Source organism: Musca autumnalis, unplaced genomic scaffold (assembly GCF_047663935.1).
Source record: "Musca autumnalis isolate F117 unplaced genomic scaffold, ASM4766393v1 scaffold_3, whole genome shotgun sequence".
Classification (NCBI taxonomy): domain Eukaryota; kingdom Metazoa; phylum Arthropoda; class Insecta; order Diptera; family Muscidae; genus Musca; species Musca autumnalis.
Window position 1 is genome coordinate 135,734,213 of NW_027411866.1, and position 68,632 is coordinate 135,802,844.

Genomic DNA, 68,632 nt, shown 5'->3' on the forward strand with positions numbered 1-68,632 from the left:
GGTAGCGTTTTGGATTGAATTTAAAGGCACTCTTCGGATTGCATTTTTAATCAGTCCAAAGATGCAATTAAAATGCAAGCCTTTGCGAAATGTCCCAAAATAAATAAAATGCATTTATTATTTGTGTAAAGCAAGAACACAAAGAACTTTATTATTTAAACACAAATTAAATAAAGTTTCTATTAAATTCAATCACATTTGAGCTTACTTTCTCCGTTCCGATTTAATCCAAGTACATCTGATTTTCTTTCATCATCCTAAAAGCTTCGTTCCCGTACTTTTTAATGGTAAAACTCGTAATGGGTACTTTACACGATATGTTTTTTACATATGAGTTGTCAATTTGCATATACATTTTGTATAGGAGAAGTGACAACTCATATGTAAAAAACATACCGTGTAAATTACCCATAAAAGAGAGAACTGCATTTGTTCTTGTGCCAAGTTTACACTTACGCTCCAAAATCCACTGGATTTCACGAAATCCTGAAATACACCCCGGTGTTTACACTTATTTTTTGTTGATTTCAATCATATCACAATAATTAAGGTAGATGCATATACGCAGCTGATCGAACATGAATTTTCAAACAATTTCTTGTAAATTGAATTAGACATCAAACATATACGGCAATATTGAACTTTACTGCTTTATTTCGAAAATGATCGTAAAATAATCTATAGATCGACACCTCCAAATAATAGTATGCTAAGTCTAAAAAGTGAGTTTTGCAGGAGAAGCTCTCAAAGTTTGGAAATTTTTTTGATCTTCAGTACTATGCTAACAGGGTGTTTTTGTAAAAATGCTTGCCTGTCACACGAACCGTTCGTACTAAAACGTATACGTTCAAAATTTGGTTCTTGTAAAATTTTACGAACCATTCGTTTTTATCTGAAAGCTTTCGTCTATTTCGTAAAAGCTTTTATAATTCAGGGTTTCCATGATGCTTATTTTGTTAATTTTGCATAGGCTTCTGCACGTAAAATGTGTTACTTGATGGCAACCCCGATAAACAGATGAAAAACAAGAAATAAGAAAAAAATGTAATCAAATTTCTCCAAAAATTATTGTGATAATTTGAAGAAACGGATGTACATACACGCGTGTACTTCTATGGAAATAAATAAAATTGCATTCCCTTGCAATTTTCGTGTGTTTTGTGCCATTTATTACTCAAATTATTTAATTTTCATTCAAAACGATGGGTCTTTTCCTTTCGTTTATTTTTGACGTATTCGTTCGTCTGATTTTGTTACGAAAACCAAAAAAATTACGAAAATAAAAAGCTTTCATTTGTTTGTCACACGAATACAAAAGTCAAACGCTATGAAAACCAAATTGTGTCTTCGTTCATGAAATCGATGAACGAGTGGGCAAAAACTTTTTACAAAAACACACTGTAAGTCAATATTTGTTTATAACTTCTGTTCGGATTGACCGATCATTACCAAAATTAGACAGAATTTAAGTTAAAGGACATTCGACACCTCCAAATAATAGTTTGCTAATTCTGAAAAGAGAGTTTTGCAGGACAAGTTCTAAAAGTTTGGAAATTTAATAGTTTAATAGTAAAACTCGTAAAAGAGAGAACTGTTAAAAAATTGTTCTCACACAAAAGCTTTTCGAAATAGTTCGGGAACGGAAAAATGGAAATTACGTAAAAAAACTGGAACAAATGTCAAAGTCGGCGTATCAGCCAATCAGACGCCGGTAACCATCCCAACAAAAAGTTTGCATCCGCGGGTGCAGTTGAATCACTACAAGTGTACAGTACATTTTCCTTTGGAGTACATCTTTTCCTATGAATTCACTTATGAATTTTACAAGAGAGCGCGCGGCTAGCATGCACTCTATTTCGCTTCCACAGCACACAGCTAGGATGCACTCCGTTTTCGATCCAAATCGTAGCTTTTGATGCAGTCGTTAGGATTGAATTTAAAGGCACTCTTCGGATTGTGTTTTTGATCAGTCCAGAGATGCAAAGTTATTCCAAATATCTCAGAATAAATAAAATGCATTTATTTATTTATTTATTTATTTATTTAATTCTTAACGTCTATGGGAAAAATTCCCTTTCAGACTGCGATTTTTAATAATATACAATTCATATATATAGCTATATACAATATAGGAACATAGCCTAATTAATATTAATTAAACAAATTTTTAATAAGTTCTTAAATGAATCTCTTGAAATACTAAAATCAATCAAAGTTATTCTATTAATGATATTAAAGGTATTTAAAGCACTGACAAAAGGGCTATTTATAATATAATTCTGACGATAACATTCTATTGAGAACATATTGTGGGATCTCAAATTACGCCTCGGAATATTAAATGCAATTTTTTCCAATATACTTGGGCAATCAATGTGATTGTTTATTATGTCATATATAAACATCATGGCTTGTAATTTACGCCTTAATTCCAGAGTTTCCAGACCGATTAACATGCATCTTGATTCGTACGTTGGCAAAGGCCTTGTAAAATGTAATGTGTATAAAGCCGACTTTAAAAATCGTTTTTGTATTCTTTCCAATCTAAAAACATTAACTGCCCCGGAGGGATTCCAAATTACTGAACAATATTCAAGTTTCGACCTGATTAAGGAAGTGAACAACACTTTAAAGGTATAAGGATCGTTGAAGTCGGAGGTATGGCGCCTGATAAATGCCAATAGCGAGTACGCCTTAGGAATTAACCTGTCAATGTGAGATGAGAAAGTGAGCTTGTAGTCAAAAGTAACGCCAAGATCATCAATTTCGTTTTCTTTCCGTAAAACTTTATCATCAATTATAAATTCAAATTGAATGGGATTTCTGACACGGTAATATGATAAATGAACACATTTGGCAATATTCAGTTTTAAATTATTTAAAGTGCACCAATCGTAGAATCTATTTAAGTCAGACTGAATTTTAATAAAATCATGTTGGAGTTTTGTGGCAAAGAAAATTTTGAGATCATCTGCATAAAGAAGGAAGTGCGAATGTTTAAAACATTTGCTAATATCATTTACAAAAATGTTAAAAAACAGTGGTCCCAAAATATTATTTGTGTAAAACAAGAATACAAAGAACTTTATTATATAAACACAAATTAAAAAAAGTTTCCATTAAATTCAATCACAATTGAGTGTACTTCCTCCGTCCTCCATTTAATCCAAGCGCAACTGATTTTACTTCGTCATCCTAATGGTTTTTTATGTTGCCTTCCCATCACTAGTTCAGCTTTTGACTTCAACTCCACTCCATTAAAAATTTCCGTCTCGTAAATTACCACAAAAATGTTCGCAACATTGGTTTGTATTTTTTTATTTTATAACAAATTCTTCGAAATATATTCGGCAGCGACGGGTAGGGATCAACCAACTGTTTTTGTTTTGTAGGGATCTCTGAAGCAACTGCTTATAAAATGTATCGAACGGAGTGCATTTTTCATAACTCTGTTGGACTACATCGAAAGAAGTTGTGAAATCATAACTCCAATTGCACAACTTCCAATTTTTTTTGCTGGGATGTTACTATTTTTTACACGCTCAAATTTGTCGAGTAAAAAGTTTTTAAAGAGAGCGTAATTCAGCACCATTTTTGTTTATTCTTTTTCATACTAAGGCTAATTCGCTCTATATTTGTTGTTCGAACCCAAATTACGATATAATTACTTAATTTCCCCCACAAAATTTTGAGAACGAACAACATTGTTCAATTTAAATTACTCTCAGAACGACGAAATAAATTAATTATTACAGGAAAAATAAAAATGTATTAAAAATCTAAACATTTTTAAACAAACATAAAATTATGAATGAAAAGTAAACGGTTTAGCGACTAGCATACATTTAAATCATAGCAAATTTGGTCTTGTCTTTCATTGCAGTTACATTTCTTGTCCATCGTTTCAAATTCGCGTACAAATGTAGAAACAAAAATCAAATGCCTGCCGGAAAGCCTGTATACCAAAAAGTTATATTGGCAGATCTTTCTCTCGTTAATTTTTAAAATAGAAAAATTTGAAAATATACTGAAAACACCAAAATTGTGAGAAAAAATAGAAAACATGAATGAAACTAATATAATTTAATATCAAATAGATATCTCATGGTACACATACACAGGTAGCCGCATCGGCAATTGTTGGCAACATAAGATGTCAAAATTTGACATCAATTCAATGCAATTGACACATTATGTTACCATCAGCTGGCATGATAATGCTACCTGTATTATTGTACCATGAGATATCTGAAAGAATGACAAATATTTTTTCAGTTCATATATGGTCTGTTCCTTTACTTTTGAAAGTGGTAAAACCGGCAAAAGTAGTAAAAGTTGTAAACTGCTCTCATATGAATTGCATGGTGTCAAAAGAAAAGGAACGCTTTTCTAGTAAAAAGTGGTAAAACTTGAAGATTCTTGTACGTAAAGGAACAGAGCTATAAATTAACTTTACTCGTCTTTTTGTTGAAACTTTCTTTAAAATCAGTAAACAAAAACTATGAAAATATGAATCATGTTGCTATGAATTGTGTACCATGTCGTATGAACGGGTTAATTCGTGTACGTAATTAAGAAAACGAACGACGTTATTCAAATGCTGGTATGGACATGACATTAAAGAAAAGTGAACATTTTACAACTTTTTTGTGTACGGGAACGGGAACTAAAAAGTTTTTACAATTTGTACCACTTTTACACATTTTGCGTTTCTGTACACAAAATTTATATGAAAATCGTTTACGACTTTTACAACTTATTTATTATTATTTTGTATTTCTTTGTTTTTTAACTTATACTTAAGGCCTTGTCACATAAGAGGATTTCTGGCTTAAATCATTAAAGCTCTGTTCCAGAACTAAAAAGTTTTTACAATTTTTACCCGTTTTACACATTTTGCGTTCCCGTACACAAAATTTATATGAACATCGTTTACGTCTTTTACAACTTTTACGACTTTTACCACTTTATAAAGTACAGGAACAGGCCATTAATGAATTAAGCCAGAAATCCTCTTATGTGACGAAGCCTTTAGAATTGTAGACACTCTTTTTCGGTATTTGGAAACAAAGACTGCGACATATTTTGTATCGAACTGAGTGCATTTTTCATAACTCCGTGTGGATAGCATCGAAAGATGTAATGAAATCATAACTCTACATTGCACTACTTCCAAACGTTTTTGGTGGGTAAGTATAAACCAGCTATAAAATGCGTTTCATATTTTCTAAAGAGGACGCTATTCAGCGTCTTATTTTAGATAATCTTTAGTTCTGGAACACAACTTAGATGAACTAACGCAACCATATGAAAGTAAGTCCCTGGTTATAGTTCCGATAGCTTATTCTACGGAACAATTCATTTGAACTATTCGTATTCGCAACTGTAGACTTTCGTGACTTCGTTCTCTTGTGGTAAAAATATTTATGATAAAATATAATTAAAATAAAATATCCAAAATAAGAAAAACGAAAGGAATTAATTCATTGTCAATTGTGTCAATACATAACCGTCAAGTGGGAGATATAAACAAATAAAAAGAAAGTGTCTATATGTGTGTTTATGATTGGAAAAATAGAAGAATAGAAGTGTAAAGAAAACTTGGACACGCAACCACCACAAACAGACAAATTGTCGAATGGCTGGATTTTAGTCGATTTAAAGCAGCGACGGACGGCGACGACGAAGGAATGATGTTGATGACGGTCGCTTATTGAGGAGGTGGTAGGTGGTGGAGCAAGATAGAAGAGTTGAAGAGGGGTCAGCTGAGACGAGACCATAGACATCAGCAGGGTGAGAATTAGAAGGAGAAGACCTTGAAAATAAGAAACTTGCATAAACAACGAAAAGAATAGAACACAATAGAAACAGTAGAAGAAAGAAAGTGAAGAAGAAATCATTTAAACAAAAAATAATAAAAGTGACGACGAAAACAACATCATTTAATAACAATACGAATAGAAGTGATAAGAAGAGTAGAAGAGAAACAAAAATATTTAAATTTCCATGACGAAAGCTGTGGGATGAACATAGTTGATGATAAAATTTCGTACGCATAAACAAAACACCAATTGGAAGTAGAGACACAAAACGAAATTCGAAGAAAAACATCTCCACCTCCGACGTCGTTATACACCTCTTTTTTATTTGCGTTGTCCAATTGAAGCTGTAGGGGCTGAGATCTGCTGCTGGGGCGCACGCAGGCAAGCAACAGTGGTAATAAGAAATTTTCTGGGAGCCAAGTGGAGAATGGACATTATGCCATCTCAATCGATTGTGCATCATCCCTTTAATATTGTAGTCAATACTGCCATGGCCAATTCCTCCGACAACTCCACGCCCACATCCCCAGTCACGCCGACCATTATTTCGCCAACAGCAACGGGTGAAACAAATTCCTCCACTGCCATAAATGGCAGAGAGGCTCGTAATTTAGCTGAGAAACAACGTCGTGATAAATTAAATGCCAGTATAAATGAATTGGCAAAGATGGTGCCACATGTGGCCGACTGTCCACGACGTTTGGATAAAACTGCGGTATTACGCTTTGCCTGTCATGGCCTAAGGCTGCAGTATGTTTTTGGCAAGGCGGCAGCTGGCCGTAAACGGGGTCTATTTAAGGGAGATAATCACAATGTTACCGATACCCTGTTGCAGCTAATCGATAGCTTTTTTATAACCCTCACCTGTCATGGTCAAATCGTATTGATTTCCTCCAGTGTTGAACAACTTTTGGGTCATTGCCAGTCTGATTTGTATGGGCAAAATTTATTGCAAATCACTCATCCCGAGGATCATGAGCTGTTGAGACAACAGTTAATACCCAATGATATTGAGTCGTTATTTATGGATTACGATCATCATCATGGATCTGCTGCACAATCTCAAATTAACAAAAACCATTATAATTCCCAGCAATGTTCCTATACCACAGTACATCATCACCAGAATTCAAACTACCATCATCATCAGTATGCCCAGCCACCACATATGCAACAGCAGCAACAACACCAGAATGATATGCAAAATGATGAAAACTATTTGAAACAAATAGATGAAAAATTACGACTGGATAAGCGTAGCTTTACAGTACGTCTGGCAAGAGCCTCAACACGTTCCGAATCGAAAAAAGTGTATGAGTTTGTTAAAATCGATGGTTGTTTTCGTCGCAGTGATTATTCGGCGATAGCAACTGGTACAAACAGTTATCCCATTGTATCACAATTAATACGACGTTCGCGCAGTGCATCTTCGGCGCAAATGAATTTAGGCATGGGTGGTGGTAGCGGCAGTGGACCAGGAATGGGCGGTGGTGGTGGTGCAGCTACATTTATACCACATCTACTGCAGCATGATGCCATTGCGCATGCCGCATTACATGGTGTCAGCGGTAATGATATTGTCCTAGTTGCAATGGCCCGCGTAATACGACCAGCCAAAATCATAAACTATCCATTGGAGGCAAATCGTTTGGAATATAAAACACGGCATTTAATCGATGGACGTATTATTGATTGTGATCATCGCATTGGTTTGGTAGCTGGTTACTTGCAGGATGAGGTAAGTCATGTTTATTAACTTTGTCAATTATTTAATATTAGAGTTCCTTAAAATTGTATTGGAGAATTTTATTTTGTCTATCCCTCTGTTTTGTTGACACAAATCTAGACCTTTTCTACTAAGAGGTATTGTTGACATAACTAGTAGCAACAACAAATCAAAAGGATAAGTTTAATGATTTGTAAACACATCGTTGATATCATAAATCATCGAATGGTCAAGGGGGGTTGGACATTGTTGTTAATAAAATCAATAAAAAAACATGCATACATTGTAAAAATATTGGTTAAGGATAATTGGGCGATTTCCTTTTGGCTGAAAAAATTTTTTTCTAGGCTGAAACCTTCAATAAATCAATGTTGTACAGGGTTGCAAGTCAGGAATCAAATATTTGGTTTGAGGGATTTAATGAACAGATAGTGTTTCAATTCTAGAGAAATTATAACAATTCCTGAACCAACATTGGAGGTTAATCTACGATATTCAAACAGACCAAAACTATATTTTACCAATGCCAAGGAATTTAACCTATGCTTTTGACCATCCAACTGTTGAAACTTTGACATCTAATGTACAACAAATTCCATGAATGATTTGAATCACTCTTTTGTTGTTGTTATAGAATGTAATATGATTGCATGTTCGCTTTCCTGCTTACTCCGACTCTGCCTCTATGTTTAGGACTGTGTCTGCTTCGATTGGATGTAACCACAAATCTACTAGAGTTAGTTGAGTAGGCTTGGCAGCAGGGTAGTTGAAAAGGTGCAGTGTTATTTTAGACGGTGTCAAAGCTCCTTGGCCTATAGCAATTCGGCTGCAGCATCCTGTTGTTGAGTCAAAACTACTCTGTTGGTTTATCGTGTCAGATGATGCTCCTCAGCTTCGGCGATAGATGGGGAATGTACTCTGAGGACCGCTTCCACACGTAACTCATGTTTAATAAATCTGCTTGGTAGGCGTTTTGATCTATTGTAATGTTGGACCTCTCTCTCCAGATCATGTATATCCCTCCTGACATGCCCTAGGTGGGGGAATCCTATCTACCATACGTTGATTAGGACGACTCTTACGGTAACAACCAGCAAGTACTGCAACGGGAGCATGTCATTGTTCTGATAGAATTGAATACTGTTCCATGACGTTGCTTTTATGTTCGTGGACTACACTAGTGCCGTAAAGGTTACGGGAGACTGACCTATCGCGTTAAATGTGGTCAAGCTTTCTTTGTCTGCAACCAAAATCAAAACTCCAAATGTATGGATTTCACCAGAAGGAGGGCGGTTGGTTTCATGCCGTGAGCCTCGAAAATATTTCAATAATGGAAATGTTTTCCTCGGAATTCATTCACAGGGAATAAAGAAATGGAAAAATGAAAGAAAATACGGTTTTTTGTCTAACGTTTATGGCATTAAACCTGCTTATCTATTGTAACGTTGGACTTCTCACTCCAGATCATGAATATCCCTCCTGACCATCTATTTATCTATCCCTATCTACCATACGGTGATTAGGACGACTCTTACGGTAACAACCGAGCAAGTACTGCAACGGGAGCATGCCATTGTTCTGAAAGAATTGAATACTGTTCCATGGCGTTGCTTTTATATGTGGTCAATAAGGTTTCCTTGTCTGAAACCCAAGTGCTACCAAGGGACTTGTGGACGTTGTTCCTACATCTCTGTCTGTCGCAGCTGTGGCGGACGAAGTGAACATGCTGCCCAATGTGGCCCCTAGAATCTTGGGGTAGTAAGTGGTCGTAATAATGCTACAATCGACCATGACATTCAGTTCAGTGCTCATCTCCGCAGTCCATTTGGTGAACAGAGTGGCCGTAGACGTTGTTGTGTATATTTTTGTATATTATATTGAGAAAATAAGAATTCAGTCGTTTACAAATATCGTCAGGGAAGGTTACCGGCTCACAGTGGGAAAAAATGCAGATGTAGCTTCTAGCGAAAATAAAAGTCAATGTTTTATTGTATATATATCCATAATTACGATAAAAATAGCTTAATATTGATATTTTAACTTCATTTATTGATATATTGTCAATTTGTATTTTTTTTTTTGTATATTTTTTGGCATAACTCCCATAGAACGGTAGAATTTAGCAGCATCCCAGTCAGCATTTTTTGAAAATTTTAATCAAATTCGAGTCTTTTTTGATCCGACTGCACGATTAAAAAGCTAGAATATGAGCTCATTTTCTGATCATAAATGACTCCTTTGTCGGTAGGAAAACATAACCTCAGGCGACTCTTCTAAACAAATCACAAATGAGTCTTTTTCGAGTCGTATTTCAATCATTTATTGGTGTTTTGTTGATTAATTTCGGACCCTTTTTCGAGTCTTTTTAGAGTCATGTTTATAATCATTTATGAGTCTTTAGGGAGTCATTTATGAGTCTTTTTGTTAGACGAAATAAATTAAAAAAATTTTCTTTTTATTCTTCTTTGTTTCTTTCCTTTGTTTTATAGTCTTTTCTTCTTTGTTATGTCTTTTAATTATCCTTTATGTTGCTTGGTGGTTAGTATACTGCTTCTTCATTTCACTTGGCAAAACCTGTTGTGTTGTGTTTGTCTGCACCTTTAATATTATACGTTACATTTATATCAAAATTTTGTAGAAAGTGTATATGAGAATTTTATTTTTTTATTTACAACCAAATAAAACTAAAACAAAGCAATCAGTTTTTAATCACCTAACTGTTCAAAATATGATCAGAGTATTATGTATACAATCACTTTTCAAACACCTGTATGACCCTTTTTTGATTAAACATTTTTCAATCTTCCAGATGATCAAAATGTGACAATAAATAACAAAAAATTGTCACATTTTAAACACCTCAATGATTTATTTCTGATTGCTACACATTTGTTGTTGTATTTTAAATTGAACTCTTTTTAATCATTACAGGGAGTCACTTTCGAGTCCCTTTCTGATCATACAAGCGACTTAATCAATTTTTGATCACCAAAAGGACTCTAAAAAGACTCCTCAATGTGATTTTTGAAAAAACAGTCTTCTAAATGCTATCTGGGATTATCCAACTAAAATGTCTGTAATTTGGCATTTAGTCTTCGTTGGCAGCATAAACTATTCCGACCCAGAATTGTCGGTACAGGTCCACTTTTTTATATAGCCCCCATAGGACGGGGTACCGCCGATTTTACTAATTTTGAAGATTTTTGCCGCATTATCAGACTGAAATGGCTGAAAGTTGACTTTTAGTTTTCGTTAGTGGTATATAATATTATCTTTACAGGTTCACTTTTTGATATAGCCGCCGTAGAACGGCACCGCCCGATTTTCGGTATTTTTAAAATTGTACCCATATAATCCAACCGAAATAGCTGAAATCTGATTTGAATGTATGTATGTACATATATAATTTATGGTTGACGGTCATGGTAGAACAAAAACAAGGTAAAGCAAATACTACAACAAATACAACTCAACAACAACCACATAGAAACTTGTTTTTGTTTGTAATGTTAGTGTCAACGGTAAATGTAAACAAAATAAGGAAAAGTCTATAAATTATTGCAACTTGCTTGAATATTTTGGAAAACATGAATCAAAACTCGTTAGATTTCCAATTTGAATGTTTCCATATCATTCCTCTAAATGCATAATTTCTCGCAAAATGTAGAATTCTTGCAAATAGGTTTGAGGTCGCTGGAAATTCATTGAAAAAGGAGAAGTTGTTTCAGTCTTTTGTTTTTGAAATAAAAAACGCATGTTTATTAGGGATTTGTTTTTTTTTGTTCTATCATGGTTGATGGTATAATAAGAGTTCAAAATCACCCTGCACTTTTTAGCAATAAAAACTTGTATTTAATAGTTTATTTGGAGATGCATTACTGCATTAATTTCCCTGCTTCCACCCATGGTACAATAATCTAGAAGGTAGGTCAAGTTCGAAAAAATTAGCATAACAAGGCTTGGGTGTATTTGCTTATCTATATATATATAAAAGAGCTTAGTGATGACTGAGTGAGTGAGTGACAAGTATATCATCGCCCAGACGAAACCCAACAACTTGGATTTGGATGAACGGATAGAGCTAGAAACCTGAAATTTGGAATTAAGATTACTGACGGAGTATAGGATTGCGATATGGGGGTAGTTTTCGAAATTTGTACTTATGTGTACTACAAGTTCTAAATGGTACTAAATTTTGTACAACTTGGATTTGGGTGAACGGATAGAGCTGGAAACTTGAAATTTCGAATTAAGATAACTGTTGAAGTGTACGATTAATATATGGGGTAGTTTTAGTATTTATGTTTACGAAAAGTACTAAATGGTACTAAATTTGGTACAAATTGGATTGGAGCTGGAATCCTGAAATTTTGAATTTATTTACTTTTGGAGTGTAGGATTGAGGTAGTTTTGTAAATTCGTACTTATATGTATGAAAAGTTGTATACGGTACTAAGTTTGGTACAATTTTGATTTGGGTGAACGGATAGAGATGGAATACTGAAATTTGGAATTAAGATTACTGTTGGACTGTAGGATTCAGTTAGTCTTGGAAATTCGTTCCTATGGGAAGGGAAAGTACTAAATTTAGTACAATGGTACTAAATTTATTACAATTTTAATTTAGGTGAACGGACAGAGCTGAAATCCTGAAATTTTTAATTAAGATTTCTATTGGGGTGTAGGATTGATCAAGATTTGGAAATTCGTACTTAGGGGGTACGAAAAGTACTAAATGACACTCAATTTGGATTTGGATGCACGGATAGGGCTGGAATCCTGAAATCTGGAATTTAGGTTACTGATGGAGTGAAGGATTGAGGTAGTTTTGGAAATTCATACTTATGGGTACGGAAAGTACTAAATGTACTAAATTTGGTACAATTTGAATTTGGGTTAACAGATGAGCTGGAATCCTGAAATCTGGAATTTAGATTACTGTTGGAGCGTTGGACTGAGATAGTTTTGGAATTTCGTACTTATGGTTACGAAAAGTACTAAATGGTACTAAATTTGGTACAATTTGGTTTTGGATGGACGGATAGGGTAGAATCCTGAAATTTGGAATTACTGTTGGAGATAGTTATTGAAATTGGTACTTTCATACGAAAAGTATTAATGGTATTACGAATAGAGATGGAATTCGGAAATTTGGTATTATAGACCCTCTTGACGTGTAGGGTTGAGATATGGATGTGGTTGTGGATATACGTACAATAAGTGTACGAAAATTACAAAATTGCACAGAATATGTTTCAAATTTTTATTGTGTAAATTAGTAGAACTGAAATTGTGAAATTCGGTATTATGTATACGTACTTATGTATACAAAAAATACTAAATTGCGGTTGTGATTTAGTTTTGAATAAAAGGCAGTAGTTTTAACTTGTACATATTATAAGTACTGAATTTGGTACCAGTTTGGCGTTGCTTGAAGGGATAAAGTTGGAATTTCGAATTGTTGTATGAGAGATGGTGTTGGTGTTTAGATAAGGATTTTTTGAAATGCATCCAAATTCTGAAATTAGGCTGAGGGCTGGCTGACTTATTGAGAAATACGCAATGAAGCTGGGATTATATAATTAGTGTGTGAAAAGTACAAAATTGCAATATATTTGGTATTGGGCTAAGGAATAGAAGTGGAATTCTGGTATATTACACTGTGCGACACGAAAAAAATTAACAACATTCTGACACCGCAGCGTGATAGAAGACGAAAAATTTCGCGGTTATGGGCCCCCAAAGACCTGAGGCCTTGATGTCAAAAAGGACCATTTTGTCAGGCTCATATCTTCTAAACCGCTAATAATTTTGGTTTACTCGTGGAGGCAAAGTTGTACCTCTCATCTTAAAGAATAATAATTGTGAAGAGTGTCAGGTTCATGGTTAAAAGTGGTCGTACAATAAATGTACTAGAAGTATTAGGTAATACTAAATATTGAAGCACTGGTATTGAGTGAATCGATAAATGAAATTTGTTGTGAAGATCACTGTTGAGATTGGATCAGAATGTTTATTAAAATCCACCTTTAAATGTATGAAAGCTTTCTACATGTAATACCATTGGCATTGGGTGAACAAGTAGAGCTAAAACTGTAACATATGAGCTAAGGTTCTGGATTCAAAAAATTGTACTGAATAATGTACTATTGTTTCTATGTTAACACGAATTCGGTTTCTAAATAAGACTTCTCTCATATCAATGAGTGCACCCCAATTCATATTAGCTCAATGATATGGGACCTACTGTTTATCGCCGAGTCCGAACGGCGTGCCTTACGACACCACTTGTAGAAAAGTTTTACATGGCTGAAATACTCAGGAAATGTCGCCAACATTACTGTGGGGTATTTTGCCACCGTCGAAAATTTGATGTTGCCTGACCGGGGAATCGATCGTTTTTCTACATTTTGATATCACAAATTCCAAAATTCTGTTGGAAAATGTGGATAAAATTTTCAAAATACCCATACCGTTCTATAAAACATGGACTGAAATTTAAAATGTAGGCCGCTGTTGAAGTGTAGAGGTCTTTTTTTTGAGATTTGAACAAAACGTGTACGAACAGTACTTGAAAGAAATTTAATATCAATTCAAATAGGTATTAGTACATAAAAATTTTCAGTGTTCACCATATTAAATATTGTTTATTTGAATATTGTTCCTTTTCCGCATACGAAGTAGCGGGCATTTTGCTAGTTAATTACTATAAATAAATATGCAACAGGTTGTACTGTTTATTTGATTCGTTGGGTCATTAACTAAAAACGCGAAAAATGAATGGGAGACCAAGTTTTCTTTACATAGCCAGCTGCTGTTGTGCATGTTCAAAAGGTTGTTTCATCACAATGTTGATGAATTTCATTTCAATAATTGTTGTAATAGAAATGTTCCGACTGAATTCTAATATTTTTACAATATTTTGCCATATTTTTCAAAACAATTCACATACATATACAAATTGTGTATAATCCCAGCTAGCATTTGGAAGATTGTTTTTTTTTTTAAATCACATTGCGGAGTCTTTTTAGAGTTGCGTTTTAATGTTACCGATTTTTGTCGGTAACTCAAAAAATGAATTACAGAATTCCACTACTGATTGCTATCCCATACATTCGATGTACGGATCATTTGAGCCAGGCTCTGGATTCAAAAGAAGAAAAGTTGAGATATTGAAATGGAGTTTATAGGAGTCCGAATAGAAACAAGTAAAAAAGTATCAGTCGGCTTTGCCGACAGAGATATACCCTCAGCCTATGTGAATTGCAGGTGCGCACCGGTAGTACCCATCTTCGAACTTATACTAAGTTTGGACAAAATATGGCGAAGGCCAAATTCTGAACCGAATCGGCAGATCCGTTCGCAAGTTATCGTGCGCTCTAATCACCACACATGGTGTCAGGAAACTTGTACCGTCGACTGCAAGTTGCTACAACAAAGATCAAAGCGATTAAACAGCATTTTTCCGAGATTTTCCGAAGGAGGGGACTGATATAGTCCATATTGGAACCTCACCTGTGTCCGGAAGAAATTTCACGATGTGCAAAGTATGGACCAAATCGGTTAGTCCTTCAGGAGTTATCATGCGCACAATTCTAACGAACGTTTTCGAACTTTTGTGGGGGAGGTACCTGAAGGAGTGGACCGTCATGGCTCATCTTCGAACTTAAATAAGTTCGGACAAAATATTACGATGGCCAAATCTTCGACCGAATCAGCAGATTCGTTGGAGAGTTTTCGTGCGCTCCAACCACCATACATGGTGTCATAGGAATTTCTTCACTTTTCGGGTAATTTTCTCAGGAAGTATGGACTTGCTCCTGAAAAAAACTTGTATCGTCGTAATGGGACAGCGATTACAAGTGGCTTCAAACTTTGCAGAAATATTGTGTGGGAGGTTCCCGAAGCAAAACTACCTCAGCTATGTCTGAAAAAAATTTCACGATGTGCAAAGTATGTACCAAATCGGTTACTCCCTTCAAGAGTTATCGCGCGCACAATTTTACAGAACTTTTCGAACTTCTGTGCGGGGGTACCTGAAGGAGTGGACCGATGTAGCTCATCTTCGAACTTAAACTAAGTTTGGACAAAATATTACAATAACTATTTGAGAGTTAAAGTGCGCTACAGGCAGCCAGACAGACGTACAGATGGACATTACTAAATAGACCCCAATTGTCTGAAACGGATTTCGTCCAAACATACTTTTGGGTCTAAAACCAATTTTTTCGGTAAGGTAAATTTTGGCTGTCTGAAAGTTAGCACAAATGTTGAGGGTATAACAAAAAAAGAAGTGTATATTTTGTAATAATTGAAATTCCGGCTAACTGTTAAATTTATATTCAGTCAAAAACAATCAAATAACTGTACACGGAGGATATGACAATTGTAATTGATAAATATAAATTGCCTTTTTAATATACATATTTTAATTATATTTTATATTTTTAAACGTACATATATCGCCTAGAAATCTTGTTTTTGATAATACCGGACGCGTAATTTGAATCACAACAGAAATTTCCAAATAATTTGTAACCCTCTCATGACAACATAAATAATTAATTCGACATTTTTTAGCACGTGGCTATAAATCTCCAATTACATATTGGGAATTTTTAATTAGTCGAAATGGTTCAGAACAACACAATGTTGTAGAAGTTATCGTTGTCCGTTCTACGATTTTTTAATAGCAGATGTAACAATTTCGCGTTTTCGGGTACTCTAGACTCTACTCTTTAGTCAATACTTAAAACATTTGAAAATTATTGAGCGAAACTACTACAAGGTCTCTGCAGACGTGCTTAGGAGACGAGGCAAAGCCTTTCCACTAAACATAATATATATAAATGTCCCAGAAGGGGCAAGGGAGACTTCTGTCATATTAATGAATGCACCCCTATTCATATTAGCTCAATGATATCGGACCTGCTGTCGGGGCATCGAACACACTACCTTCAGCGTGCAAGGCGCGTGGGCATACCATTACACTACGGTGGTACCCACTAAATATATTTGTTAAAATATTCGCCCTCCCGGAAAGATGGCCCATTGGTGTCATGAGGAGGCACCTTGCTACAGTTGTCAGGGCGGTATTCTGGCAAGTTTGAATATTCTTTAACTACGTATCACAAAATTGCCATACCACACTGACGCTGCATAGCTTACCACGTACCAGCCTATTGCTTGATAAGAGGTCAACAAGGTTTCTTTGTCAGCACCCAAGTTCCAAGTTTGTTCCTACTTCAGATCTTGTCGCATATAGCTGTCTATTGCACGAACGACTTCAACATGCTGTCGAACGTTACACCCAATATCTTGGGGTAGTTACTGGTCGGAATCAGGGCACTATCGATATGTTCAGGGGGAGTCTGATTTCAGCCATCCAGGTGGTGAGCAGTGGATTTAGCGGCTGATATTTTCATTATCCTCAGATGGAAGAACTGCACTAAGTTAGCAATGTAGACATTTAACCTATCGTACAATCATACATTATGATCTCTCGGCGTCTGGAGGGTGTTGAATTTCAGAAAGGTAGAGGTTAAACAGTTTCGGAGATATTACCCCACCTTGGGAAATCCCTGTTTAACTCTACGGGTATTGGACTTCTTGTTTCTGAATTGTACAAACAACATACACGGTGCGCCTTAACTATTTTTAAATGGAAGGTGCGTACACCTGTGAAGTTTTTGCAGATTCTGAAACTAGAATGCTCATAGATGAGAAATATCGAGAAACAAAAAAAAAAAAAAATCGCCGGAGGGATTTTCAAATAAATCGCGATTTCAGTATTCATGATTTTGCTCGGAAACCGCGAGTCCTATGCAAATGGGCAGAAAGAAAATTTGGTAGCTGTGAAAATTCTCCACAAGATTGACCTTTATGATATTTTCGTACGTTTTACAGTTTTTTAGATATAGAAGTTCAAATTGAGACAATGCACTGACTGTATCGCCTCCTTATAAAACAATGTCATTACTGCAATTTCCCAAATTAAACCTTTATATCTTGAAAATGGTACAACCTAGGAAAAAATAAATCATCCAATCTTGTAGAGAATTTTCAGAGCTTCAACATTTTCTTTAGTCCCATTTTGATATGACTTGCGGTTTCTTTAAGACTTAATATAAAAACCTAAAAATTCGAACTGAACCTCTATATCTCAAAAATGATAAAACCTACGAAAAAAACCTGAAGGTCTCTCTTGTAGAGAATTTTCACAGCTACAACATTTTCTTTAGACTCATTTCGATATGACTTGCGGTTTCCATGCAAAATCTTGAAAACCTAACAAACCCCTAAAATTGTGAATTTTCTACACGATTTATTTAAAAATCCCACCGACGATTTTTTCTGATTTTGTAATTTTTCTTATCTATTGCTGTTTCACAATCAGTGAAATCTTCCCATGTGTAAGCGATTTTCATCAAAAGTTAGTTAAGGCGCACTGAGCATGATATTGTTTTATAAGGAGGCGATACAGTCAGTGCATTGTTTCAATTTGATCTTCTATATCTCAAAAACGGTAAAACCTACGAAAATACCATAAAGGTCAATCTTGTGGAGAATTTTCACAGCTACAACATTTTCCTCAGGCCCATTTACATAGGACACGCGGTTTCCAAGCAAAATCGTGAAAACCTTAAGAACCCCTAAAAATGTGAACTTAAATCGCGATTTATTTGAAAATCCCTCCGGCGATTTTTTTGTTTCTTGAGATTTCTCATCTATGAGCATTGTAGTTTCAGAATCTGCAAAAATTCCCAAGGTGTAGGCACCTTCCATTTAAATTTGGTTAAGGCAAACCGTGCATATAGTTGATTATCCATCGTTTCAAACACGGCTGGAGGGTACTCTTCTCTACATACTCGAACAGAATTCCATGGTTGACGGTATTGAAGGCCTTCGATAGTTCAAGTTGCACCATGACTGTTCGGTCGCACGGCCCGTTCTGGTTCAGTCCTCTTCTGATATGTGTCGATATGGCGTGTAATGCTGTTGAAGTTGGGCAACTGGAAACATCTTCTCATCATGGGGAGAAGTAGTCCCCTTTGCTGGTATCGTTGACAGGCTTTAGTGGCGGGACGCTTAAGCATGACGGAATGGACAGATCTCCGAAGCGGTGATTGGTAAGTTTTCAGAACGCTTGTCAAGCTAGGGATACGTAAAACCGATTTCGGTTAATCGGTTATTAGCCGTAAAATCTCTAAAAATCGTATAGTCCGGTCAAAATAGACATGCGTATAAGGGGGAAATAGCAAAAATTCCCACAAAGCTGAATTTTGGTGGAGAGCTAGGGTTGGCCATTAGAAGCAACGTCCTAAAAGTCCCCATCGATCCCATGTGTGCAAAACAAGTTATTCGGGGTCAAAGGCCATTTTTGGAGGCATTATTCAGTTTTTTTAATTTTTCTCAAAAACGGTAAGACTTAGCAAAAGCCGGCTAAAGTAAAAGTTGTAGATTTAATAATTGTCTACAAGAGTGGTCTTTTTGGTTTTTAAAAAAGACTTACCATTTTCGAGATATCGCGATCTAAAGGTCAAATAAAAAATTAGTTCTGTAGAACCGGGTCTAACCCGGTTTTTAAATTTGGCCTTTCGGGTCGAATAACCGGCGAACCGGATCAGCAACCGTTGAAAATTATACATTTCCGTAATCAGCGCAACACACCCTATCTTCGGACAAAACGTGAAAAAAATCGGAGAGTTTTCGTTGAGGTCGTTCCCGTTGGGCTTTCGATTATACATGTGGGTTAAATGGGCTATTTTTGCATAAAATGACTCTAACATTGAATAACTCTACTAAACACGCTCCGATTTTGTTGGAATTTTTTTGGAAGATAGCTATAATTTCGCTCTTCAAGAAAATATATATTTTTTTGGGGGACAGACCCGATTACTTCGCTTATTTTAGCCGGTTTGTCTGAATATGTGCATATTTCCCTTATAAGTGCATAAAAATCATGTGTTTTTTAGAACAGCTATATCTCTAGAACGGTTCCTTCTAGGAAAAAATTATAAAGGTCAAACTTGTAGATAATTTTTCTATCTACAATATTTACTTTAGTCACATTTTGATCAGATCAACCGCTATCAAAAAATAAATCCGAAAACATAAAAACCCTTAAAATTTGACCTTTGACCCCGAATAATTTTTTTTCCACACATGGGATCGATGGGGACTTTTAAGACATTGATTCTAATGGCAAACCCTAGCTCTCCACCAAAATTCAGCTTTGTGGGAATTTTTGCTATTTCAATGTCTATTTTGACCGGACTAGTAGTCGACTATTGACTGTGCGAAACCCGTATAACCGATTATTCTTAATCGACTTTCGAAAGTCGGAGTCAACTATTATTCGTAGTCGACTATTAATCGTGGGCGACTATTAGTCGTAGTTGACTATTGGGTGTGTAAAAACCGCGTAATGGATAGTATTTTTTTGTACATATGTATGTACATCACAGATTGCATAAACGAAAATGGTCGATTATATTCGATTATGATCGGTTTTCCGCGGCTAACGAATAATCGAAACTCGACTTTTAGTACACTCTCAAATAATCGACTAACCGAAAGTCGAGTTTTAAGTTTTTCACGAAAACCGTATAGAAAAACGGATTATTGCATTTTACTGCGTATCCCTATGCCAAGCAGCTTTCCCACTGTTTAGAAAAGTAGGGCGTTCAGAGGTTATGAAGTCGGGTTGTCTATCTACGGAGACGATGATAAGAAGATGGTCTGAACCAAGGGATATACCGGGTTGCCAGGATACGCCATTTATGGTGATATCTGGCGAGCTGTTGCAATATCCTCTTATCCTCGTAGGAGCGTCTTCATTCACCGTGTAAAACGTGGAGCTATAAATTTGCTCGGCCAGCGCTCTATCCTCTGGTCGTTACATAGGACGGAAAGCTCATTGTGGGTATTGTAGTTCCCTAGCGCCAGACTAATATCGGACATATAACGCGTGGTATGTACACATTAAGCAGCTCTACGCTTTACTGCTACCCCCATACATTCCATCCCCTAGAGTCAAGTTCAAGCGAGATATGTAGGTCTGTACTGACAGACTGGTTTATTATGAAGGCAAGACTTCCTCCTCCGCTTCTTGTACGACCCTTCCGTAAAACGTTATAACCACGATGCAATTAATAAGGTGAGCCAGAAACTTTGATTGATAGCCTTTCAAGCTGTCAACATTTTTATTTACGTTTTCATACGATTAATTCACAATTACAATGATTTTGATTGAATTGGTGAAATAAGTTGGCCTTATCGCTTCATCTTATGTATTGCATCATAGTTATAACCATCTCAACGTTGCAAGCTACAGGTGACGGTGACCCTTTTTTCCTGGATCCACAATTTCGCTGAATTCGTTGCAGAGAAGACCGTGGCAATTGAATTGTAGGAACGATGCGTTTACTTGGCGCTGGACAACAACTTGTGGTGTTAGATGATGCGTTTGATGTTGTTGGGTAGACAATGTTCGAATGTATTATTATTGGTTGGAGAAAAACCAATCTCATTTACTTTATGTTGTTGTTGTCATTAATATTCCTGCAAGCATAGATAATAGGTCACTGATGGACCATTATTGATTACCACACCATTTCCCAGTTGTCGGCATGACATGTTCCAGTACTCGGCACATTGTATTATAGTAAAAAATTTTATATTTTTGATATTTTTATTATTTTAAAGAACAAAAAACATAAGTATACACAAATAATTCATATTTTAATGCATAATAACAATAATAACACTGTGCAACATTTTTAAGGTGATCTTGTGCAAACAATTCGAACTGTTTTTCTCTTTTGTTGTTGCTATAATATGCAATTTATGTACCCAATCTCTATAAATTTGGTATCAAATTTTTCTACGCATTGTCTAGATTCCGCATATATTTTTAATTTATTTTTTGAGGGTTTGTACGGACACTGGGACAGGATAATTTGGATTTTCTTCAATTTTTTTGTGTTATTTGTTGATTTTTCGCGAAGATAATAATAAATTTAATAACTATTTAAACATCTGCGAATAGATATGAAATGCTGTTAACGATTTATGCATACATTTCTCATAACAACAAATAAGCATCGTCCAATTTTGTGAACGCGAACAGATTTGAAACCAGAATTTTTTTATTCACCTCTATGCCAAAAATTGTAAATGTGCTCGCAAAAAAAAATTTTAATTTTTTTCAAATGGAATTACAAAGGATTTTTGGTTTTTGCCATATAAAGTTTCATATGCACACAGAGTAGTGATAACATACATACATATATGTAATATAATGTAATTCATTTTAATTGGCCCGATGGCTTAGAATTATTGTAAAGTTGATTAACAAATATTGTCTAAATAATAATTTATAATATATAAATAATTTCGTGCCTATAGTCACCAACTATTACCCAATTGTCGGCATGCAACAATGTACACACTTCAAGCCATTTTTATAAACTAGACTTTACAGTGTTCATTTAACATTTTTTTAAAATATAATAAATGGATAATAATAAATGGACTAAGCTCAATTTTACACAGATTTACCTGATAATATTGCAATTCTTTTTTTTTACATACAGTGTACTGCAACTTAAACTTGAGCAACAAATTTGAAAATATTCCAATAAAACAAAGTTCATTTGCAAAAGCAACCAAACAACAGCAACAGAGTAAAACAAATCTAAATTCAAAAACAAAGATAAGGGCAATTTATTTTACAAGCCTTCTAATATATGTACATATTTCTTTATGGGACCTAACCCAAGTACAAAGCGCTTCACCCAAGTTTTCCGTAATGATCTCAGTTATCAAACGAAGAAAGCGAAAAAAGAAACCACAAAGATATAAAATGCAAAAAGTTAATATTGTTGTGGTATACAATGTGTGTGTGTGTATATGTTATTGTCTACATATACTTATAATAAAAACAAAATTGATAATGAATTGCAATATAGCCACTAATTTTCGGTGACGATTTGCCTTTTATTTTTAGAATTCTAGAATAAAAAACCTGCTATGAAGTGTAGTTCTTTTTAGCAATATATGTATGTTAGGATGATATGTTGGGAATATCGATAAAAATGCAGTATACCATCACAGATTGTACTGTACACTACTAATGATTTGATATCAAGGCAATTGTAGGTATATATGGATGTATGTAATGATGAAATATAAGATGATAATTAGGTCACTATTGCGTTGCAAAAGTATTTGCATAAGAATGGTTGGGTATTTCTGTATTAGGTTATATCTTAATATATAAAAGAGCCCAGCCAAAACGGGTAAAGCTAGAAGCTTGACATTTTAAATATGGGCAACTGTTGGGGAGAAGCTTGAAATTTGGAATATGGTTGGGTTTGGGATTTTCGCAATGGAAGGGTACGAAAAGTACCAAATGGTGTTAAATGCTGTACAATGCTATTTAGCCAACAGGTAATGCTAGACGTCTGAAATTTGAAATGTGAGTCAACGTTGTTGTTGTTACAATATGTTTGTTCGCACATCTTTTCTGTTGTTGTTGCAACAGTGTTTTGTTTGTACGTTCATTTCCTGCTTATTCTGGCTCTGGGCCTATCTCTAGCTCTAGGAATGTGGCAGCTTAGATGGGATGTAACCACAGATCTACTGGAGTTAGTTGAGTAGTTTTGGCTGGCAGTTGAAAATGTGCAGTTGTTCGGACCTGTGCCGCATGCTAGGCAGATACTTTACACGGTGTCATCGATCATTGCGTTATAGGAATTCAGACGGCTGCACAATCCCGAGCGCACTTGAGCCAAGACTACTGTGGTTTGCCGTGACAGCTGACGCTCCTCAGCAGCGTTAGATGGTGGATGTTATCCGAGGACCGCATTCAATCTGTAGTGGTTTATAGCGACAGCGTCTGCATCGGTGTGATTGCTATTTTAACCTGCTTGTCAGGCTTGTTGATCTAGGTGTTCTCTCTTGTAACGTTGGACCTCTCTTTCTAGATCATGAATATTCCTCCTGACATGCCTGGGTGGGGAGGTCCTATACACCATATGGTGTTAGGATGGCTCTCACTGTAACACTCAAGCAAGTATTGCAACGAAAGCATGTCATTACCTGTACCGGAAGAATCCTTGTCTCCTCATGTAGATGGTAAACTAAAGACATGAGGAGGCACCCTGTCGCAGTTCTCAGGGCGCCATTCTGACAGTTTTGAATATTTTTTCAACGCGTTGTACATTTATTCGGGGACTATACTGGCGCCGCATAGCATATCGTAGACCGACACATCGCGTTATATGTGGCCAAAAAGGTTTCTTTATTTGCTCCCAACTGTGGCATGCGCGGACAACATGAACATGCTGTCGAATGTGACCCCTAGAATTTTGAAGTAGTTTGTAGTCGGAATTCTGCTACCATCGACCATGACATTCAACTCTGTTCTTCGTAGATTTAATGACGGATATTTGCATATTCCTCGAGTGGAAAAAGGTGGTAAGATCGGTCAAATAGGAGTTCAGTCTTTCACAAATGACATCGGGGAAGATACCTGACGCCAAGATCGTACAATCATCCGCATACGTTACGATCTTAATGCCGTCTGGAGGGGGCGGAATACAGGAGAGGTAGAGGTTAAACAGTTTCGGAGATATCACCCCACCTTGGGGAACTCCAACGTTTCAGACTTGGCCGAGGCTTGTCCTCTTGATATACTAAAAGGCTTTTGATAAGTCAAGCGCCACCCTCGTTGTTCTGTCACACGGCCTGCTATGGTGAGTCCTCGAGTAATATGTGTGGAAATAGCGTGCAGCGCTGTTGTCTTGCTTTGCTGCTTACCTAACCCATGCTTGATCGGCAACTGGATAGCTATTTCTAACGCTGGGAAGGACTAAAGCCTCAATGGTCTTAGCTTATTGGGTATCGACAGGTTATGAACTTTGGTGAAATACACGACTCCCGGCACATCTAGCTGTTTCAGCACTGCCATGGATATTCCGCCAGGGCCCAACGCTTTGGATGCCTTAGCGTTCTTGATGACATTCGAAACATTATCCCACAATTCACTTATTCCGGCTCCAATGTTGCAACTCTTCACCGACCAACCTGTTAACTTACAGAGTCAGCTCCCAGAACTTGCGGTTGTCTTTTTTAACAGTGTTTATTATTGTATGTTCCAGGAAAGTGGCTGTTTCGACTGGATGTAGCCACAGATCCTCTATAAGAATTTAAGCGACTGCAATATCGCGAGCGTAGTTCGGCCAGAACTACTCTAGTTTTTCGTGGCAGCTGACGATCCTCAGCTGCGATAGTTGGGGAAGGTACTCCGAGGAATTTATTCACACTATATTTTCTTATGGCATTAGCAACTGCATCCTGTTGATCTAGGGTTTCCCTCCTGTATCTTTAGACCTCTTCCTCTAGAACGTGGATATCCTTGCTGATGTGTCTGGCTGTGTCGGGCCTACCCACAATATGGTGATTGGGATGGCTCTCATGGTAACACCCGAGCAAGCACTGCAACTTGGGGTCACTGGGTTGGCATGATGAAGCTCATCAGCTAATTAGACCAGACCAAATTCCACAACTCATGATGAGCATAAAAGTCCCCCAAAGACCAGACGGTTATGACCTTTCAAAAGCGGCCTAATGTTGGATCAACAATGCAGCTATTTATCGGCAAGATGTATACGTTCAGCAAATCTACCTCGGCAGTGCCACACCTGACTGGCACCTCCATACATTCCATGTAAGGGTCATTAGAGCCAATCTCAAGCGAGATATGTCTGTATTAAACATACTGGTGCAATATGAAACCAATTCCCCAACATCACTTCTGTAGCGACCCTTCCTCAGTACCCATCACAATGCTGTACGCTGCAGGCCCCACTGGGGACTAATTCTCGCTTCCGTTATCGAGTGAGTTTTTGTTCGAAGACAAATTACAAATGTTCAAATTTTTGGATTCCCTTATACGATCGAACGGTGGAAACATATGGTAAATACAAACAAACAAGTTTTTGTGCGGCAAGTTTCTCGTAAGGGTCAAACCTATAGCTCTGCGTGTTGCGTGTGCGTTCAAAAATACAAAAACAAAATACATGTATTTCAATTTGAAACACATGTATTTTGTTTTTGTATTTTGAACGCACACGCAGAGCTATAGGTTTCGCCCTAAAAAGGAATGAAAACATGAAAAATGTATAGAATAATAAAAAAAGTGAAAAATTTAAAGTAAAAGTGACTCGAAATAAATTCCGCAATGTAAAAATATAAAAATCTGGCATTGGAAAATATATTTTTAATTTTTGTTACTCATTTCATTGGAAAACGTCATTAGAATGTGATTTTGTTTAGTTTTATTACAAAATCTTTCATTTAAGTTCGTTCTATGCCACAAACATAATCAGATCGACAGATAATGTAGCTATAACAGTTCAAAATGCAACTGAACTTTAATCGGTCTATAGGCTTATATTGCACAAAATGAAATAAATAAATAATGTGTCGCGGTAAAAAATCGAAAGATTCCACTCGAAAGTGTATTCGATAATGGATGCCGTAAACCAAATACTAAAAATATTGATCGCAATAACTCGGTTTTAATTTTTTGGGTTCAGCCTTTAAGTGGGGTAATCAGTTTTGACTGTCAGTTTTGTTCACATAATCGTTTGCTTGCCAGTGTGGCCGTTCATTTCTGTCAGTCATCAGGTAACCACAAAATATTTTATGGTTGCTGGACAGTTTGACACTTATCGATATTTCCGAAAATTCGACAGTCAAAACTGATCGTGTGTACCCCGCTTTAGACTGATTATGTCCTACGTAATTGGTACATCGCAATTCGTAGAATTAAATGGAGGTAAAATCCAAAATTATTTCTTTAATTTGTGGAGTATCCAAAAGTTCAGGCTTGCGTTCATTGCACTTTATTATCTACATGAATGATTTTTTCGAAGTACCTCGATATGAGTACATACACGTTACATATGCATATTTGCAAATGTCTTGCTTATTCTTGTGTTTCCCATCGAGATTAAGTTTACCATTAGAGTTTCCTGTAATTTGGTATTTTAGGTTCTAAATTGGTTGACACATCCTGTAACGTAAGCAACAGCAATATAATATTCGAGCAGTGTGTGTGTACCAGATATGGTTCACGTATTGCTAAACATATTCTTTACCATAGCTTGTATTATTGTTATTAGATATAATTTCGAAAAATGTAGGTATTTTTATTAAATTGGTGCCATAACAAGTAAACAAATTTTTATTATATTTGTAGGATGAAGGTAGTTAAATCCCACTCCCTTTTCTGCTCCTCAAGCTATTCCCCTTAAACCTGAATAACCTTTTTTATAAATATTTTAGAATTATTTTTCTATTCTTAATTCAAGTTTACTGAACAACAAAAAATGAGTCAAGCCATTGAACTCATTTATCTTTGTATATTTCATCGGAAGATAGAAAAGATAGCGAGAGAGAATAGCATTCCTTGTTGTGCCTTCATCTCTATTTTGGTGAATATTCCATATGCTAATCATCAGTTATTCTAGTATAATTGATATTGACAAGAATTCAGTGCATTTGTTAGCTGCTTACGTTCGTTTTTTTTTCGAAGAATATTATTATTCTCTTCTTTTTTGTGCAATTTGTTTTAACTGGTTTAATGATCGTAACAGGGCCTGCAAGAAGAACTTGTGCAAAAAATATCAAAACTATCCGAGACGAGCTGTAAAACTGTACCAGTGCCGCCCAAGAAGAGGGCATCCAAAAAATGTGAATGTATTCAAAACATTGGCAATTTATGACTGTGTTAGTAAGTTTGTATGCAAACTACAAAACAATAAAAAATCAAAACATTTGCTCTCTTTCGTACGCTCTTTGTTTGCGTTCGGGTCGTGTGTGTGTGAATTGCCGAAAAACTTCGTAACCACCCTGCAGGACTTTTCTTAACTGGCTGAATAAATAGTTATAATTGCATTATTCTACAACTAACTACAAATTGGTTGAAAATTCATCTATAGATCAACAGATTGGAAACTTAAAAAATTGACAACTGACTATTTCTGTACTACATTTCAACTAGTTATCAACCAGTTTGAAATAGTCAGTTACAAAGCAATTATTCTACAACCAAATATAAATTAGTTGAAAAGTCATCTAGAGATCAACCAGTTGAAAACGTTGAATAGTGTGTTTTCGATGCAAATAATTCTCATATACACTTTCGTAATTATTTCGATATAAATTTAACATATAATTATACAAGCTAGTTTTGATGGACTCGACATACCAAAAGAGGAACAACAAGGAAACATAACTGAGAAACAACTGGTGTCAAAATAAAAAGTCAAAGGTAAAAGAAAAAATTAAAGAAAATTAAAAGAAGTAAAAAAATATTTTTTTTCACAAAAACAACATTTTTAAATTGACTATAAAAAGTAAAAAAATAATTAGATATAAATTAGTCAAAAATAGTTGGTTTATAACTGGTTAAAAGTAATGCAGAGATGGACAATTGTCCACTACCTAGCTCATCCCCATGTTAAAATAGTTAGTTGGCGTAATGGAAAATAATCGAAAAATAACTACACCTTTTTCAGATGTAATTCGAATTATGTTAATTGTAATTCGTGAATTCCATTTGTAATTCGTAACATTTCATTTGTAATTCGAGAATTCCATTTGTAATTCGAATTATTCCATTTGTAATTCGAATTATTCCACTTGTAATTCGAATTATTCCATTTTTAATTCGTATTATTCCATTTGTAATTCGAATTATTCCATTTGAAATTCGAATTATTCCATTTGTAATTCGAATTATTCTATTTGAAATTCGAATTATTCCATTTGTAATTCGAATTATTCCATTTGTAATTCGAATTATTCTATTTGTAATTCGAATGATTTCCTTTGTAATTTCAAATAAAATAATTCGAATTACAAATGGAATAATTCGAATTTCAAATGGAATAATTCGAATTACAAATGGAATAGTTCGAATTTCAAATGGAATAATTCGAATTACAAATGGAATAATTCGAATTACAAATGGAATAATTCGAATTACAAATGGAATAATTCGAATTACAAATGGAATAATTCGAATTACAAATGGAATATTACGAATTACAAATGGAATGTTACGAATTACAAATAGAATTATCGAATTACAAATGAAATGTTACGAATTACAACTAAAATGTTTCGAATTACATCTGAAAAAGGTGTAGTTATGGTTATTATAATTAGTTTAAAAATAACCATAACGGGTTATTTTTCAATTATTAAACTAATTTATTTCCCCGCAGGGCACCGACAAAGGTATGTTCGGCGCTGAACTGTACTCATTCTTAATTTTGTGTGATTTAGTCCAACCCAAATCGAGACCTCCAAGGAGGCGACGACAGGGTAACTCTAGATCAAATAAGGACACCCCTTTATCAAAGGCGGCAACGTCGCAATGTTCACATTTGTTTTGCAAAGTGATTTTTTCAAGTCCCTGCAAACAAGTCAACATATGGTCGCATGTGAAACTGTCCTGAGGCTAAAAACTGTCAAACTTAAAAAAAACAAGTGAGCCAATGCTATAGTCGGGACGGGGCCGACCATGTGATACCCTACACCACTACCCCTGTGCATAAGGTTTTCACTGGTAAACATTTCTTTTAGGGAATATAATCCGACTACCACCAAAAATAATGTGCCTCTTTCTCTCTGGGACCCCCATAAGCAACCAAACTTTCGTGACCATCCGATCAAAATTACGACCTGTAGCTTGAATGCAAAAAATGGAAGAATTGGATGCATTACCGACTATTGTGGTATCTCCCTTGTTTGACCACCTTCGCCAACCTGCTTTACGCCAATGTAAAGGTAATATTTTCTTCTTCCATTGACAGGTTTTGCCGTTGGAATACCCCTACTAAAAGCCAATATATTCACAAAGAATAAAACTTTGAATTTGTCTCCAAATGAGTTTTTGCCCATTCCGACCCAAATTTTATCCGACCATCATTAAAAGTAGGCTTCTTCCTCTGTGGGACCCCCATTAACCCCTAAAATTTCGTGACGATCCGATCAAAATTGCGACCTGTAGCGTGATTACAAAAAAATCGGAAAATGGGATGCATTATCGACTATTGCCATATCTCTGCTATTTGACCACCTACGACAACCTAATTTACATCGATGGAAAGGTGATATTTTCTACTTTCCTTGCCAGGTTTTGCTTTTGATATACCTCTTAAAGAAACAGGGATATTGGTTTTGAAATAAAACGTTGACCTTTCTCCAAATAAGTGTTTGCCCATTCTGACCCCTGAATATAACCGACCATCATCAAAATCAATAGGCTTTTTTCCCTTTGGGACTACCATTAACCCCCAAAATTTCGTGACGATCCGATCAAAATTGCGACCTGTAGCGTGATTACAAAAAAATCAAAAAAATGGGATGCATTATCGACTATTGCCATATCTCTGCTATTTGACCACCTACGGCAACCTAATTTATATCACTGGAAATGTGATATATTCTACTTTCCTGGCCAGGTTTTGCTTTTGATATACCTCTTAAGAAAACAGAGATATTGGTTTTGAAATAAAATGTTGACTTATCTCCAAATAAGTGTTTGCCCATTCCGACCCCTAATTTTTATCCGACCATCACCAAGATCAATAGGCTTCTTTATCTGTGAGACCCCCATTAACCCTCAAATTTTCGTCACGATCCGATCAAAATTGCGACCTGTAGCGTGATTTCCAAAAAAATAGAAAAATGGGATGTATTACCAACTATTGCGATATCTCCGTTATTTGGTTACCTACGCCGACCTAGTTTGCATCATTGTAAAGACGGGATCTTCTACTTTCATAGTCAGGCTTTGCTTTTGGAAAATTTTCAACCAAAGCTGTGATATTCGTCAATATAATTAAAATCGCAAAAATTAAAATTGGGGTTTTATTTGCTACTATTGTGATATCTACGTTGTTTGATCACCTACGAGCACCTACTTTACATCATTCGAAAGGTGATATTTTCTGCTTTCATTGTCAGGTTTTGCTTTTGGTTTACCACATATAGAAGCTGAGATATTCGCTTTGGTAAAAAACGTTGTCTTTTTATCCACCTAAGTTTTTTGCCCTTTCCGACCCCTAAATATTATCCGACCATCACCAAAATCAATAGGCTTCTTCCCCTCCGGGACCCCCATCAACATCCAAAATTTCGTGACGATCCGATCAAAATTGCGACCTGTAGCGTGATTACAAGGTTTAGATGGACAGACGGACAGACGGACGGACTGACGGACGGACACACATAGCCAGATCGACTCAGCTCGTCGAGGCATTCATTTTGGTATATACAAGTATGGGTCTACGACCATTATTTCGATGCGTTACAAACTTTTTGGCCAAAACCAACTTATAATACCCTCCCCACATAGTGGTGTAGGGTATAAAAATAAATAAAAATAAATCAAATGGCGCCTGGCAACACGCGGTGTTGCCTACCTAGGCCAGAAAGTTTTCGTTCATCCCTCGTATAGCTCCAACAACGAATAACAAGTAATGAACAATTTTTCTCTATTTATTTGCAGGTTCGCAATTTAAGTCCCTTCTCGTTTATGCACCAGGACGATGTGCGTTGGGTAATTGTGGCTCTGCGACAAATGTACGATTGTAACAGTGATACAGGTGAAAGTTTTTACCGTCTACTTTCACGAAATGGCAACTTTATTTACCTACGAACCCGAGGATATTTAGAAATTGATCGCAAAACAAATAAGGTTCATTCTTTTGTCTGTGTCAACACACTGCTCGACGAAGAAGAGGGCCGACGAAAAGTTCAAGAAATGAAAAATAAATTCTCAATTATTATTAATGCCAAAGTTCCAACGGGAACAGTGCAAGATGCTACCGCATCACAAAATCCCCAACAGTTGGAGAAGATTGTGTTATATTTAATAGAAAATTTACAAAAGAGGCAAACAAATTCCTGTGTTGTGGATGAAATACATTCGGAGAATGATGCAAAAAGACACAGTAGTACACCACCATTGGCATTGGTACCGCCAGAACCCTTGTCAGTTAAAAAATCAATATCCCAATCGGTTAGTGTGGTTATAGCAACGGCGGCAAAAAGTCTAGTCTTAAAATCGAATGCTCAACAGCAAAAGCAACAGGCCCATAGTCCAGGAGGAGGAGGGTTAACAACGTCCGCGTCAGAGGATGGTGATATGGCAAATACATCAATTGAAACAAGTGATACCGGTTACGAGTCACCCACAACAGCGGCGGCACCTCAACGGCCCAGTGTTTTACAAATGCGCAGCACTAACAGCCGTAGCATGTGCCAAGATACATCCAGTGCAACTGAAACAATTATCTCTCACTCACCTGAAAACTTTAAAACAGCTCAACACACAACGCAACAGCAGCAACCTGATAGATATAATTCTCAAACAACAGTGTTAAAACGTTTGCATTCAACCACAGATAGTACGGATAGTGATGTTACCCATCCGCCGAACATCAAGCGGCGTCCCTCAAGATTATCACCGCTCTCCTTTATGTCCGAGACAACAACAATGTCTTCACCTCATTCAACATCTTGTGTTTCTCCTGCCGCAAAAAGTGATAATAGTTCAGATATTCATAATTTTATATCCGATTCACTGCGCCATGTTGGCGAATCTTTGAATCGCATTCACGTCCAAACATCAAATCTGGTGCAACATCACGGTACTTTGGCCAATGAACTCAATGGCCAATTGGATGCCATTATTGTGGAACAAAAACATAGCGATTTTTTAGTGAACATAAAAAATGAATATGACGCTTACAAAGAACAATTTATAAAATCATCGCCTAATCGAACAGATGAAGAAGTTATTTCTTCGTCAGATAAATGTTAGTTATACAAAAACCAACAAAGAAAAACAAATTGAATAAGAGAAAATAATTACTTATTTATAATAAAAGGTGTTTTTTTGTATGTAAGTAATTTATTAATATATACAGACATATGTATGTATATTGTTAAACTGTTTATATAAGAAACTTATATATAACAATTCTTTTTAAGTTATATTTTTAATTTCTTTTTATGTCTATTTCCTTAATATAGCACTATGCAACAATAATGTCATGGAGGTGGAGAGTACCTTTATCTTCAAATAATAGCCACCAGAGTAGAGAGAAGTCAAGCAAAAGAAAACTTTAACGAGAACAGTTTTCGTTGCGATGCTTTTTCTTATATGTCAAACTTATTTTATTCCCTTATTGAACAAGTTGGTTACAAACGAACACGTCTTTTAGCAATTTTAGGAGGATATTTGACTTTCAATTTATAGGTTGTTTCTGTGTATAATTAGGGTCTTAAGGTGGACAGTACTTCAGCGTAGATATTATAAATGAAACTACACATACTATGTATAATCAAGTCCCAAATGTCTGGAGTGAAGTACACAAGCACAAAGCTTCAACATTTGCCCCTGTCCCTTGGAAATACCAATTATGAGGATGATATTACAATATAACTGAGAATTGGATGCATTTCAAAGGTTGATTATGAAATTTCCATTTGCCGTTTTACACACATAGAGAATATCTTACTTCACGCTTTCCCACGCGGTACCGTAAATAAAGTTCAAAAATACTGCTAAATACAGTCAAGGAATTGACAATACAGGTCCACAGATTGGCCCGTGACCATAATTGAAAAAAGTAACCAGATCATCTGACAACTTGCAAAATAGGATCCGGTGCATGTAAATTCTGTTATTTGTCGAAAAGGCCGACAGTAACAGGACGGGAATATGGATATTACGACGTATAAGAACTCTCTCACCGAGAAGCTACTACCACAATTTACTATGGAGGATATTGTATATGCTACCTCAAAAGCTCAATAAAACCTTTCTACAGGAAAATGCTGAAACATATGGAAGGACAAGGAAACATGTGCCTTACAAAAGTTCTGAACCCGTTGATGGCAACCATTATCGTGCCGGAAATCTAAAAGTGGGATTTTCACTATTAAACCCAAGCAAGGTTGATAGCAAAGGCGTCAAGCGCACCACACTTCTAAACCAGCAACTCTCTGCCCCCAAATCCACATTGACCATAATAACATCTTGGACAAAAGAAGTTAATCAAAAGGCGCGAGAGGTTTGAAAGAGAGGCGTGGCATACAAAATAATGCTATGAGAATAGCCACTGGTTTTCGTCCAAGGCTCCCCAGCTACATTTCCGCACGTCTAAAGTGTCAACAAACAAGCCCTCTAAACCATTTGATCTGCAAAAAAAAAAAAACTCCTAGAGAAAGGACTAATGCCAATAAGGCTAGACTTACGTAATGAACTGGGCAATATGCCCCATACCCCTCCCCTGAAGACATAGAACGAGAATGAAGCAGGTCCATGCAGAGATGGTAAACAAATACACATCATCATACACGATCACCATTGTGCTCGGTGGCAGGCTCCCACCTATCCGTAGTCGACAGCACTTGGAGTGCATACAAGGAAATCTTGTTGATCACATATACCGCAATATGTCGGTCTGTAGTAAATCATGCGGCGCCAGTTTGGTTTGCGAATGTAAGATCATCATGATGACAAATATTGCAACCCGTCGTAATGCCGTGCTGAAAACTACAATAGGGTGTCTCCTCAGGTCTTCGGTGGACCATTTACATGAGGGGACGAAGATTCCCCTAGTACAGCTCGGATGTTACCGTTAGAGCCATCATAATCACCATATGATGGATAGGACCCCCACCGCGCATGTGAGGGATAGTGAGAGAACCAACGTTACAAGAGAACCCCTAGATCAGAATGTCCATTAAGCAAGTTTGAAACTATTTCATACAATCGCAGCCGCATATGCCATAAACAACTATCGTGTGAATGGGGTCCTCGGAAAACATCCCCAACTATCGCAGCAGAGGAGCGTCAGCTGGCACGAGAAATCAGAGATGTTTTGCCTCAACTATGTTCAGGATGGAGCAGCCGTCTAAATTGCTATAAGACAAGGACTGATGATGTGCAAACATCTGCCCGGCATGCGACACAGGACCGCACGACCCACTGAACCTTTTAACTGTCGTGTCACACTTACTCAACTATCACCACAGAAGCAGCCACATTTCTAGAACTGGAGAAATACCCAAAACCACAAAAAATGCAAGCGATACGAAAGAATATGGAAACCTGGATAACATACCAGCACAATGACAAATGATGACCCATTTCAAGCAAACAGCCGCATGAACAGTTTTTGGACACAAAAACCTTTACCAAAGAACACATGGTACGATGAACAATGTAAGCCAGTATCATACTAGAACGATATCGGAATAAAAGAAGTGAGAAGAAACGGCTTTTCCGCAAAAAATAGAGAGAAATGGAAAAACACGAGTGAGAGGAAAAAAGGAAAACGAGATATACTGGAGTCAAAATTAAGTCAAAAAATTCTGCAAAAGAGTGAAACTGGCAGCTTTGGTACAAGCACATTACCCTGTAGAGACGTGCATGGGAACCTGGTAACAGATACAGAAAGTGTAGTACAGTACAGCTCGGATGTTGCCGTGAGAGCCATCATAATCACTATATGATGGATACCACCCCCGCCACGCATGGGAGGTAAAGTGAGAGAACGAACGTTCCAAGGGAACCCTTAGATCAGAATGTCCATTATGCAAATTAGAATAGCTTTCATACAATCGCAACCGCATATGGCAGAAACAACTATCGTGTGAATGGGGTCCTCGGAAAACATCCCCAACTATCGCAGCTGAGGAGCGTCAGCTGGCACGACAAATCAGAGATGTTTTGCCTCAACTACGTTCAGGATGGAGCAGCCGTCTAAATTGCTATAAGACAAGGGCTGATGACACCGTGCAAACATCCGCCCGTCATGCGACACAGGACCGCACGACCCATTGCACCTTTTAACTGTCGTGTCAAACCTACTCAACTATCACCATTAGCTTTGGGGTTACAACCCACAGAAGCAGTCACATTTCAAGAACTGGAGAAATATCCAAAGCCACAACAACAACAAATGCAAGCGATACGAAAGAATATGGAAACCTGGATAACAATGTCGTGCCTTTCAGCCAGTATCACACTAGAACTATATCGGAATAAAAGAAGTGAGGAGAAACGCCTTTTCCGCAAAAAATTGAAAGAAATGGAAAAACGCGAGTGAGAGGAAAAAAGGAAAACGAGATATACTGGAGTCAAAATTAAGTCAGAAAATTTTGCCAAAGAGTGAAACTGGCAGCTTTGGTACAAACACATTACCCTGTAGAGACGTCCATGGGAACCTGGTAACAGATACTGGAAGTGTACTCCAGATTTGGATATACAATTTTCCAGGCTATTGATAACAAGAAGCAGTGATCGAACGTATAGCTCAGCAGGCATAGTGAGGTTAATACTGCAATAAGTAGGCAGCTATAAGACAGTAGGAACTGATGGGCTAGCTGCCGAGCTGTTTAAGAACGGTTGGAAGAACGCCAGGTCGACAATTGGAACTTGAACACTTATGTCACATACATTAAAAACGATATTAGACTGTATGTGCCAACTATATAAGCATAAATCTGCTCCTCATCACCTCTAATATCGTATCTAACGTATTATGCGAACGCATACAGCCTAAGTCAATGAGATAACTGGGTCATATCAATACGGCTTTACACTTGGCAAATCCACCGTTGACCAAATCGTCACCTTACGCCAAATTCTGTAGAAAACTCAAGAGAGGCAGATCCGCGCCTACCATCTTTTTGTCGACTATAATACTGCTTTGGACACTTTTTTACGTTCAATTGTACTTCGAGCCATGTCTGACTTTGGTATCCCCGCAAAGCTCATACGATTTTGCAAGAAGATATTAACTGATCAGCGATCGTATGTTAAAATAAGAAGAAATCTTTACGGACAATTCACTACCAAACGAGGCTACAGACAGAAAATAGTATTTCGTGTGATCTTTTAAATATCCTGCTGGAGGATACGTTAAAGAGGAAGCAAACGTATCAATTGACCCGAAACCAGAAGCGTTTTGGCCACTGGCTGCTACAACAACAACTAAGCCCCAACCCCAAGGCGTACCGACAACGTAAAGATAACATTCAGGGACAAAATACCAATTAGCCCATCCAAGACAGCAGCGGGCTTCTGCAGGCAATTCGTGAACACACACCAACACCAGACCGTGATAGTAGAAGACTACGCCGAGATTCCCGTGCCCTCAGACCAAATACAAACACATTGGCCAACATGGTACAAATTATCTTACATGCACCTTCTAACTGTATCTCAGTCCCGGTTCCAAAACCAGGAAAACCGGCCCACATGTGCAGCTCAATACAGTACTATCACGAATAGCGATGGTTTTTAAGTCCATCCTCACCTGGCCGAACACCAACATAGCATTAAAGCTGGGAGTTACGACAAGACTAAACGTAAAATACCACACAAAAGAACAATATTATTGGTGCTGGACCTGTCGAAAGCCTTCAATACAGTAATCTACACTATCCTGCTGAGGGGCGTTATGGTGACCTCTCTCCCTAACCAACTCAAGAGATGGTTGGCAACTCCTTCCAGGAGCAGAAAAATGGGGATACCATAAGGGGGCGTACTATCTCCCCTGATTTTCAAATTGTATATATCAAAAAATCCCAATCAACCTGTGAACGTGCACCTCCATGTCATACGCGGACGACTGTACAGTAATGTCAATCGACAGAGATATCAACGACATAGAGTTACACGTAAATAACTATCTACCATTCTCAACTCAAAGTCTTCTTCGAAAATCGAAACCTACAATTATATGTCCCAAAGTCCACAGCTACCATCTTGACATTGTGGACAAAAGAGGTAAACGCAGAATTAGACATATCTGTCCGCGGACAGGTTATCCCAATGACCAAAAATTCTAAACGGGGTATTTTTAGATAACCTGTACCTCTTTTGCAAACATGTAGTAATCAAATGCAGTAAACTAGACCATCTAAGCAATATAAGTTGCACCAGACTACCTTCGGAAAGAAACATTCCTGTTAGATTTCATTTTCGAAATGAACTCCACAGCATCCCCCAAGACCCTCCACATGAATATATACAAATTACGCTAAAACAGGCACATACAAAGTCGGTGGAAGATTACATAACATCGTATATGAGAAGTGTTGTTCTCGGCGGAAGACCCCCATTATAAGCGACGATGAGAGTATCCTATCTAAAGAGACCAAATCGATACTATCCCAACTTCGCCCTGGCATCCCTATGTACCTAAATAACTATATCTCCCTCCTGAAGAAGCATAAGAATGTGCGATAAGATCCAATTGATAGTATCGACGCATCCATGCACGGAAAACAAACCAACTGTGCAAGTCGGCAACTACACGTTTGAGGTAGTTATTGACTTCATCTACATTGGCATGGATATAAATGAGACAAACAACATCAGTTCCGGAATAAAGAGAAAAATAATATTAGCAAACATATGCTATTTAAGACTAAGTAAGCAGTTTAGAAGCAAAGCCACCTCTCGTGACACAAAAATCACACACTACAAAATACTGATTGAACAGGTAGGTTCATAACAATGAACAAGTAGGTAAACGAAATACTGACATGCCACGACTTTGATGGAAATAACAGGTGGAAGATGACATCGAAGACGGTGGTATCCTCTAAATTGGCAAGATACTTCACAAAAGTCGAAATAAGGATACATAAGGTGGAGACGTATCCTCAGTGTATACTTCTGTGCACAAGCAGAGCAATCTTAAAAATAAACGATCTTTCTTATAAGCAATAAAGAAATATCTGTTGGCTAGATTCGAGCCACAACAACGATATCGATATAAATTTTATCGACCTCAACTATTACCTGGTAATTTAAAACTAATAATATAGGTCCTTTGAGCTTTCAGGGGCCTAATATCGCATACGTGATCGTGTTATTTCGATCGATATTTTCAATATGTGGATTTCGGCATCCGTTATCGAATACATTTTCGAGTGGAATCTAGCGAGTTTTTGCCCGCCACATATTTGGTGTCGAATTTATTATTTTTGTGACATAAAACGAACTTTTTTATATAATTTCGATCGTATACGGTAATCCAAAAATTTCGAACGTTCGTAATTTGTCTTCGAACAAAAACTCGCTCGATAACGGATGCGAGAATTAGGTCCCTGTACATCAGCTCTATGGATTTTCGATTTTTATTTATTTTATTTTCAATGTATTTATTACAGTTAAAAATTATAATAAAATTATATAAACAAGTACTAGCAACTAGGACTATCGGTTTAAGGATTTTCGATAGAACTTTAGTTTTCTTTATGAATATTTGTGATTTCCACTTTCCTTAATGTTAAATTCCTAACCGACGATGTGACTTCACTCTCCAACGGCTATTATTTGTGTGTTCAATCATCCATTCACCCAACCAGACATTGTGCAGTGCTAATATTTGTCAACAAATGTTTCGATTATTTTCAATAAATCGTATTTATACAAAGCTATAGAAAATAGCCCATACAACTTTTAAAAATATATTCTCTACTTTATATATTTGTTGCAATTCCTTAAATAGTTATCTAAGTTTTTTATTTGTTAAATAATAAAGTATTGAAATTTCATATATGGGGTACAAGAGTAAGTTCACCTAATAAATATGTTTATAAAACAAAAAACTTTAAGACCAATATCTAGAAGAAAAAATCTATATGTATGTATATAAATTATATTTGTCTCTGTTATACTTAAAACAGTAATACTATATATTAATTTTTAAAATCTATTGGCAAATTGTAGTAAACAATCGAGAACAAGTAAGAAGGACTTACATTTTGCAATGGGAAGATAAATAAGGACCTCACTGCAAGGGTGCAACAAATGATTATATGTAGATTGTTAATGGAGTTTTGATGAAATCAAAAGGCATGCTGCGCATTATCACAAAAGAAATCCTAACATATTTTTCGATCGTTTAATTATAATTTGCCAACATATTCTTACACTGTTATTTCTTTGCCTTCAATATTAATATTGTATATAGTGATCTTTTTTTCTATTCTTTATATAGTGCTCGAAACATGTTATTTTCACATACTTATATCTAATATTTCGTTTATAAAGTTTTACAAAATTTAATCTCTTATTGGGGAATTTGTACAAAGAAAAAAAAAAAAAAAAAAACACATAATTAATGCAACAATAAAAAATACAAAATTCCTTAATACTGCCCATTTTAAACAAACAAAATATATTATTTTATTTTTCTTTTTTATTACATTTGTGTTCTTTTATTATTAATATAAAGAAAAATGTTAATGGCAGTCCAACATTTAAATATATTTTTCTATACAAAATTGTTGAAAACAAAATTGTGAATTGTGAGTGTATGTCTAGTTAATATTAGTCAAAATTTTCCTTTACGTTTTTTGTTGTTTTTGTATAAGAAAAAAAACTTTGAGTTTTGTTTTTTTTAATATATATTAATTTGTTTTATGTTTTATAATTGTTTGTATATTTTTTATGTTTATATTAAATAAAAATTAATTTTAGGTATGCATTAATTATATACATAGTAAATTTATATAAAATAAATTATAAAGAAAATAATAATATTAATAAATATTAAGTAATAAAATATACTGAAAAATTGATTTGTTTGTAGTCCACATTCAAACTTTGGTGAGATGCTATACATGTCGGGTGCACCTCAGGGGTTGCTCTCATGCATGTGTGGGACTATGACAGGGACTATGTCGCTGCATGTTGCGAGAATACAGTCCACATTGAGTCATCGTCATTAGAATACGAGACTCCCCCGCAGTTCCGCCAACAGCAACCTGAATGTGTTCCTGGATCTCCACTCTCCGGAAATCCTAATCCAGTTTAAGGCTGCGAGGACAGCTTTTAGGCTCTGAGAGTCAGGATCGTGGTGGACCTCACATCTACGACATACGAAAGTCTTAAAGTTAATTGATATTCAGCTTGAACTAAATGACATGTGTTGCGTAAGCGATTATATGCCAACCTTCTTGAGGGCTCATTATCCGTAAAGTGTAGTTGGGACACATGGGCTGAAGATAGCTCTCCTCTGGACGGTCTGGTAATATACACAGGCGGATCTAAGATGGAGGATCACACTGGTGCTGGTACTGGGAGAACCCATTAATTAAACTTTTAGTTAAGCTTAATGATAGCCGCATACTACTTCATGCAGATATTCTCGCTATCAGAATTGGTGAAAGAACGGTGACTATATATGTTGACAGTCAAGCTGCCTTTAAGTCCCGGACCATACATTTTCTAGATATTCTTGATTGCAGGAAAGCTCTGCACATTTTAAGCAATATCGTTAACTTAATGGAAAACGAATTAGCAGATGAACTAGCTCTAGGTTTATTGACCTACAAGTTTATTAAACTGTCCGGCCACCAATGGGCTACTACATCAGGAAACCCCGCAACCTGGATGCAGGACATTCCAAGCAATCGTAGAATGACCTCCCTCCTATTACTCAACAAGTTAGAGATGAAAGTCACGGGTCACTGTAGAGTGCGATCTTCAATTTCAAAATGGGATGACAGTGGTATTGACTACTGCTGTCTATGTGATGAAGATGATTAAAGCTGAAAACACATTCAACGTTTGAGTTAAGTTTTGTGTTGGGCGTTGAGAAAAAAAAAACAACAACAACAGGGCGACGCCGACACCAAAGTCCAGCGTTGATCTGTTTGCCGGCATATATTTCAAATGAATTTGAATTTTTCGACATCATGTGTCAGTGTAAAAACGGCCAAAACTTTACCCAAACGTTGGATGTGTTTTCAGCTTAAGAGATAGAGACTGTCGAACCCTATAATTGTCTCCATTAGCAGTTCGCCCGACTTCATCACCTCTGAACGCTGCATAATTTAATTTATATAGCTTTCAGAGAGTTCTGCAATCACCGCTTCAGAGAACTGCCCAATCCTTCTGATGTTCGGGTAGCAGAATGGACGTTCCGAGACACCATTACTGCTGTAGCCGCTCGCCATATACCTACTGTTCGAATACCCTAAGTGAGGCCAAACTTCCCAACAGAGGCGACGGGACTAGCAAATAAGCGTGATGAGATTCGCCGTGCCAACCTCAGTGACCCCAGAGTTATGAGTTAGTTGACAACAAGTGGTTAAATCATCTGAAGAGTCGAAATAAGAGAATTGTAGGCAACGGTTAAGTCACTCTCGAACCCTGGAGGGAAGGAAGGTAGGACCTCCGTCATGATTGGCGACATTGCGCTGACTGATCCGAAGAGGTGAGCAAATTAGTTTAATCGACAGTTTGTCTAGCACCCCAGGAGTGAAAGGGCGAAGAGAAAAGTATTATGTCGCTTAGATCTGTTCCTGCCGAGGAAATACCCCCATAATTTACAAGCGATGATGTTGGGAATGCCATCAGGAACGCTAAATAATCTAAAGTTTTGGGTCCTAATGAAATATCCATAATGCTGAAACAGCTGGATGAGACGGGAGTGGAGCGTCTTATGGAATATCCATTGTGATGCTGAAACAGCTGGATGAGACGGGAGTGGAGCGTCTCACGAAAGTTCTCAACTTGTCGCTAGCCACTAACCTCGTGCCACAGAACGCCACCCTAGGAAATACACTTAAGTATTTCAGTTTGTTGTGGGAATGACAGGCTTGCTACTGCAGGGAGCTAGCCACACGGGCTTGAGTTCGGGACACGGGAGTGTAGAGTGTGTACTTTTGAGAGCTGTCTAACACATTCACTCCACTTTCGGTTGTTGCTCCACTCCACCTTCGGGTGTTGTTCCACTCCACCCTCGAACAACCAATCGGAACACCGAGTGGCCGAACATCAACAACATGAATCATCTAGTTCCCGATCAATTTCAAATCGTCTACTACCGAACAACAAATCACCGAGTTCCCGACCAACTTCAAATCGTCAGCAACACAAACAACGAACCATCTAGATCCCGATCAACTTCAAATTGTCTACTACTGGACAAAGAATCACCAAGTTCCCGAGCATCACCAAATCGTCCACTACCCCGCAAATAATCACCGAGCCGATCATCCTTAAATCGTTCACCATTGAACAGCGAATCATCCAGTTCCAGAGCATCTACGCATCAGAAGCCCAAGTCATCGAGTTGCCGGTCATCTGCAAAACGCCTCCATCCGAACTAAACAACGAATCGTTGAGCACCGATCACCCAATCATCAGCCACTTCCCTCGTATGAAGCTTTCAACCACCAATAATCAATCCAAGTTGCCGACCACCAGCGTCAAATTTCCGATTTACCTTTGGCTATTTAACCACATCTTATCATATTTAAACATCAGTAGATTATTAATTAATTTTACATCAATAAATATTCGATTTAACCCCAGCAAGAAAGGGAGATATCTCGTCTTTTCATTCCGTTAAGGTTTAGTGGGTCCTTATGACGACCCTGGACACGACTGAACTTACCCCAGCCAACGACAAGACCACGTTACAAACTGGAGATAGACCTAGAGCCAGATTAAGTTTAAGATTAAAATTTACTTACAAACGTATCATATGCTGTTACAACAACAACATTTTAGTTTCTTAGAGATTTTTAGTTATTATCTCAGGAAGTATGAACTTCGTCCCGAAAACAAATTGTGCCGGCGATGACAACCGGATGCAAAAAATTTCAAAAGGATCCGGTGCATGTTTTTGCAATGAACTTGTGTGGACAATTTTGAAATTTTGTGTTGGAGATACCCGAAGGTGTGAAACGAAATTTTACGAGAAACAAATTTTGGACCTAGTCGGATCAACCCGTAAGAGAGTTATCGTATGCACCATTTTAGCGAAAAATGTTTAATGCTTAGAGGATTAATCGCACTCTATTCGTGCAAGAATTATATCGGGAAAAGTTGGGATATAAACACATCGATTATATCCTGGTAGTAAACATTGTGGTGAGGCCCATCCTATAGGACACCAACTGCTCTAAGGATACAAGAACAGAATCTTTGCCGCATTAGTCCTTAAAGTGGACCAATGTGGAAAACACAGTGACTACATATCACCAGTCTTGAGATTTAAAGTTGTAGATGTCGTTATTCCAAGTAGAGATGAGAAGGCAGACGAACGGATTCAAAATCAACAAGTCTAGCCACCACTAACTCTGTCAAACCACCATAAGTCACCTTTTTCGGAAAATTGAAACGTTCATTAATGAAAGACACATCGAATTATGGCATAACGAACGTGTCAAGAACCACTAACCAACAGAACGAATTTAGTTTTAAACACAAGCATAGTTGAAATCAGAGTAATGATGAGAGTTATTACTGGGCCTTTAGAGCCTTTAACACCAAATTCAACGATAACGGTGTTGATAACGGCAGACTATGTGAAGAACAAGAAGTGACGGAGACAATTGAACATCTCCTATGTCGCTGTTAAATGTTAGCTCGCAGGCACACAGTGGTCGAAATCATTGATCTAGCGGCGCGAAATTAATAACATGCAAACGAGTGGAGATATAATTCTGAAATGTTGAACAAACTCAGCCTGTGCTCGACTAATATTTTGGTATAGCCCCCATACAACAAAAGTATATTACACTAAAAAAAAACAAGAAAAATAATAATTTTTGAAAATTATGTAACACCGTCCGACAACCAAAATTACACATGAACCGGGCTATATACATCTGAAACTATAGGCAAAATGAAGTAAAATGGACTTAAGATTTTTCGTTTTCTCATACTGTTGACCTTTTAAAGGACATTCAAATTTCAAAGGACCACATTTTTCAAAACAGAAAAATATTTAAAATACTTGTACTTATCGCACGATGCTGGAGTTGGCGTTATATAAAAGAGGAAAATATTGGCTTTATATAATAATGTTAGTTTATTGCATTCAAGGATAACAAGGACATCAAAAGTGTCCTTGAACATTAAATACTAAAAAATCCTTTGAAAACATCCTGCATTTTTTTTTTTAAATAAGTGTCCTTGAAAATTAAATACTAAAAAATCCTTTGAAAACATCCTGTATTTTTTTAAATATATGTTAATGTCCTTTAGGTAGTGCAACATTTCTTGAATATCCTAGCATTGTAAGTTATTTTTATACCCTCAGCCTTTAGGCTATGAAGGGTATATGAAGAAAGGACAACATTTTTTAGTTTTCCATAAAAAAAAAATTAAAAATTTTTTTTCAAGCTACATGAAAGATTTTTGGTACATAGATTGGGAAAAAAATGCCATTCTTAAATCTGTTCGTGATACTATTTTTGGTTGTTGCGCGCAAAAGTTATGGCGGTTTCATTTCTAATAAAAAGAAAAAAATCTTTAAAAGACTCTAATCATTATATTGAGAAACTCTCTTAATTAGGGGCTCCCTACATACTATATGTTTACTGAGGTCCCATAACTTTAGTGAAAAAGTTGTGCATTTTCGCGGAAATTAGGAAAGAATTCCAAACAATTGGTAGTTTGCAACTTGTTTTAATAAAATTCAACCTGCTTATGCCTCTGAAAAATATATAAAAAATATGTACGTAATCTATACATCGCGAAGATTCAAATCAAACCAAAACTATACAAATCCGTTTAGTGGTTTTCATATTATAGCGAAAACAAAAAAATATATTGAGGAAATTTATAAAATTTTTGTAAGAGAAAATATTTATTAAAATTTCTTTTGTGAGTTAGTTGAACAAAATGTAAGAAAAGTAGGGCTGAGTTTTTCTTCCATTTTAGTTAAATTTCACGCAATAAATCACATTTTTTATTCTAATCACTTCTCGAAAACACGCTAACATCTAGCAGAAGATATGGATATCTTTCAAATAAATGTTGGGTTCCTTTAAATGGGGTATAATCTTGAAATAAAATTGTATCGGGTAATGTTCATTTTGAAATGCGTGTAAATCGCGAAATCCTCAAAATCACTTGATGCGCATGCGGTTTACCAATACAGCGAATTCTTCTCTTTTAATTTGTACACATTTGCCAGGATTTACTTTGGCCGCTAAGATGTAGCATCGTCTGCAGTTTAGTGTGCAAAAAACTGTATAACGCTTATATTTTGCACAAAGTGCATACACTTTTTATGCGCATCCGATTTCACTATCAACCGTGAAAAAATACATCGATCTAAACATATTTCAATAAAATCCATCAAGAACCGTGGATGTAGAATCACGCAGTATTTTTTAGAAAAATCGGATACAGCTCCCACGCCACTAAATTTTTCAAACCGCTGTTTTCGCACAAACGCGAGTGATGATTCACTTTCTTCATTGAAAAGGAAACGATCCACATAAAACGCGAATTAGTCAGCGATATTTTGAAAAACATTTTTCGCAATTTTTTCCATTTTTGCAGTAGCCATTTCCGCCGTTCTAGTAGATGGATTTTTATGATCTGTGATTCATATGATCCGGATCGTCGAAAAACTAAAATATCGCGGGGTACCAGCACACTCAAAACGATATTGTAAATACTGTACCCAAAAAATAGGTTTTTTAGAAAAAATATCACACTAATTTTTGGCCTTTGGCAGTAGATTACTCTGCTGCTGTGTGGGCTACATACTCAATATACATATCAGATTATGCAAAATCGCGAGTTCTTTAATCCTATAATTGGTTTTTCAAAATATCCGAATACGCGTCCCAGTTACATAAAAAATACAAAAAACACCTGAAATCCGGCTTCAAAATATCAGCATCCATAAAAGGTGGATGCAGTGGAAATTTTGGAAAGTGATACATTAGAAGTGTAATCATCATTTTGTATTCTCCTACTTTTACTTTGGACAGATGTCCGTCATTTGAATGGTTTAATCAGAAATCGAATAGCAATGTAAAAAACCTGTGTAGCTTCAACGTGTTTTTACCTATGTTTTTTCCTTTACGCGGTCGTAACTACCACGTAAATTAAATTTTTTTGCTAAATTTTTGAGCTTTGTACACAAACATCTAAAATAATCCAGCAATAGTCATAGTTACTGGTAAACTACAATAGTTCGCGTATTATAATAGTGCAAACCTTGGCTTCATGGAAACTAAAAAATTTTGACTTTTCCTCATATACACTTTCATACGGGCAAAATGTGCCTCATCGAAATAATGGTTTTAGACCCCAAGTATGTTTGGACGAAATGTGTTTCAGACAATTTGGAGTCGATTGAGCAATGTCCGTCCGTCTGTCTGTCTGTCTGTCTGGCTGGCTGGAGCGCACGATAACTCTCGAACGGATGAACCGATTCGGTTCAAATTTTGGCTTTCGTAATATTTTGCCCAAACTTAGTTTAAGTTCAAATATGGACTATATCGGTCCACTCCTTCCGGTACATCCCCCACAAAAGTTCGAAAATGTTCGGAAAATTTGTGCGCACGATAACTCTTGAAAGGAGTAACCGATATGGTCCATACTTTGCCCATCGTGGAGCGTGTACCAGACTTAGATCAGGTTTTAATATGGACTCAATTGGTCCACTCCGTCGGGTACCTCCCACACAAAAATTTGGAAAAGTTCAGTTTAGGACCATCTCTCGAATCGCTTTGATTTTTGCTTTAGCAACTTGTATTCACTGCCCTCCATAGGACGGTATAAGTTTTATCAGGGGCAAGTCCATACTTCCTGAGAAAATAGCCTGAAAGTTGCAAAAAACCCCTATGACACTGTGTGAGGAGGTTGGAGGGCAAAATAACTCTCGAACAGGTCTGCCGATTCGGTCCAAAGTTTGGTCTTAGTAATATTTTGTCCAAACATAGTTTAAGTTCGAAGATAAGCCATATCGGTCCACTCCTTCAGGTACCTCCCCCACAAAAGTTCCAAAATGTTCGGTAAAATTGTGCGTACGATAACTCTTGAAGAGAGTGGCCGAATTTGACCATACTTTACACATCTTAATATATCTACCAGATATAGATCAGGTTCAAATATGGACTATATTTGTCCACTCCATCCGGTACCTCCCACACAAAATTTCGGATACATGTTCACTTTAAGACCTGCTTTCGAATAACTTTGATTTTTGTTGAAGCAACTTGCATTCGCTCAATTGCTATGGTAAAAGTTGTTTCAGGGGCAAGTCCATACTTCTTGAGCAAACATCCCTGAAGTTGTAAAAAACCCCTATGGTACCATATGTAGTGGCTGGAGATCCCATTTTAGTATCTCCTCCGCAAAACTTTTGATCTCTAATCCTAATCAACATTTTTATCAGTTCAAACGCCCAATATTCCCTAAATACATGCGTTTTTTGGGAAAAAATTGTTTCAATATACACAGGCTGAGGGTATATCTCTGTCGGCCAAGCCGACTGATACTTTTTTACTTGTTTAATAAATATTTACATGAAATTCTTCAAAGAAAACAAATCATTTCATTCTATATGACTCTGCCAAGCAAACAAAATTAAAAAAAAATCGCGAACAAACCATTTTCTGACACCCCATTATGTAGAAGACCAAAAATAAGAAGATACGTGTCCCGGCGTTTTCCCCATCACTTCCACTTATGGGCCCCAAAGGTTTGAGGTCTTGTTGTCAAAAGGGATCATTTTGCCAGTCTCATATCATCTAAACCGCTAAGAATTTTAATCTTCTCTCGCAGGCAAAGTAGTAGCTCTTGTCTTAAAGAACCAATTCTGAACACATAAAAACCACCAAACCTCATCTTCAAAGTCAAAACCGTCAAGGTCTAATTTCCTTTATAATTTTATCTAGCTTTTTATACCCTCAGCCTTTAGGCTATGAAGGGTATACATATACACTTTCATACGGGCAAAATGTGCCTCATCGAAATAATGGTTTTAGACCCCAAGTATGTTTGGACGAAATGTGTTTCAGACAATTTGGAGTCGATTGAGCAATGTCCGTCCGTCCGTCTGTCTGTCTGTCTGGCTGGCTGGCTGGAGCGCACGATAACTCTCGAAGGGATGAACCGATTCGGTTCAAATTTTGGCTTTCGTAATATTTTGTCCAAACTTAGTTTAAGTTCGAAGATGAGCTATATCGGTACCTCCCCCACAAAAGTTCGAAAATGTTCGGAAAATTTGTACGCACGATAACTCTTGAAGGGTGTAACCGATTTGGTCCATTTGGTCCATTTGGCCCATCGTGGAGCGTGTACCAGACTTAGATCAGGTTTTAATATGGACTCAATCGGTCCACTCCGTCGTGTACCTCCCACACAAAATTTTGGAAAAGTTCAGTTTGGGAACATCTCTCGAATCGCTTTGATTTTTGCTTTAGCAACTGGTATTCACTGCCCTCCATACGACGGTATAAGTTTCATCAGGGGCAAGTCCATACTTCCTGAGAAAATAGCCTGAAAGTTGCAAAAAACCCCTATGACACCGTGTGAGGAGGTTGGAGAGCAAAATAACTCTCGAACAGGTCTGCCGATTCGGTCCAAAGTTTGGCGTTAGTAATATTTTGTCCAAACATAGTTTAAGTTCGAAGATAAGCCATATCGGTCCACTCCTTCAGGTACCTCCCCCACAAAAGTTCAAAAATGTTCGGAAAAATTGTGCGTATGATAACTCTTGAAGAGAGTGGCCGAATTGGTCCATACTTTACACATCCTAGTATATCTACCAGATATAGATCAGGTTCAAATATGGACTATATTTGTCCACTCCATCCGGTACCTCCCACTCAAAATTTCGGATACATGTTCACATTAAGACCTGCTTTCGAATCACTTTGATTTTTGTTGAAGCAACTTGCATTGCTGCCTCAATTGCGATGGTAAAAGTTGTTTCAGGGGCAAGTTCATACTTCTTGAGCAAACATCCCTGAAGTTCTAAAAAACCCCTATGGTACCATATGTAGTGGCTGGAGATCCGTTCTTTTTAGTATCTCCTCCGCAAAACTTTTGATATTAAATCCTAATCAACATTTTTGTCAGTTCAAACGCCCAAAATTTTTAAAACTCCCTAAATACATGCGTTTTTTGGAAAAAAAATTTTTTCAATATACACAGGCTGAGGGTATATCTCTGTCGGCAAAGCCGACTGACACTTTTTTACTTGTTTGTTTACAGATAAGGACCGTTCATAGACAGTTCGTATGTATATCCCAGAAAGTTGTTGACTGATATCCTTGCTACGTTATTGTCGTTAATTGTTTTCTTGAATTTTGAGCGGTTTAGTATCTATGAACCAGAACCAGAGAAAAATGATAAAAATCGAGTTTGTTTTGCTATTTTGAACTGCAAGAAACGTACATATGTTCTAGAAACGTGTTTATTGAGATGTAAGGAACATTATTGTAGTTGGTCGTTTGCTTCAATTTTGATCAGTTTGCTATTTTTCTCTTTTTCTTGGGAAAAATACGTTTCTCCTCTCTCCTTTTCTCCCGATACCTCTCTCGCTCTCTCATTACTGCTGTAGAGCATTGGTGATCACTTCATTACGGTAGCGTAAAAACAAACCACACGTATTCTCTCTTTATTTCTCATTTGCCATTGCTTAGTAATAGGGAGAGTGTCTTACCACTACTAATACACGAACTATTCTGAGCACCCTAGTTGTAGAGTAGCCCTGTATGCTGCATTTTTCTCTTCGGTAGCAGCACGGGTGCCACCGCGATGCAATGGTATGCACACCCGCCTTGCACGCAGAAGGTTGTGGGTTTCAACGGTGGCAAAATAACCCCTCAGTAATGTTGGCGACATTTTCTGAGTATTTCAACCATGTAAAACTTGTCTACAAGTGGTGTCATCGGACACGCCGTTCGGACTCGGTGATAAACATCATTGAACTATCATTGAGCTAATATGAATCGGGGTGCACTCACTGATATGAGAGAAATATCCCTTGTCCATTCTGGGATGTTTGTGGAACAATTATTAGCAGCACGACACTCCTGGTCATACCATGGATCATTGGTGGAGGTCTCTGGTATCCAAGTATGAATTGTTCGGCTGTTTGCATGGAGTGGGCAATACTTTGCCATTGTGCTGATATGTTATCGGGACGAGGTGTGCTTTGTTTTAGCAATAGGGGCAGTTGATTGGAATATACTGTGGCTATCTGTTGTGATTGCAGCTATCCGATGTCTTACTTTCGTATTGCGTCTGTTCGTACTTTATTCCCTATGTTTGACCGGGTACGTACCTCTTCTGCAACATGGTTGTTGGAGTCTATGTTTGCTTCACGGATCGAACGTACATACATCCAACACGCTCGATGAATGTCATCCATCTATAATAACATGATCAATTTGATTTTTTGTTTTCTGATCCGGAGGCAGCCAGGTTCCCTTATGAATGTCGATATGCTTAAATCTGGTGCTGCTAACTACCATGTTTTTTGCCGCTGCAAAGTCTGTCAGACTCATACCGATGTCAGATATTTCACTGTGGAGACTGAAATTCCCGACTGTTGAGACAAAGAAATTCTTCTTTCCAATTTTGGAATTAAAATCGCCTAGAACAATTTTAATGCCATGGAAAGGACAACGGTCATATGTACGTACACGCATAAAAATATATGTATGTTAAAAGTATGTTTGGGATTGGTTGCAAACAAATATATGTTTGGATCCAAAAATATCATCATAGCATATCTCAATTTTATTTGTTTGGGGAGAAGTGACAACTCATATGTAAAAAAACATACCGTGTAAAGTACCCATTATTTCATAAGAGCTGTGTGTATGGTGCAATGAAAGACGTAGAATCGATGACGGGAGGGTGAAAAAGTTTGCTTTTGCTTTGGTGGTGTGTATGCGATACGCGGCCAAATGTGTTCCGTTCTTTGTTGTTGTTGCGATTTATTAATACAGTTAACAAACCTAGCAAGCGAAGAGGAAAAGAAAAACATAGTGTGAATTATTTTTGTTCTTTTTGCGAGAAAGAGATCATTTTTTCTTCTTTGTTGAGTATAGACGGTATAGTTAGTGAATAAATCAGCGTTTTGTGTTTTCTTAAAAAAATGCTGCTTTTTAGTAACACATTTTATAACTGGAAATTTTATAACTGATTCAAAAAGGTAAATGGAAATATTTTATTGGACAAGGAAGAAATCGTACTCAATATTGTTAATAACATTAATACATTTTTCATATACATGCATACATTTAAAATATAGATGTACCTATTATTATACCCTACACCACTATGTGGAAAAGGTATTATAAGTTTGTTTTGGGAAAAATGAATGTAACACCGCGAAATATTCTTCGTAGACCCCCAATGTAGTACACCAATCTTCATATCTCGACGAGATAAAGCGATTTTGAGATGTTTGTCCGTCCGTCCGTATGTCCATTATAAATTTTAATCAAACTCCAGGCCGCAATTACATATGGACCAATCGTCACGAAATTTTGCATGGCGATCGGTTTCAGACCAGAATAGACACCTATTGTCATTGTCGATGATCGGAAAATATTTAGCGGGTGAAATGGACCAAAAACAAAATTTTTAACCGATTTTGTAGCTGCTCTGTAGGTCGCAATAATAGTCCGATCGCCTCGAAATTTTATATAAGGTAAGAGTATATTACAAGGAACAAGTTTGCAATTTGAGATGGTGATCAGATAATATTTACAGGGTAAATGGACCACAACACTTGTGTGAAAATTGTGAAAATTTTTAATATGCAGCTTAAATCTTTATTTCTGGAAGACAGATTCCGGGTAAGTAAGCTATACTGGGAAAAGAAACTCTTGAACTTTCTATTGATGCCAATTGTGTTGGGGTACATGGTCAGATAACAGAGTTACAGAATAATATATCCAGTTAATTGTTTGTAGTGTAATCATAAACACGCTAGAGGTCGCAATTGTAGCGCAATAGTCACGAAATTTTGCACGAGGTAAGAGTTTAGGTAGAAGAAGATGCTTATATTTTTGAATGATTATATGATATTATTGAGCGGGTGAAATGGAAAAATGTAAAAATTTTGTTCTTCGTGCGCATTTGAATTCTTGGAGGGCATATACCGTCAAAGTAGCTTACATATGGAAAAAGAAATACTGACTTTTCCCCTGATGCAAATTTCAATAATATGTCTGCTACTCGTATATAGCGGGCCTGCTGTCTAATATATAATGGGTTTTGTGGAGAGAACCATATGTTCGCCCCATGCTACAAATTGTCCCTGTCATGAACTCACAACCAATTTTCCATACAGCCAAACTTTTTAAAACTCTGTTTCCGCTAAAACGCAAGGGATGTGCCGGTTTCTTAAATGAACAAGAAACAATCCACTGAAAACGCAAATTAGTCCATATTTTCAAAAACATTATTCGCAATTGTTTTAATTTTTGCAGTAGCCGTTTGCGTCGTTCTAGTGGATGGATTTTTACTATCTATGATTTATATGATCCGGAACTAAAATATCGCGGGGTACCAGCACACTCAAAAGAATATTGCAAATAAAAAAACTTTTTTAGGTTAATGTTGGCTTTAGCAGTAAATTACTGTGATGCTGTGAGGACTACATAATCAATATAAATATAAAATATATTTCAGCCATGTAAAACTTCTCTACAAGTGGTGTCTTAGGACACGCCGTTCGTACTCGGCGATAAACTGCAGGTCCCATATCATTGAACCAATATGAATCGGGTGCACTCATTGATATGAGAGAAGAGAGAATTGGTTCCATAAATAAATTTTGATCTGTTGAAAGCTAATTCTAGGGGTAATGGTGTAGGGTATCACATGGTCGGCTCCGTCCGACTATGGCCTTTGTTTACTTGTGTCGTTATTTCATTTGATTTCAGATGCCGATTTTTCCGTTGATGATTTTAATTTTGAGGAGAATGTGTTTTATTTTACAACTAACGAGAAGCGTTCCACGATGTTTCTATATTTTATATTTAATAGTTTTTATTTGTATGCCTTTCTAAAAGTGTGACACTATTTCTTGTACCCAGCCAGCATTTTTTGAAAATTTTAGTCAAATTCGAGTCTTTTTTGATCCGACTACACGAATCAAAAGCTGGAATATGAGCTCATTTTCTGATCTAAGCAAATCACAAATGAGTCTTCCTCTGCATTAGTTTCGAGTAATTTTTGCCCATTTTCTGATGGTATAAAAAGTCTTTTTCGAGTCATATTTCAATCATTTATTTATTGGTGATTTGTTGATTAATTTCTGACTCTTTTTCGAGTCTTTTTTGGATCATGTTAATAATCGTTTTTGAGTCTTTAGGGAGTCATTTATGAGTCTTTTTTTAAACGAAATAAATTAAAAGAATTTTCTCTTTATTCTTTTTGTTTTTTTTCCTTTGTTTTGTTGTCTTTTCTTCTTTGTTATGTCTTTTAATTACCCAGTCAGCATTTTTTGAAAATTTTAATCAAATTCGAGTCTTTTTTGATCCGACTGCACGATTAAAAAGCTAGAATATGAGCTCATTTTCTGATCATAAATGACTCCTTTGTCGGTAGGAAAAATAAACCTCAGGCGACTCTTCTAAACAAATCACAAATGAGTCTTTTTCGAGTCGTATTTCAATCATTTATTGGTGTTTTGTTGATTAATTTGGGACCCTTTTTCGAGTCTTTTTAGAGTCATGTTTATAATCATTTATGAGTCATTTGGGAGTCATTTATGAGTCTTTTTATTAGACGAAATAAATTAAAAAATTTTTCTTTTTATTCTTCTTTGTTTCTTTCCTTTGTTTTATAGTCTTTTCTGCTTTGTTATGTCTTTTAATTATCCTTTATGTTGCTTGGTGGTTAGTATACTGCTTCTTCATTTCACTTGGCAAAACCTGTTGTGTTGTGTTTGTCTGTACCTTTAATATTATACGTTACATTTATATCAAAATTTTGTAGAAAGTGTATATGAGAATTTTATTTTTTTATTTACAACCAAATAAAAATAAAAAAAGCAATCAGTTTTTAATCACCTAACTGTTCAAAATATGATCAGAGTATACATAATTATAATCACTTTTCAAACACCTGTATGACCCTTTTTTGATTAAGCATTTTTCAATCTTCCAGATGATCAAAATGTGACAATAAATAACAAAAAATGGTCACATTTTAAACACTTCAATGACTAATTTATGATTGCTACACATTTATTGTTGTATTTTTAATTAAACTCTTTTTAATCATTACAGGGAGTCACTTTCGAGTCCCTTTCTGATCACACAAGCGACTTAATCAATTTTTGATCACCAAAAGGACTCTAAAAAGACTCCTCAATGTGATTTTTGACAAAACAGTCTTCTAAATGCTATCTGGGTATCCTTTATGTTGCGTGGTGAGTGTACTGCTTCTTCATTTCACTTGGCAAAACCTGAACATGTGTTGTGTTTGTCTATAAACTTAATATTATATGTTACATTTATATCAAAGTTTAGTAGAAAGTGTATATGAGAATTATTTACAAACAAACAAAATAATTGGTTTTTAATCACCTAACTGTTCAAAATATGATCAGAAGATACATAATTATAATCACTTTTCAAACACCTGCATGAACCTTTTTTAATTAAGCATTTTTCAATCTTCCAGATGAACAAAATGTGACAATAAATAACAAAACAAATTGTCACATTTTAAACACCTCAATGATTTATTTGTGATTGCCACACATTTGTTGTTGTATTTTAAACTGAACTCTTTTTAATCATTACAGGGAGACACTTTCGAGTCGCTTTCTGATCATACAAGCGACTTAATCAATTTTTGATCACCGAAAGGACTCTAAAAAGACTCCTTATGTTTATGTGTATGTTTTTGTTGATTTGGGTTTGTATTTATATTTTATCTAAACAAATATTTGTTTGCTGCAAAATATATTTGGGACATATGTTAGAGAGACATTTTTCCCTCCGTGTAGAATATATCTTTGGTCTGTTCGTCCTTGTCTTCAACCTTTTACAATTTTTGGACCATAACGCTTAATCCGTTCGAGATTTATCGTGCGCTCTAGCCAGCCAAACAAACGGACGAATTGGTCCCATTATTCTGATGATGCATTTAATGATGTTTTTCGTATCAAAGTGTATATTAGCCTAAATAATGGGGGGTATAACAAGCCACTCCACAGTGGATCCACTTGTATGGGGAAAGTGGCCAAAAATATTTAGAGTGTAAAAATCAAGCCAATACGCCGGTTATAGCTTTGTGCTGCTGCGAAGAGTGTTTTAAGAAACAACGAGCGTAACATTCTCCCCATTTCCCCTCTGGAGGGGGTATACGGTAAGAATTGTTTTACACGACATAAACAAATTGGTAAAATTTTTAATAAAGATCTTAAAGCGTTCTTCCTGGATGGCACGTACCGCCAACGTAAGTTAAATTTGGAAGAAGATTTCTTCACCTTGCACTGATGATGATACGCTAATATATCCATAGAAACCCTATTCTAGGACAGCTTTAGTCAGCGACCCACCATTTATAGTCTGGCACTAGATGGCAGTTGATTTTAATACTGAATAATCTTAAACCCATGACCTACTTTTGAAAATTATTCCCGAGGTGGGCACTTGTGGGCATCATGACTAAAACCTTAGGTCAAATTTAACTATATGGTCGAATTGACATTACAAAATACACTAAGAAAATATGCATCTAACTAGAATTCCATAACAAGCTGAAACACTATTTTTTATGAAAGAGTTGCCAGATGTTGTACCAAAATTTTGACATTCATTTTGTTTATTTTTAGTCAATGGGTGGATCCACTGTGCAACCTGTGTCTCAAACCAGGACAACAACGTTTCATGAAAAAATACTTTGGGCTTCTTCCTAGCCAAAAAGGAATGCAAGATTTAACCTCAGAGTACGTGTAATCGTTAAATGGTTTTTATTTTTTTGCTATCATAGGCTGTTATGTCAACAAAACAGTTCTGACACCAAATAATAGAGATCCATCTTTGTAAATAAAATAGAGCTATTCTCCTTCCACCCTAATAAGCATGAGTCACTCTGATGGAGGAAATTAATTAACATTTTAATAAGCCTAGAAATTTTATTTACTTAAAAGACTTGTTTTACTTTTAGCCAAAAAAAAGTTCTTAAAATTTCCTAATGACAAACTACTGGACCATAACGACGAATGGATAACCTTCTCACGCATTAATTTGTTTGCCCATTTAAATTTGTGATGTTTTTTCTCTATAATTTGATTAGTAAAAATTATGTATATTTGTGAATATATTAATGATGATTATTGTTTATTGTGTGCGTATCAAATCATCCCACGCAAAATGTTTAACAATAATTGCTGATTTTTTTATGACTCTGGTGGCGGCATAACATGTTTCAAAAATAAGTATTTGAATTAGCAAATTTCTAAAAATATATGTATGTACATACAGTAAGCTTCAAAATAAAGTTTACACCTCTCAAAGTTTTTTTTTTGATTGCATTACTACACGGACATAGAGATATTATACGTATAAGATATAAATGTACAATAGAGCCAGTAAGAAGAAAATCAGTACGGATTGGGATAAGGTCAATTTCAATAAGTACGAGAGTGAACTCAAGAAAGATAAGCGAAATTCTTGGGTTAGTTTCAGCGAGTCGATAGAACGAGTTAGTGAAGCTGCCAGGTTTCGTAAGATTCTATCTAAGGACCCAAAATCCATATGTAGCATCAAACGGAGCGATGGTTCCTGGACTAATTCTAGAGACTCTGGATCTGCTGTCAGGGGTTCATTTTCCAGGTTGTACCGACTTCGTCGGAGTCTTGCCAACAGCAAGTCATAGTCGAGTCCGAACTGTCGAGGATGAACAGCTAATTGATAGAATAACTAATCACCGGGACTAGATGGTGTAATACCGGCAATGCTACAGAATGTGGCTGAGCCAGCACTATCTATCGTGTTAGAAATTTAAGGGCCTGTTTACTATTATCGCACATACCTGGTCTGTGGAAGGAGGTAAAGGTGACCTACATTCCCAAAGCGGGGAAACCATGTCACACATTACTAAAGGACTACAGACCAATTAGTCTTTCTTCCTTTCTTTTAAAAACGCTGGAACGGTTACTGGATCTTGAAATTAGAATACAACTAAATAAGATCAGAAAATTGCAACATGCCTATACTAAAGGCAGATCAGTGGAGACTGCCCTGCATGAGGTGGTCGGGCACGTTGAGAAGCATATGGAAAATTCAGGCTTCACTCTGGCGGCCTTTCTGAAGACCAAGGTGGTTGCCTATGTTGATGATGTGGTTGTGCTGTTAAGTGGCAAATTCTTGCTAACCCTGTCTGAGCTCATGCAAAGAGCTCCGGTACAACTTGCAAGCTGGGCCCAGACCAAAGGTCTAAACCCAGAAAAAAACAGAGCTTGTACTATTCACTAAGAAACGCAAAATTGCCAATTTCGAGCCTCCAGTCCTAGACGGAGTGGCCCAGGAACTTTCTTCGGAAGCAAAATACCTCGCCACTATTCTGGACCATCGCTTGACATGGAAAAGGAATATAGAGGAGCGAACGAAGAAAGGACTCATGGCACTCTACTCCTGTAAGAACTCCATTGGGAAGAGCTGGGGATTGAGACCACAAATCATACACTGGCTGTATGTAACCGTGATCCTGCCCATACTTACCTATGGGGGGCTAGTTTGGTGGCATTCTCTTGGGAACAAAGCGTTACTCTCCAAAATATCAGGTGTACAAAGAACCGCGTCATTGCTGATTAACGGATCGATTAAAAGCACTCCTCAAGCTGCTTTAAACGTCATCCTGGATCTCCAACCTCTGGACATTCTAATCGAGTTTCAGGCGGCGAGAACTGCTTTTAGACTCCGGGAGTCAGGGTGTTGGCGTGGTTCACACTTTGGACACTCGAATGGCTTAAAACTAATTGATAGTCGACTTGAGTTAGGTGACAATGGTTACGTAAGCGCATATATGCCTACCTCATTCAAGTTTGACTCCTTAACCGTCATCTTCCCAAGCAGGGACGCATGGGCTGAGTGCATATCTCCTCCGGACGGTCTGGCAATATACACAGACGGATCTAAGATGAAAGAAGGTACTGGCGCTGTCGTCTACTGCGAGAATCCACTAATTAAAATCTCATACAAGCTCAAAGATAATTCTAGTGTTTTTCAGGCGTAGATTCTTGCTATCAGGAAAGCAGCTGAATTGGTGAAAGGGCTTGAAGGCAATCTTACAGTACCGGTGACTATATATGTCGATAGTCAGGCGACCCTCAAGGCTCTCAAGTCATGGACCATAAATTCAAGAGCTATTCTTGATAGCAGGAAAGCTCTGCAGGATATCTACGATATCGTAAAGCTATGTTGGGTTCCGGGTCCCAGCAACATTATGGGAAACGAGGTAGCAGATGAACTAGCTCGAGGTGGCTCTAAGTCTATCGACTTATCAGTTGATGAAACCGTCCGGCCACCAATGTGCTATTACATCGGCCAACTTCGGGAGATCTTCAATGAGAGGGCACATCAAATATGGCTATTGGAACCTGGTTGTAGGGTATCCAAGGCGATCTGGCCTGTGGTCTCTCGTCGAAGAACGGCGTCCCTCCTCTCACTTGATAAATTAGGGATGAAAATCGGGGTGGGACTTATAACAGGTCACTGCAGAGTGAGACCTCTAGCTTCAAAAGGGGATGACAGTGGCATTAACTACTGCAGACTATGTGAAGATGCGCAGACTATATGAAGATGTTGCAAAAAAGGAGATACCGAACACTAGGTAGATATGAGATAGACACTCTGACCTTCCTGTCTAATATAGATCCCATTGTTCTACTCAACTTTGCCAAACATCTTTCATGGCTTGGCAAAGTCCTTAACTATTAAATACTAATCAGACTCCTTCTATTTTCCAGCACAATATCTTTTATAAATCGGCATCAAACCTCTCATCTTTACATCTTCATACTATGTGCACTGCACTATCAACTCATCATTTTCTGCACTTCACCATCATCTCTACCCTATCATCCTCATCCTCACATCTTTAAATCTTCAACTACAACCTACACAGGATGAACACAATGGACCAACGGTCTCCGAGTTAAGCAGTCACCTATACTACTAGATGGCTGCGCATCCTTAAACCTAGCTTTTTTAAGTATTTAGTGGTGAATTTAAATCCGCTGTGCAGATAAATGACTTTTATGGGTTGAGGGATATGTCACTCAAATCGACACGGTTATAAAGACCCTAGTCTAGACGAATGGGGCTAATACCAAAGATATACGTAACATATGGGCAAGGATCAGAAGCGTTCGCCCATATTTATGAATGACATGTTTTTTTATTTGACTCCTATGTATATCGGATCACTCATTGAAGTCTCTAGACTCCAAATCTATTGAGTACTTACCGAAAAAATCCCACGGGGGAAATATCACCAGATTACACTAAAACGCTCGATGATCTATTGTTTGGAGGCTCGAATATAATGAAAAGAAATTCAAATATCCCTTCATTTAGTTAAAGAAATAAAAAAATCTTACGATTGGCAAACGTGTAAATATTTTCTGGATTTTAATTTACCACTAAATACTTAAAAAGTTACATTTATATCTTATACGTATAATATCTCTATGTCGGTGTAAAAGCAATCAAAACAACTTTGAAAGGTGTAAACTTTATTTTGATGCTCACTGTAAATGTATGTACAGTCGAACTGCTCTATAAGGAAACATCCTGTAACGAATACCTCTATATAACGAAGTTGTTTTTAAGGCACAAGTGGTAATTCTCTCACAAAATAATCTCTCAATTACGTCGGTCCCCAAGTGCTACATTATAGAGAGGTTCTACTGTACCTACATACGTTTCTAATTTTCGAAACGTTAAGCTTGTGTGTGTTTAATCGGGTGCAATGTTATCAACTTATTCGTCATATTGATGTTAATGCAATTTAAATCTATCCAAATTTGTTTTGTTTTCACTTTTGCCAACAAATGAATCACTTTCGGCAATTTCTATGGAAATCTCTATTTTGGATTTCAATCGATTTCACCGATCCTGTACTTTGATTTCCTCATTTTGAATACAATGATTTTAATAGCATTCATGATCATGAGATGACGTTGTAACACTATACGTTTAGCAATGTCAGCGTTGTCTCAGGTTTAGGTTAATTTAAGAAATCCAAACGTGGACTCTTAACATATGTAGATGGCTCTGCTTGCGCACAGAACACTTGTCCTATTAGCCGAACTGAGGATAGATCTCCACCTTCCCCGATCTCATGCAATAAATCAGTTAAGAAGGAGTTCAGCCATTCACAAATGACATCAGAGACGGTTCCGGACAATAAAATCGTGCAACCATCCGCATACGTTACGATCTCAATGAGTCTGGAATGGGTAGAATACCGGAATGTTAGAGGTTAAACAGTTCCGCAGATATCACTCAACCATGGCAAACTCACTGTTTCTCTCTAGGAGGTTTGGTCTCCTTGTTCCTGTATTCCACATACGACTGCTTCCACACTAATAACTGAGTATAGTCTGCCCAATGTCCTTAAACAGCGTGGAAGGCTTTTGATAAGTCGAGCGCCACCAACACTAACCTATCGCTCGACTTGTTATGGTTTAGTCCTCGACTAATATGTGTGGAGATGGCGTGCTGCGTTGTTGTTGTTTTGTGCTCATTCCGGATCCCATGCTGATGATCAGTAACTGGATAGGTATTTCTGATGCTGGGGAGGAGTAAAGCCTCAAGAGTCTTTGGTACCAGCGACAAAAACGAAATAGGCGTGTACGATTCTCTTTTGCTACCACGCTTGCCTGGCTTCAGTCATTTTTCCATACTTCGGGAACGATGTTGGTTGCTGGCGACAGGTTGAGGACTTTGGTAACATTATCGTCTCCCGCTTCATCCAGCTGTTTCAGCATTACCATGGATATTCCATCAAGGCCTAAAACTTTAGATTATTTAGTATTCCTGATAGCATTCGCAACACCATCCATTGCAAACTGTGGTGGTTAATCATCGGCAGGAAGAGATCTGATACGACGTAGTACTCTTCTTTTCGCCCTGTCACTCCAGGGGCACTCGATAAATTGTCCATTGAAATAACTTGCACAACTCTTCGGGTCAGTCAACGTAACGTCGTCAAACGTGACTGAGATCCTATCTTCCTTCTTTTCAGGGTTCGAGAGTGACTTAACCGTTGCCCCATTACCGGCTACAATGTTGCAACCCTTCATCACGCTCATTTGCTAATCCCGTCGCCTTTGATGGGAAGTTAGGTCTCAGTTCGGGTATTCAACCAGCAGGTATATGGCGAGCGGCTGCAGCAGTGATGATGCCTCGGAACGTATTTCCCGCTACCCGAATATCAGAGGATGGGGTAGATCACTGATGCGTTGATTAGAGAACTCTCTGAAAGTAGGTCAATCAGCTTTCCCATGATTGACGAATGTGCGGCGTTCAGAGGTGATGTAAGCGGGCGGTCTGTTAATGGAGACAATTATGGGGTCTGATCCAAGACAAATGACGGGTTGCCAGGTAACGTCATTTGTCAGAAAAGGTGACACGGTGGTTATGTCCGGCGAACTGTGACACTCTCCTCTAATTCTGGTAGAGGCGCCATTATTAACCGCGCAAATTTCGACCTATCAGGTCCGAATGCCACAACTCATAATGCGCATTAAAGTCCCCCAAGACCAGACGATTATGACCTACCAGAATCGGTCTAATGCTAGGCTTATAACCTGAAATACAGCTATTTACCGGTGGGATGTCTACGTTTAGCAACTCTACCTCGGTAGTTCCACACCTAACTGCTACCCCAATACATTCCATGTACGGGTCATTAGGGTCAGGCTAAAGCGAGATAGGATTGAATAGACAGGTGCTTATCCCCACCTCCAGTTCTGGTTGCTGAGTTTGGTTCCCTGCACCGCCGCGATCCTGATATTCTTCAGACTCATAAAATCCACTATTTCCTCGATCTTATCTCGGAGTCCATTGCAATTAAATTTTAAAAAGCATGAATTTTAAGTGATTGGAACAGCAACGGCTGGTGTTAAGTGCTGCGTGTGTGGCTGCCGGCAGGGTCTGCGGGGGAGTCTCTTATACCGATAACGACAACGATTTACTGGTGGACAAGCAGCAACAAAGTCCCTCGCATGGATCCGACATCTATTGCATCCCACCATAGACTTCGCTTACTTGCTGATTGTATCAAAGAGTTTATACCTTTCTTAGCCATGCACATAGGTTTCAATAAGGAAATTTTTGGCCAAAACCCTATTTTTGAAGTTTCGAAATTTTAACTTTTTTTTTGCACAGAATAATAAAAAACACCTCAAGTCATCTGAAAATAATTAGTTTTTGTAAATAACGTTAGTATTCGCTGATTGGCGCAGTACCAAAGTTGACACTTTTTATGTAAAAATAAAACGGACTTTGTGCTGTAAAATATACAATTTTTGTTGTATTGCGTCGCTGCATAAATATGCAGAAGTGAGACCAAAGTTATTATGAATCGGGAAGCTGTTAATGAGTACTTTCATAATATTTACAAAAAGAACGATGACATTTGTAAAATTAGCGTAATAAAATCAATTTTTATATATATATTAAAAATTATTTTTAAAATATATTTAAACTTTTAAAAAAATGTCCAAGTTTGTCCACCTCCAAATTGATTTTGGAAGATAGCTGGGGGTCTGAACTAATAAATTGAGAAATAAATTCTTGCTCAAATTTGCCACAGTTAAAATAAAGTGGATTTTTCTATTTTAGGATGGGAGAATTTTTTGTAAATACCTTCTGTGACTGTACGTAGTATCCAATTGAAATAGAACGGTAATACCTATATCTATCAACCGATTTTTCTTAAAATTCATATTTAAGGGTTTCACAGTGCAGAAAACAAGTATGTGTAAGTTTTTTGAAAATAGGTCCATTTTTGTCATAGCCCGCACATAAAAGTACCGTCCGATTTTAGATATTTTGTGAATTTTAGCGACACTTTAGGACCGATTCGGCTGAAATTTGGTATTTCGACCTCTTGGAAGATATGAATCCTTCGTACCAAAAATTGTTAACATAGGTCAATGTTTTGGTTTAGACCCCACACAACGGGACCACCCTGTTCAACAAATTATGGTAGTTTTTGGTCATTTTGGTTGACAAAACGTAAGAATTGCTGTTTGTACACATTTATTAAAAATAATAATTAATTTCAATACAAAATGGACGTTGAAATAGTTTTGGCCAGAAAATTTGGATTTGGACCATTGTGCCATGTGACAATTTGGATAATTTAACATTATCTACGGTTTTCTTGAGTGTTTTCAGAATGCAGTACATGTTCAAACAGTTGGGTAGAATTTAGGAAAGAAGAATTTGTGTCTTTCCGTGAGACATCCAAAAAAATTGATCACATTTGTCTTTCTTTAATTTGCGAATAAAACATGACAGTTCCCACAGAACATAATCTTATTTTTACAGAATATTAGTTTTAATTTCAAAACGTGTTTGGCACATTAGAGGCCCACGCATATTTTGCTGCTATCGATTTTTTACTTTTCCCACAATAAAGAAATATGATTGACACTGTCTATTTCGCTGCTAAGTCACAATTATTAATATTGTCCATTTATTATCCATTGACAATAACAAAAAAAAGCATTTAGATAAGGTCCAAGATTACATAATGCTAATTCTACTTTAAGAAAAGATTATTGATCATTGAAAGTAAAATATTGACAATGCTGGACAATGCTTATTATCTAGAATAGATAAAAATGTGTTTACTTTCAATGTTTGGATATTTTCATTAAAGGATAATTTATTGCATTTAATGAATTACGTAATGAATTACACTTTCTAACTTACATATTAATTATGTTATCACCATTATTTACAATAATCATATCTAAATCGAAGAAATATCTGTCTGATTCATCTTCAAAAAATGACGTTTACATCCCATATAATACATTCATAAATTGTATCCACTGATATGTCAGTAGTTTCGTGAAGTGACAAAAAAAAATAATTAGAAAAAGAAATGACTACTGATACCAACCATAATGGCATTGACCATTTTTTTGTATTAAAGAGATGGTAAAATCGGTTATTGGCAATGTCCAAATATAGAGACTTTAGAATTATAATATAGATGTAAATTTATGTATACATATATATTATGTAAATAGAGAAAACACTAGCCTACAAAAATAATATATTTAAATGGTTTACACGAAGATATGGGTGCCAATGTACAGTGGTCAAAACCACTGATTTTAAGAATCCAACGGTTGCCTGTTCTATGTACGGCTTGACTGAGGACTTTTCGACCAGGGGCCGTCACCTCAACAATTATGTTTTTGTGTTCGTGTATTTTTTCACTATGGGAGCGCCAATTTATCCCGGAATGCCTGCTCCGAGCTCCTTTGGTCCATGCCGGGATAGAGAGGGATGTCACCTGTCAGTATTGGTGAGATGTAATGGATGTGGGAAATGGGTGCATTTCCGAGGGTGCTCTGGCCTTAGTCGCACCCGGAATTACAGCGCTCCTTGTCTCCACAACAACATCAAACGCAGAATGTAACACCACAATTTGTAGTTCAACGGCCCGGAAATTACTCATTCCTGCAATTCAATTGCAACGGTAAGGTCAAAGTCGAAAAAATAGGTATACTGGTGGAGTGAAAAAATCGCGAACCTCCGAAAACAGTGCCACAAAGCCAAACGAATAGCAACGAGAAAGAAAGGTGACGAAGCGGCCATGAATAATTACAGACTTGCTAGAAGTAACCTTCGAAAAGCAATTAAATATTCTAAAAATAAATCTTTTGAAGTACTTCTTAGTGAAGTGCAAAGTGATCCCTGGGGCCTCCCATACAAGATTATTATGAAGAAGATCGGAAATTGAAACACTATACCAGGTATAAGGAATCCGCAATGGGCACTTACTATTGTTAGTACTCTATTTCCAAAGAATAAGACAAACAGGGCTATCCTAGCAGTCAATTCCCAACTGAGAAATCAAGATCTCTTCACAGTCAATGAAATCACGGACGTAAGCAGAAAGTAAAGAAACACAAGTTGCCGGGACCAGATGGTATCCCAAGTGAAACACTGGCAATTGTAGGCAATATATGACCAGAACTAATCTTAACAGTCCTAAATAAATGTTTAACAATGGGCGAATTCCCGACGAAATGGAAATTACAGCAGTTGGTGCTCCTGCGTAGAAATACTAAGCCGTTAGATAATCCTTCATCTTACAGGCCACTCTGCATGTTAGATACATGTGGAAAATTCTTTGAAAAAATGCTGTTGGTAGTTTGTCGCCAATGCAATTTGGATTCATCAGAGATAGATCGACAGTGCACGCCATCAAAGAAGTAGTGGATACGGCAATGAACTCAATGCAATCACACTTGATATTAAAAATGCCTTCAACTCTGCCGACTGGAGCGAAATCCGCCAGACATTAAGGAATAGAAATATGTCTGAATATTTAATAAGAATGATTGATAGATATATTGATAACAGAAAACCTTTATATGACACTGAGGAAGGAGCATGTCAAAACCATATCGGAGAAAGCGCTGGCAACTGCTAAGAACCTCGTAAGGTTACAGCCAAGTATGAAAGGCCCGCACCAGTCAACAAGGAGACTAATATCTTCAGTAGCTTATGCACAAATGACGTACGCGGCTCCTGTCTTCAGCGAAAAAATTGAAAGAAGCACACAACTACGTAAACACCTAGAGAGAGTACAAAGGGCGTGCACGATACGAGTCATATCGGCATATCGAACAACGTCAACAGCGGCACTGTTCGTGCTAGCGCGAGTACCACCGATTGATCTAACCCTGCGCGAAAGGAGTTACATATACGAGCAACGAAAGTCACTTCCAAACAGATACACAAAAAGGGAGGTTTTAAACATTAAAAGCGAAGCCCGAAGAAGGCTATTCCAAGAATGGCAATCCTCATGGAATAATAGTGTTCAAAGCAAATGGACCTTTAAAATAATTCAACACATAGAACCTTGGGTAGAAAGAAAACATTGTCAACTCAACTTCTATTTAACCCAAATTTTCAGCAATCATGGCAATTTTGGGAGTTATCTTTTCAGATTCCATTTAAAAAACAACGTAGTATGTGAACTGAACAATGGGGAACATACACTTCTACATTGCAAAATTTGGGAGGATGAGAGAGTGTGTTATGAAATACCTAATCATATAACCATCGATAAATTTTTCGATGAAATGCTGGAGTCAAAGAGTGTTTGGCGACATACACAACATTTGTACAAACAATTATGGCGGAGAAAAACAAATATTGCCTAAGACTACAGTCGAACCCCTAATCACAACATACAATGGATGGGGGTGTAGATACAACGACGAAGCTGATAAACCCAGTCTATGAACTCCACTCCGAAGTAATGCGAAAGCGGTCCCGGAGTGGTTGTTCCAGTGTAGGGTGACTATTGATAGCGCGCTATCATTACGCCCATAAAAAAAGTCTGGTGCTAGGGGACTTCAATGCTCATCATGAGTATTCCGTCCTAGGCAATGACCAGAGGGTTACAGCGTTGGTCGAGCATATTAATAGATCCACATTTTGCACTGTGAATGAAGTCGCAAGGAGATTGCCACAGCTCCCCACACATCACAATTGTGGCACCCGGTCTAATAAATGGCTTGTCCTGGCAACTCGTTATTTCCTTTGCCTCAGATCATCTTCCGATCATCGTCTCGGTAAACATGCCACCCAACTTCATAATCTCTGACAGCCGAACTTTTCTGAACACTGAAGACCCAAGTATTAGATAACTTCTTCTTAAAGTCAACAAACTACTAGGCGAACACATGCGGAAAAAGTGGCTAGACCACCTGAAGCAATGTGACATGATACAGGATGGAGTAAATTGTGGGCAACGCACAATGGGGAAATGGGGAAAAAATGCAGATCTAGCGTGCAGAAAATAAAAGTCGATGTTTTATTGTGTGTTTATCCATAATTATGATAATAATAGCTTTAGAGTGACAATTTTACTTCATTCATATATTAATTTTTTTTCTAGAGTTAATGGGGTTGAAAACCCATGTGGGCCCAGAATCAAAGATAATGCTCATAAAGACCTCAAATATATTGCAAATATCAATCATCTTTGTGATTGTGAAGAAAACTATTATCAAAAATAAGAAAACATCAAAAACCCGTCGAAAAAGTTAATACTTTTATGATTTTAGAGCAAAAAAAGGAAGGTCCTGTAAGGAATATTACGCTTTGTAGCTCCTCTGCTCCAATAAACGAGTAAATAATGGATTATTATCAACTCCAACAGATCTTTGGTGTTATTTAAGAACAGCCTAAAACAATGTATGGGTACAGAATTTAGCTGAGAATTGTCGGTACAGGTCCACTCTTTGATATAGCCCCCATAGGAAGGTACCGCCCGATTTTAGAAATTTTGAAGATTTTAGCCGCATTATCCAACTGAAATGCCTGAAATTTGGCATTTAGTCTTTGTTGGGGGTATAAAATATTCCGACAGAGAATTGTCGGTACAGGTCCACTTTTTGATATAGTCCCCATAGAACGATACCGCCCGATTTTCGGTATTTTTTAAATTTCACCCACATCATCCAAACGAAATGGCTGAAATCTGATTTGAATATACATAATTTATCGGGGAGGGTGTAATAAAATTTAAAAATCACCCCATTCTGCACTTTTTGGTAATAAAAACTTGTATTTGTTTGGAGACGCATCAGTGCATTAATTTTTCTACTTCCACCCGTATAGTTGGAACCGTAGGACGGACTTTTTCATTTCGTAATTTCTTATCTGTTATGCCGTGATCAATTCTAAGTAATAATTGACCTTATTTGACCAACATGTATCCCATAATCGCAGTTTTATTTCAACCAAACTTAAAAAAAGCCCTTTCGTCCTTTATTTCAAGAACCGTAATAAGAGTGGCACATGATGACATTTTTCAGCTTCGGAATATTCTACAAAAATGTCGCTCGGAAGAATTTAGGTACGGTTACCAAAGACATAAAATCGATAAAATCATTTTTAATCGGTCGTTTTTCACTTTTACCCGAAACTTGCTCAGACAGCCCTATAT

The 68,632-nt window shown here is 37.0% G+C and overlaps 1 protein-coding gene across 1 annotated transcript; it reads left to right on the plus strand.

Annotated features, from left to right (window-relative positions):
- The first annotated feature begins 5,342 nt into the window (after window positions 1–5,342).
- On the plus strand, window positions 5,343–32,487 carry LOC141397783 (uncharacterized). Its single transcript, XM_073974504.1, has 2 exons — window positions 5,343–7,560; window positions 31,142–32,487. The coding sequence occupies exons 1-2, from the start codon at window positions 6,250–6,252 to the stop codon at window positions 32,456–32,458; spliced, it is 2,628 nt and encodes an 875-aa protein (XP_073830605.1). The 5' UTR covers window positions 5,343–6,249; the 3' UTR covers window positions 32,459–32,487.
- The last annotated feature ends 36,145 nt before the right edge of the window (window positions 32,488–68,632 follow it).

Bases quoted from the DNA above. Each gene is read 5' to 3' on its own strand.
- LOC141397783 (XM_073974504.1), top strand. From the start codon at position 6,250: ATGGACATTATGCCATCTCAATCGATTGTGCATCATCCCTTTAATATT. The intron at 7,561-31,141 runs GTAAGTCATGTT...ATTTATTTGCAG, and splicing joins CTGGTTACTTGCAGGATGAG to GTTCGCAATTTAAGTCCCTT.